Source organism: Tinamus guttatus, unplaced genomic scaffold (assembly GCF_059628265.1).
Source record: "Tinamus guttatus ecotype Peru unplaced genomic scaffold, ASM5962826v1 Tinamus_guttatus_pri_ptg000119l, whole genome shotgun sequence".
NCBI lineage: Eukaryota > Metazoa > Chordata > Aves > Tinamiformes > Tinamidae > Tinamus > Tinamus guttatus.
The window spans coordinates 1,137,722-1,198,669 of NW_028288653.1; the positions used below are offsets into that span (position 1 = coordinate 1,137,722).

General features: G+C 38.3%; 1 protein-coding gene across 1 annotated transcript; it reads left to right on the top strand.

Moving 5' to 3' along the window:
• Positions 1-4,279: 4,279 nt before the first annotated feature.
• GOLGA4 (golgin A4) lies at positions 4,280-60,737 on the top strand. The gene is made up of 26 exons (XM_088521364.1): positions 4,280-4,380; positions 7,312-7,404; positions 15,714-15,812; positions 18,509-18,574; positions 19,761-20,075; positions 21,458-21,505; positions 21,944-22,000; positions 24,054-24,152; positions 24,581-24,719; positions 26,436-26,623; positions 27,587-27,670; positions 28,522-28,669; positions 34,372-34,550; positions 35,211-35,342; positions 36,370-36,525; positions 37,359-41,653; positions 42,458-42,579; positions 43,353-43,483; positions 46,854-46,964; positions 49,260-49,280; positions 49,459-49,527; positions 50,138-50,213; positions 51,800-51,903; positions 54,586-54,672; positions 57,300-57,363; positions 59,991-60,737. Exons 1-25 carry the CDS (start codon positions 4,294-4,296, stop codon positions 57,327-57,329), a joined length of 6,936 nt encoding a protein of 2,311 aa, XP_088377490.1. The 5' UTR covers positions 4,280-4,293; the 3' UTR covers positions 57,330-57,363; positions 59,991-60,737.
• The last annotated feature ends 211 nt before the right edge of the window (positions 60,738-60,948 follow it).

The following is a 60,948-nucleotide window of genomic DNA, read 5'->3' on the forward strand; positions in this document are numbered from 1 at the left end:
TTGTGATTAAGTTGGTCCATTATTACTAGTTCCCATTCATTTATTTTCTAAAGTAATTATCTCAACGCTAAATATTAGTCACTAGGGATAACAGAACTATTTTATATTAGACATTATTTTGACAACACTCTGATAATGATGTAAATAAAAATTAAAGCCCTGCTGAAGGCAAACCTCCTTTTGAAACAAAGTATGAATCAACATTAAAAAGTTATCATAATTGCCACATATGTTATATGGCTTTCTTTTATGTCTTTTCATTTTTTGCAGTGGGTGACTGGATGGAAAGAAGAAGCTGTCAGCAAATTCATGCATTTTTCAAGAAGAAATTGGAGTTGTGGATTTGGAAAAGAGTACTGAAAGCCACGTTCGTACTTTACACCCAAGGTTTCATTGTTACTTCCAAAAAGCTGCTATAACTTAAAGATGGCATTTTTTAAGCAGACTAGACTTGCTGGGTGCCATATGTATTAATACTTAAACCATTATAGTGGTGAAGATATTCTTTGGAGTTCTGCTAACAAGCAGCCCTGACACGGGAGCAGGATTACTTCGGGTTACAGTTAAGCAAATTGCTCAGTAAAGACCACACATTCCTGAGCAATCCGAGATAAGAGCTCTGGCATCGTAAATCCATCTGGCTTCTGGCTGCCTCTGTCTCGCTTGCAACAGCTCCTGTACGCATGGGACTCCGCACAGTAAGCAGAAAATTATTTGCTCTTTTGTCAGGTTAGTTTTCTGCAGACTCAACACAGCAAAATAGCTAAGGGAAAGGCCTGAGAAGCACCGTAGCTAGCACAATCCAAGGAATGGATCTGGAGGGATTTATGGACCCCTGTCACTAGCAATTAGCACAGTTTAGACTGCTATAAAAACAGGATCTTTTATATTAATGGTCTATTCCCATTCCCATGGAGGTATATTAACAACTGCCAGAGATTTAAGTGGGAACAGAGCTTTCTCCTTAATTATCTACCATAACCAATACCTACTAGCAGAAATGTATTCATCCTTCACAGAAAATGCAAAATTGTCAAGTAGTTATCTTGTTTGGATATGGTCTAGCTATGGAAGATAAATAATGAGGGACAAATCTTCACTGTCAATTACTACTTTCGCACTTCACACAGAGGTCCACTAAAATCAGATGAACTCTCTGTAAATAAAAGTACTGTTGTGTTAAATGAGAGATTTTGACACCCAAAAGAGGGGGAAGAATAAAGGAATATGGTTCCAGACAGTTCCCCTGGGACTATGGAATTTGGAGGAAATGGCTTGTATATTGCAATATTACCTTCACGGGAACTACAGAATTTAAAGCCTTTTTAGAAGACCTAATGATTGTCTTGCACAGTTAGCAAAATTATCTTCACAATTTGTATACTGTTGCCTAATGTGGAATACAACTGTGTATTACCTAAGCAACACCAGACACATAGCAGCACAACACAAAACAATTATGTACCAATTCACAAGTAGAAAATATCATGTTGTGCTTGGTTTTTATAGAAATGCCACCAACATATATGATTAAATGATATGTGCAAGTATTACTTTACCTCTTACTCAAACTCAATTTAAGCAGCTTTGGAGAACAGGAGGTGATTATGCCTACTGGATTTTAAACACCACCACACCTTGCTGTCATGAAAAAAACTCTGTAAGATGTTTAACTGCCATATAATCACCATGCAGGGTTAGTAGTGAACAGAGTTCCAATTGATTATCACCTTATATTTTTATAGTAACTAGGATTTTTAGTATAAGAGAAAAGAATTTATCTTTTTTATAGTTTCCAGTCTCCTTTTCTGCACCATAAGCTTCACCCCAATGAGAAACATGCAAGAGAATACACAATACCTCAAGCTTCAGCTTTTCCAAAGAAATAATATGGCACTCTTTTTTTTTTTTTCTTTTTGTAATGGATATGTGTTATGAAGGAATGAACAAACCTATAAATGCGAGAAAAAAAAAAGCATTAAGAGAAAAAAAATGACAAAAGTCAGACATAAGCAAAGGGGCAGCAGCAGTAATAGAAGGCAGCTAAACAGAAAAGAAGGAAGACTTCGCTTACCATGCTGATATCTTGACAGATAATCCACCAGGATAATGTTCCACAAGAGAAACAGCAGCTGCAAGCTCTGCTTTTTCATCTGATAGCTGTAGGAGCTACTTTCCTTCAACAGACACTTAACCATCAAACTCAGATTTGCATTTAGTGACTTAGATTTTAAATTAAAATGTAATTACAGAAGTCGAGGACGAGGAGAGAATGTGTGTGCCTGTGATGGAGAACACAGGACAGAGTCACAGACTTGTTAGTGGGCTCAAGGGTGCAGCTGTTAGTGGGTTTCCCAAGGGATCCCTCAGGCAACATCTCTCATCTCTCACCTTGCAGTTGTATACATGATATTTAGAGACAACTGGCCAAAGCACAGAATTGATGAGCTGCAGCAAACTTAGTTGTCTGCCTTTTCTCATTTCCTTGCGGACTGGTTTTGCCCTCTTTGTCCTGGATTTTCTTTCCTATAGCTCTATGTGCAAGCCCACCTATAGAAAACACAAGTCTTCAAAATGCCTACCTGACTATTATGGCTTGTACATTCAGGCAAGCTCCTGGAAAAGTGGTTCAAATAACAGTCATTCCTCACAAGAAATCAGTAGACTGCACAAAACACTGCTACCATCCAATGTCTTCATAGTAATCTAATGACTAGTACCAAGGGAAAGATCACTACCAGCCTCCTAGTTTATTTGCAGCTAAACAAACCATTGAAAAACTCCTTTTTTTAAACAGGTAGCAAAAATTACGACAAACTTCTGCAGTTCCTGTTTTTTCAGTCAGTGTGCTGCAAACTCTTCCACTTCGAATAGCCTTTCCACTTTTTTTTTGGGTAAATAACATACCTCAGGTTTATAAACAGAATAGTACTCAAGTTCTCAGTACAAAATGCAAACAATATGACTTCATTATAAGCAGACAGGTTTGCAGAAAAACACAAAAGCAATTCTTGAGCATGCTTTAGTCACAAACTTCCACAAACCGTAATTGGTACATTATTGAAGTGCACGAAACTATCACTAATCACCACAGACTGCGAATGTCATGCAAAGGCTTATGCACTCCTATTACTAACATTCTGACAAGTCAGCTCGTTGCATTATTTTACCATACCCCCTCAAGATGAAAAGGATTGCTTTGCAATGATTTATCCACCCATCTGGAGAGAAGTATTATGGAAGGAAAAAAAATAGCACAGAGCTGAATCATCTTCCACTCCCTTAGTGTTGCACATGAAGTTTGCCACATCTTTTCCTGTATGTTTTTGGCTACACAAATGAGCAAATTAACCGTTAACAGTGCAGCAGCGCATGTTTTTTTCCCCCTGACTTTATAAGGCATAGGAGCATTAGCAAGCCACACAGCCACGACTGATGGGCATGCTGCCTATGGGCAGCTATAGCAGCCCAGGGGCATGGAGTGGCTTATTCCTGTACCTCTCTCCCACACAGAGTTAAGAAATCAAAAACAGCATTTGGAGAGCTTGACCATCAACAAAATAACATTATCACTTGTATTTGCTGTTGGCACTTTCCTCTAAGGTGCCTGTGCAGCTATTGCTTCCCTTGCAGCAGTACTGGGCACACCCAAGAAGCTGCTGGGTGCTGCAGTGGTTTAAGTGCCACGTTGACCATGACGTTTAAAAATAGAGCATTACGTTAAATGGTTCCTAGGACTGCCAAGAGCACTGGAGCAACCTGGTATGGACATGGATTTTCTTGATATTTAGCATTATTTTTTCTAAAATACTTCACTCTCCCACCGGGGATGAGGGGTGGGAGTGCCACGAAATTAAACGCGTGACGCCGACAAACGAGAACACACAGCCCGGCGCGTGCTGCCACACCGGAGAGGCGAGGCCGGGAGCCCGCAGCCGCCAGGGCACGCGCTCCGAGGCGCCCACGCGCGGCCACCCCGGGCTGCAGCGCACATGGCGCCCGTGGCGCGGGCCGTGGCCGCCACCGCCAACGGTCGCCGCGCGCGAGGGCCGTTGGGACGGCCGGGCAGGCGGGGCACGGGCGCCGGGCAATGCCTCGGGGAAGTTTGTGCCTCGCTGCGCGCCGTAGCGCCCCGCGCGCCCGACTCCACGCTGGCCGCGCAGGCGCGCTGAGGGGCCGCGCTCACCTGCTCCGCGCAGGGGGGAGCAGCCCGCGAGGCGGCTCCGCGGCGGCGGCGGGAGGCAGCGCGGGGCGGGGGTAGCGCCCCTCGCCCGCGCCCTCCCCGGCGCCACCATGTTCAAGAAGCTGAAGCAGAAGATCAGCGAGGAGCAGGCGCCGCCGCGGGCCGCGGGGGGCCGCGCCGCCCCCCACCCGCCCCAGGTACCGCGGCGGCGCCGCCCTCCCCGCGCGCGCGGCCCTTAGGGCCGTTAGGGGGCAGGGATGGGGGGAGGATGGGGGCGCCAGGCTCGCGTGGCGCAGCCGGTGCCTGAGGGGACAGGGAGGTTGGGGGAGTCTGTGCGGTGAGATGTCAAAAAGTGAGCGCGGAATGGAGGGGACCGCCGCTCCTGTGTTTTTGTTTTTCCTTTTTTTTTTTTTTTTTTTTTTTTTGGCCCCAGTGGGATTTGATAAATGAAGTTGCTGATAACTGCTTAAAAGTAATACCCTCCCGGGAGCAGGCTTGCAACTTCGGGGGCACACTTTCCTCTCCTCTTTGTGCTTTCAATTCCTGCAAGTTCTTTCTGTTACAGTCACTTAGAGAGCTATTTTGCCTATTTTGGTCCTATGCTACTTTTTTTTTTTTTTTAAATCATAGGAAAGCAGAGAGTAGTATAAAAGTGATATAAATGCATTTATTTTTCTCATAATAGTAACATAATTGTCCATTTTTTGTGTATTTAACACAAAAATGTAGTTAGTACTGTTTTTTAGCAAGCTGCAGCCTGGCAAGGACGATGTCACCCATGCAGATATGCTGAGGTTACAGAATATGTCTCTCGGAGCGGCAGTGGCCAAAAACCGTGGCGATTGCTTGATTTGCTGTGTTGGAGCACAGTAAACTTGCAGTATTATTAGTTTGAATTTTGGGGGAGAAGATCTTGACGAATTAACTTAGTGCTAGGACCTTTGGTGTTCAGTCAGATACTCACCCCTTGCATATGTCTGGCACCTGGATGGGCTAAGTGTCTTTTGCCTTTCTGAAACCAGTGCAGAGACAGCATAGAATCGTTATGGCTGGAAAAGACCCTCAAGATTATTGAGTCTGACCATAAACCCATCCTCGCCATGCCTGCTAACCCATGTCCCTAAGGGCCTCTTCTACCTGTTTCTTGAACACTGCCAGGGATGGTGACTCCACCGCTTCACTGGGCAGCCTGTTCCAGTGCTTCACTACTCTTTCTGTGTAGAAATTTTTCCTAATATCTAAGCAGGCATAATCTCTGCATGTTGTGAATGACAGCCTGGAGGCAGATAATCTGTCTGATTTGAGAGGCAGATGACTGCTTGCCTGGGTGGGATCCAGATGTGATGAGAACCAGCAGTGATCTGGCACTGCACAGCCCTGGTGTTAGGGGAGCCATACGTTTCTCCAGGTGTAATACTAAGGTGAACACTTTTTCTGAACCTCTTTGTAGGCCTCCCTTTTCACTAGATTTGCTAGTTAATTACTGTCAGCACTCTGATTCTGGAAACATGCATTTTTTTTCCCATGTGCTAAGAGTGTGTCAGTATGTGGTTGCTGACAAGGAGAAGAAACTCCCTTTGCTGCTCCAGGAGTCTGTTTCATCTCCTCAAATAGACCCGTCCTCAGCTTCAGAATCCTCCTGGTCTTTGCCTAGGGCCAGAGACCACTTCTGCGGAGTGTAGTATCTCTGAGGTGGCTCTAAATTGGCAAGAAATCAGAAAGGAACAGAGAAAACTGTATACAATCTTTGGGGCAAAATCAAGACATACCTAGATACTCTGTAGAGAAAATGGTGATAAACACTTGAAAAGCTTTTTCTTTCTGCTTTCTGATGTTTATAGACTGTTTTCTGAAGTGACTGGAATTAGCTTAGGGGGTGGGAAGAGCAGGATATTAGTACAAGCAGATTTTGGTTGTTGCTCAGACCTTAAAAACACCTTTGGAGCAAATTATTTTTCATCAGTGTATAAAGCTGCTACAGTGTCATTTAGTTCTAAATAAGGTGTTTGACTTTCTAGGAGTTTTATTCTGAGTTGAGAAAAATCTAGCCATTAGGTTGAGACTGTAGATATGACTGATTTTGGAATAATTTACTGTATTTGGTGTGATACTGGTTTTATTTAATTTCTAGCCAAATGATGAGAAATGTACCCATAGGTTTTTGATATATAACATAAGTGTAATTCTCCAAGCTCCTGATTTGGCTTGAGGAGGGGGTGGAGAGGGCAGGAGCATCTAACTCTGTGTGTTGGGCTTGTGAGAAGGGGTTTTGCGTGGCAGAATGCAAGTGTAGAATTTATACGTAGCAATATGAATGATGCCACTATACTGAAATGCTGGAGGGATTGTACTGTTTTTTTGTTTGTTTGTTTTTGGAAGTAGGATTTGGTCACTCTGACTGTTTTGTAGAATATACCTAATGAGAGGTTTTATTAGCTAGATTCTCTAGAAACTAGCTGGTATTTTAGTGTTCATTAAATATATACTTCATGTTTGCAGTATGGAACTGGTAAACTAAACTTGGGGTTGGTCGGCTTGCCTTTTTGCAACCTCATTCAAGCTGAAGTTGTGAAATAGCTTTCAGTAGATGTTCAGTGCTAACAGGACTAACAAGTTGCCGTTGACCTCATAAAATGTGTCACTTTCTTCCACTGTCCTTGTTTGTTTAGATCCTCTGATTAAGATTTTCTTTGTTTAGATTATTTAAATAAGCAGATTTTAAAAGTCTTGCAAATGGATAGGTATAAATCTACTTTCAATCATTTTAATAAGAAGTAGCATCTGATTCCTTTAAGAAATTAACATAAATACTGTCAGAAGGGGAAAAAAAAACTTGTAAAAGACTATTCATTAAAAATAATTAACTATTACAATGCTAAAATATTAGGAAGTTTGAGTTTCAAGTATGTTTTCAGAGGACCACGATCATAATTTATTAAAATAACTTAATTTTGTTACATGCAGTCAGGTAAAACTTGTCACAAACATCTAGAGGGACTTGAAGTGTTTTCTTTAAAAGGAAATTTTATGTAGGACTTTAGTAAAGTATCAGTTATTGTTAAAATAAATTGTGATGTGGAAGAATTAATTCTGGACTTAACTTGCTGAAACATGTGATCTCTGTGTAGACTCCTACCAAATCTCCTCCAAGTGGCAACAGAAGCAGGACATCTTCATTTACAGACCAGAGTGATGAAGGCACTTTAACACCAGACAAAGAGGTCAGTTGAAAACTTTTTCCTGTATTTTTTAGGTTTAACATTTCACAAATCTAACTAGACATACTTGATTAGCCTTTTATAATCTTCGGTCTCACTTTTTCCTGTCCATTTATACATTTGAATACTCTGACTTTTAGTTTAAATCACAATATATTTAATATTACCAAAACAGGCATATTTAGTACTACCAAAATAGACTTTTAAGCTGTAGTGACTAACTCCTAGATTGGGAATTTCTTTTATGTCCTTCTCCAGGGTTTAAAAATCATATCCCTTAACTAAATGCAGTAAGGTAGAGATAAGAATTATATTCAGAGTAGTAACTGTTGTGCTTGCCTTTTATCACTGAAAAGCTAGAGATCCTGGTAATGCTAGAGGTAGCTTGGGAGAGACTGGCCTAATGGCCTAAGCCCTTGTGAATATGTATCTATCTATATCAGTAGAAATTATCAAGTTAAAAAAAAGGAGGAAAGAAAGAAAAACTGAGCCAAATTATCAGGTGTCCAGTGTTATTAAAGTCCCTTATATCAGGACTATGGATGACCATTACTTGCATGTTATAGCAAGCAGTGTCAGTGTTCAGCAATCATCTTTATTCAGCTTGAGGTTTTGCTGAAATATTTTTTTTAAATCAAAATGGACTTAGAGACATGTATAAAAATGGCAGAAGGAGTAAATTTGAAAGCTTTGTCATGTTCCTAACTATATATATATAAAAAAAGAAGTATTCTCTGGATTTTTGTTGAGTAAAACGTTGTCCTTCTTTCAGTGGGCCCATCTATTTACATTTTTAACATTTTTTTTTTCAGGAGATCATAAGTTGTGTCTGTAATTTTTCTTATACTGTGCTGGACTGTATTAGTTATTACAGCACGGCTATTTGTTCCTGTACTCATTTTGGAAACAAAGGCTCCTATCTCATGGCTTGGTTTTATGCTTCGGAAATATGCTTTGTAATGTTGAGTATTGCAATAAATACTTTTTTTGTTTGTTTGTTTTGTTTTGTTGTTGTTTGTTTGTTTACTTACTGTTGTATATATAGAATGACTTTCCTCAGTCCCTGGGGGGAAGATTTTGTTAACTGAGGCTCACAATGTTAGTGAGCAGTGTCACCCTTGATAAATTATTGAGTATTTCAGAAAGGAGTTTTCTGTTTTTCAGGAAAAACAACCTGCATTTCTGTTCTTAATGCAGAGCATAGAAGTGGCATATTGCCTTGTGAGAGCTGCCTCACAGTGCAGTCTGGAAGGAAGGAGCTGGTGATGAGTATCCCTGGCATCTGTGACCAGTGTAAAAATATGGATTCCTTTCTAATATGTGTCTGTAGTAGAATGTGACGAAGGTTAGGGGAATACTTTGGTCAATGTTTTCAGACTTTCGGAACAACAGGAATTTAGTAGTGTATGAAGTGTTGAAGCCCGAGACACCGAATGATGTTTCTGCGTGACTGATTCACTGTTTTAGCTGTCATTGACTTGACATTACCTACATGAAAGAAAGAATTAATACTCTTTTTCCAATGGGAAATAGTAAGGAGAAAGATTAGGCGATGACCCTAGTTATCCCTACTACTCCCTAGGCAGCAATCACTTTTCTGCTCAGATGGTGTAACTCACACATCGAGTCAAACTCAGGAGGCTTTTTCTTAACTGACGTTTAGCTATGAGGGTGGCTGTTTTTATTTGAGATCTGAGGAGGACTTGTGCATCTGAAAACTTGTTTTCTTTTGCTGTTGCATCATTGGGTTTAATAAAAGGCAGTATCTGTCTTAACATGCCTTTTCTCAGTTTTGTCATTGGACCATTGTAGGTGCAGAAGAACTATTCTGATAACATAGTATTTAAAAAAAATAAATACTTTTGCAAAGCCTTTTAAATACTGATAAGTTACCTGCATGTTTAAGTATTCCTCACTATCTTCATTTTGGTGGATTTTGTCTCACAGTGCTTCATTTGACTTACTTTGCCCCAATGTTTTTTTTTTTTTTTTTTTTTTTTAGTATGTTTTTCCAGATAAACAGGAGAAGCAAAGGATACCCCACAGGATGTGCCAAGTTATATTGGAAGAACATTATCATGCTCTAAATACAGTGGCTACACTTGGAACGATCAGAGGGGGAGAGAAGGAGAAATAAGATTAAGAATGGAAACAGTACTAAAGTAATCTCAGATTTGCAGTTATCCCTGGGCTTAGAGACCTGCTAGAAGAATTTTATTTGTGAAATATATTCTGTAATAAAAAAATAAGAAAGCACTTTGCTGAGGAATAGAAATTTCCACTTTTTAGTAAGGACTACTGTTATGTCATATGGAAAGTTTTACTAAAATAAAGATAAATTAAAATCATCAAGACATGGAAGCTGCTTCAAATATTCTTTGTAGTTCTTAACAGAATGGTTAAAAGTAAATCATAATTGGAATTTATTTGTTTGGATTGATTTTTTTCCTAAAATTCAATTTAATAACAGTAATGAAATGAAATACAGGCGTGTATATATATTTATATATATTCCCTCTGTTACATTTTATTATGCCTCCAGTGGAATATATTTTCAGATTCTTAGTGACATAGAATCTGTTACAAGCTCTGCATGAGAAAGCTTAATTTTAAACTGAATATTTTTAGAATAAAAAGTTTCAGTGAGGGAAAACCTTATTTTTTATCTGATTAATGTTGTAATTTTATATTAAACAATATGCAGGCAAATATTCTGTAATTTGTAGTGATACAATTTATTAAAAAAGTGAGAAAGTTTTGAAATTTTAAACTTGTAGCTTCGTTCATGAAGCCCTTGCATAAGTTTGGCTTTTCTCTGCCCACTCTTACAGGCCAAAGAGGCAATGTTACAGAGGAGCCCATAATTTCTTCTTGTGGGAAAGCAGAGAGTCTTTCTGGTTCTATATTCTGTTTTTGACAGTTGCCAGTAGCATCTGACTGGAGTGGGACATGAAAGTTTACACTTCCCCGGACCTTCCAAGAGTTTGCAGCTCAGGTGCTTCCTGAGTCAGTCGTGGTGTCGTTGTTTGAAACAGCTCAGGATGATTAAAACTTGCCTGTGTCCTGCTGCTTCCAGTCTTTCCTAGGAACGGACAGTGTTTGGATTTCAAACTTAATTTGTTACTGCATTGACCCCTGAACACAGTTCTAAATGAAATAAATCAGTCGTATTCAATATGATTTCTAGAAAATTCTAGATATCTTTCTGTTCTATAAATATTTACAAGACTTGCTTGTCTGCAGAGGATGACAAAGCTAGTTCTGAGCCACTGACTGAAAGTAAAGAGCTGGTGGCTTGCTAGAGGTGACCTGTCAGTCGTGCATGTACGAATGCCACTCTCATCCTCACAAATGTTACAGAAGTGACAGCAGAGCACAATATGCATACACGCATATATATATATAGCTCTTCCTAGTACTTAAGCTGATCTAGCGATGTACTCCTCAGTCTTACTTTAGTGCTACATAATGCCTGTGTTTTTCTAATGAAACATTTTTTTTGGGGTGGGTAAATTAAGCAGGACAGGTAAAATGGGAAAGAAATAATAGGAGAGATTGTTCTTTCAGTACCTTTGCTAATGCTGTGGTTTTCATTTATTCATTCACTTTCACGTACTTCTAAAGAGTTAAGGGTATGCAGGGGTAGTTGTCATATATATTAGTTTTTTTTTTCTTTTTTAAATGCCAATTTAAAACTAAATTTTGGAGGCTGTATATCCTAGCTTGTGTCTAAAGCTGGATTTTACAAATCCTGATGAATACGCTTGCGTGTTTTAATTTGCTCCTCACAGTGGTAAGCAAATCAAAAAAGGTTATGTTTGATCTTGGAATTTCTTTTTTCCTTTTTTTTTTGAAAATTATAATGCGGCACTCAGATTCTGTTTCTTTTTCAATTGCAGAAAGAAATATTAAATCTTTAGTTCTTCCTTAATTTTGGTTTTTAAGTACAAATCCTTGCTGTGTTCAGGGTAGTAAAAAAAAATAGATGTTGCATATTGCACAAACCTTACCTAAATAAAGTCATTAAATTACTGAATTAAATGCATTTTCTTTTTCCTGGTGTTTCCTAATTTAGAGAAATACAAAAAAAAAAAAAAAAAAAAAAAACGGTGTGGATTATCTTTTTGATAAGAGTTGAAGCTCTAACCCTTTGGCCTAGTAGCTGACAGCCCCAGCCCCTTGAACTGTCAGCAGCTGCTGAGCGAGCACTGGCTTTTCTCTTGGGCAGGCTTACAGTCCTGTCCTCCCGTCTTAACTCTGTACACAGCATAACAAACCTGTTCCTGTCAATTACAGACGTTTTCAGGCATTAAAATACAAATGCACATGCACACTGCTAATATTTTTTTGCACATTCTGTATGTTTCAGGCAAGCTTCAGCCCTGCTGGATTCCCTGCTTTTCTAGCTGTGCTCATCCTGTTATCAGGTGTAGCGCTAATGTAATTTTAGTGATACGTGAGACAGTGTAGCACTAGGTGTGTTTAGTTTGTCTCAGGTTACTAAGGTAATTCAGAGCAATCTTAAGGCCAAATCGTGAAGCATTAGAAGCGTTTGGGGAAATACTAGTATCTGATCCTGGCAAACTAGTTAGTGTTTTTTAATTTGTTTGTTTCCCTTGCCTATTTTCCAGTCAAATGTTTGGGAGACTTGTATATAAAAAAAAAAAAGTTTAATTTGCAAGCTAGTATCAAAGCCATACTGAAGAGTTAATTTTAAAAATGCAGCTAAAAACAGATGTTTATATTGGAAAGTGTTAGGTAGTGTAATTATAGGTCTCATTAGACAGCTCTGCCTATAGTGTAGCTGTTAAAATGTAGCAGATAATGAGCTGTTGAAGAGCCAAAATGCTGTGAGCAGGTACTTAAATATATTTGTTTGTGGGTGCCCAGCATCTGAGAAGGGAGATCAACTTACTGCTAGGAAGATGCAACCAGTTCTAAATGTGCTAAGAAAATACCATACCTGGACAGTGGTTGAGCATATTCTCCCTTCGATAGTTGTGTGAAGCATGAAACTCTTCTCGTGGCTACCAGGGAGAAAATATCTTGCATTTTTATGTCAATGACTGCTTTGCCTCAAGCAGCGCTGTTGTCTTCTGCCCTTCTTTACTCATCAGTTTGGCTCCTTCCCTTTTGTGTTTGCCCTGTGTTTTTTTTTGCCCTAGACTCAAAGAGCTGCAGAAGGAAGCTGAGATGACTTAGTGACATTCCTGCCTCAGGGTCTCAAATAGCATCTGTGAAGCTCAACAATCCTGTTAATTGTATTCTGCTGTTTGTGTAAACTATTAGTTGTGGTACAGACGCTGGAGTTACATGGCTGCGAACTTGACCAGTACTGCATTGATTTATATTCATCATGGTTTTTTTCTTTATTTTTCTTAAAACTATAACAACTAGTAATATGGACTAGATACTGGAAGCTGTGCAGAAGCTGATGCCTTGATCTCCTGAACTTGCTGAAGAAGGTTTATATATACAATCTGTTACAGTATGCCCACCAAGTAAAATGAGATTTTACAAATTAGCTCTGTTCTTTGTTTAAACCACATTGTCTTCTTGCCTATAAAGTGTTTTTCTATTAACCATTTGAGATCTTTACTGTGTAACCCTCCTGTCGGAGCACAGTTGCGCTGGCACAGTCATGAACTGAAGAGGGTGACTGAAAACCCAACACAGATGCTGAAGATACAGTCTAAAATTTAAGTTTTAGATAAAGAATAACTTACTAGAGATGAAATACAATTTCTTTTTAATATGAGTTGCTTGATGTACTATTTATTGGAATTTGGCTGAAGTGTAATAATGCTGTGGTGAAATTCCACTACTTAATATTTTGAGAAGCAAACATTAGCATGCTGTTAATATGAAGTGATAATTTGAACCATCTGTGATTCCTGAAATTCTTGACAGTCACGTTTTAAAATAAACTGGCTCAACCAAGCTGAAGATAAAATATGTTACATCTTGAGAAGCCTCATAACGCTTCGGTTAGTAGTGTTTGCTGTAATCCGTTTACAAGTGCCTTGCAAATATTGTTTCATCATCTTAACTGATGTTGTCTAAACACACAGGGTGATTTTTGTCTTAAAGATTTCATCAACATTTTATTTGTGATTGAGAATTTATATACTTCTAATTCACAAGGCCATGAGGCTTGATTGTCGTACTGCTGCTGTGCGTATGCTTGTGTGTGTATATGTAGTGATGGCTGTTCTTTTTCTAGCACTTAACCTTGTAAAAGTACATGTGAGAGATGCAAAGCTTGGCCAAGTTCAAAGCATCTGTGGCCACCACCACTGGCAAAAACTTCCAGGAAGAAAAGTTTAACACTTTTTTGTCAGCTTTTTTATTGTTTTCTTTTCTTGCCTAAAAGCTCAGATGAGGATAGGAATTACTCGGGTTTTACGTATCTGAATAACTCTCCAGAGGGAGCTTTAACACAACTTACGCTTGTGGAAAGTTTAGGTTGTAATTCCTGCCTGCTTCAGAGTGCGGGTTGAGGTTCACGTTTTTCTTCATTATGGGGCAACACCGCAAGAGGGGAAGTCCTACCTTTACCCAGCAGGACCTTTGCTTCTCTAGAACCTGCCCATACGGTTCTGTGCCCGTCTGTAGATCTGATAGAGCAGCCGATGATCTGACGGGTCGGGAGGGGGGACTGGTGACCAAACTCAGCAGGTGGCTGTAATTGCAGCGGAGGAGATGGGCAAGGGAGGCCAGGCCCACGGGCAGGAGCCGGGGAGCGGGAGGAACGGCACCGTCCCTCTCAGTACAACCAGCCTGCGTTTGTAGGAACATACATTTTAGAGTGAATACTCCTGCAGTTGCCTTGTCCATGAAGACAGCTTGCAATTTGGGGAGGTCGGGTAGAGTGGGGCAGAGGTAGGGCTGGCCGTGAGCCAAAGCTCCTGTCCCCTTGTCGCTCTAGACGATTTCCTGATAAAAGGAGCAAGGTTCTCCTGCAAAGGACTTGTATGTTAGCGCTACCAGCACGCAGCGGTGAATCAAGTGGGAGGCAATAAAAGCACAGTGTTTAGGTTTGTATTTTCCTTTGTTTTCTTCAGGACCGGTAATTTAGCTTTAGGCTGCTCAGGCTTTTAGGTAGTTCTTTTTCTCCTAAACTGTCTAATTACATTAGAGGAAGTCTTCTCTGTGCCTGAAAGGGAGTCAGGGCGGATGTTCAGAGATAGTGTAGAGCTGTCACTGCACATTATGCACTTAAGGTATTTTCTGAATGTGCTTAGTAGACAAATTATAAATCATGTAGCATTCCCGATCTTTTTATACCTCAAAACACTTCTTTCAACTGCAGATTCAGCTACTGGAGCACTGGTGTGAATATAATACTTTAGAAAATGCAAACTTTAATTTGTTTTGCATTAGAGTTGATTCCTTAAAAAGAAACTTAGTGGTGTGGAAAAAAAAATGTTCTGAAGTAACGGGAAAGAAAAGCCATATTGTGTTTTGATTCATTCAGCAAAGAGCACAATTCTGAAATCTCAGTCTTTAGAAAGCTGAACTTGGGGCTTTTGTGTACAAGTAAAATCATGAAAGAGTAGTATCTGAAAGCTATTAGAGCACCCTAGCAACATTAAATTACATTACTTTGCATATATATATATATGCCATTTGAATTCAAATTCAAATTTCTTTTTCTTTTCATATTTTTAATTTCTAGGAAGTAAGGCCTCTTCTCCTAAACTGGTTTGATAAAATGATTAATTCAACTTGCGGTGGTTTTATAAAATAATAAGCTGCTAGCGCTTTGTAAAATTTTATAAGGAATAAATTTCATATTTTGTATGAAGTTAGAATTCTAGTGTTCGAGAGCATCAGAAGAGGAAAATAAATATAGCAAAGCATACACTTGATATTGTTTGCTGTGTAATTGAAATACTGATAGAATTTTCAGAATGAGTTTTTTCACATGTAACTTTTGGGAGCCGTGTACGGAAACAAGTCGTGCGTAGATGTTCCAAAAAAAACCAAAAAAGCAAACCAGTGTCAGTGCCTGAAATACTTGTTTATCCTGGGTTAATCTGGGATACCCAAGATCCTATTTATTTATTTGTTTATTTATTGTACATTTCTTTTCCTCCAAATGATCAAAACCTACATTTGGGCTGTTCTGAAATGAATGATCTAATGCATATTTTCTGCTTGTGTCTTGGCTTTATCAGTGTTTGTAGTTTCATAAACTGCCATCCGTTTTTACAGACTTTTTAATGGTGTGGAAATACGGAGTGAAACTGCTTGCTTTGCCTTACTACGTGTTTGATTTTCGTTTCCCTACTTTTTGCATTGAACGGCAGCGGCTAGCTGGGATGATAGCAGAGCCTGCTTTCCTCTCTGAGTACACTATCTTTGCTTTGGATCCCACCAAGCAACCTAAGCCACAGAGTGACGGTGTGGTGAGTCCTCCAACCCCTCCTAGCGAGGCTTTTAGCAGGGGGAGGAGAGCACTGTACTAGAAGGCAAACCTAGTGTTGCTTGTGGCTTCTTCTCACAGAGGCATCTTAACTACCCTGTCGCTAACCCTGCACTAAATGTCATGGAGGTAGCACCTGATAGCTCCTGCCTGGTGTGGTGTATGGTGTGGATTTATTGTAACATTAAAAGAAAAGAAGATTAACACACTTTCTGTTATGCAGGAAACCATACTCTGCCCAGTTTAAATAAGCTTGTTGCTTAGAATTTATTAATACTGTTGAAAGTCCTCATTGTTATGTATGTCTGTATGTATTTCAAGATAAATGGATATAATAACACTGATAATTTATCCAAAAATTACATCCTTTTTTTGCTGTTTACAGTGAAAGCCTGCCAATGGTGTTTACCAATAATGGTAGCAGGAAATCTTTATTTCACATAGACACTACTATGGAAATCCACCTACTTCTAGGTGGCTATTGCCACAAGGATAAAATAATCCTCATTCAGAATTATTAGATATTGTATTAAAGGTATGTTTCTTTGCTCGGGAACATTGTTTGCCCAAAATACACCTGGAGAAACATGGTGAGAGGAGACCTAGGGGAGCGGAGAAGGAGCAGGCACAGCAAGGAGGGCCGGCTGCTCCTCCAGGTAGCTCCCGCTTCAGGCGCACGAGTGAAGTCACCATCTTTGAGCTGCTCCAGGACCCGGGGATGGCCCCCTTCCCGTGCCTCAAGGGCGAAGCGTTCCCCAGCGCACCGTGAGGGGAGGCAGTGGTTTATTTAGAGCCCTGGCTCATCCTTGGACTTCATTCTGACTTTGCTTTTCCCAATTGGCCCGTGTCTTTTTTTGCTGTGCTGCAGGGGCTGGAAACAACAAGCCCCTGAAAGCTGTTAAGAGGATAAGAGATAGATAAGGAGATGGACGTAGCTTGACATGCTGTGGTCATGCTGTGTTGGGATTGTCTCCCCAAGCTGAGCAAGGCTGGAGTGGGACGGTGCTTAAGAAGGTGATCTGAGGAAGTCTTCAAATACGCTCATGGATTAAGTTTATCTAGGATGCATTTCCCTGCGAGCACCGATCTAGTACCAGCTCAGTTGTGATGCTCTCAACATGGGTCTTTCTGATGGGGGGGAAGGTGGACCTTCAGATTGGGCTGAAATGTGTAGCTGTGAAACACCAGACTTGATTATCACATTCTCAGTAGTTAAATGGTATTTCGGATGCAGCGGTAACTACTTAATTTCACGTCAGATATAACTTATTTTGCTTACAGCTATAGCTGTGAACAATTGCATGCTGTTTTTCACTATAGTACAGAGTATCTCAAACACAGTTGCATTTCTGTGAATGCTCAAAATCTTGCTTTTATTTTCTCTTAGTTCATGTTTTAGTGACTGCAAACACTGTGTATTTATATATAGGATTGCACGCACAGCAAATAATTAAAATGTCTTAGGGTTGTACAGGAGTTATAAGAGTTGCAGTTCATTTGTACAACAGAACCTGTAAAACTTCTTTTCTCTGAACTGTGCTTTTGTGCTAAGACTGGGGGGAAATGGGAGTAAGGCAGGGAGAAAACTGATCATAAAAGTTTAGGAGGAAGAGGAGGGCTGATTATGTTACTTAGAAAATGTACTAAAGTTGAAGGAGATTGAATGTTTAATCAATGCACACTCACACACAAATGAATAAAAGTTGCTAAAACACCAGTATTTTAAGTATTTCTTAACAGTGAGGGTGACAGAGCACTGGAACAGGCTGCCCAGAGAGGTTGTGGAGTCTCCTTCTCTGGAGATCTTCAAAACCTGCTTGGACGCAGTCCTGTGCCACGTGCTCTAGGTGACCCTGCGTGTGCAGGGGGTTGGACTAGATGATCTCTAGAGGTCCCTTCCAACCCTAAGCACTCTATGATTCTATGATTCTATGATTTTAGCTGTGTGTGTGTGCAAGGGATGTATAATCCAAGGGAGTCAGCACCGTAGAGATGTGGCTGAAATTGTGAGTTTTACCACTGGTTGCAGAGCATCTGAACACGAGACATAGGAAAAAGTGGGGTACAGAGATTAGGAGCAGAAAAGTCTGAACTATATAATACTAATAAATTAATATTTCATTGTTTAATGAGGTTTTGGGTCTTTTGTGGGGGAAGTACAGAGAAGTGTGTGTGTCAAGTTTTGTACAGCTTGTATTTCCTGAAAGTTGATAATTTCTTACTGGGCTTAATTTGAGTCCTGAAAATCCCATTACTATTTTTTTTTTCTCAGATAACTTTTTTCCTTTTTTTTTGTTCCAAGTGCACTTAAATATAAGAAGATACACCAGCTTAAGCAGTGCTGGACACAGTTATACTTTTCCTGCTATCATTTTTTTCTGTTTTTGGTGGCGGTTCTTTGATTTGTGACTAAATAATCACTGAATAATTTGACTGAAGATGTCAACACTCGCACATGTCTCTTATTGTACTAATCCGTGCACATAGAGCTGCTGTAGTTTTGTTTATTGCAGTCTGTTTTGGAATTTAACAAACTAGCCTGTTTGCATGGAATGAGTCTTAATAAAAATAATTGAAGTACTAAAAGCACAGACAAGCAAAAAGCAGAGATGCCATTTGCAGGAATCAGTGGCGCTGCCCTTAGACCTGACTTTCTAATGTTTGTTTTTCCTCCTGCAGAACCTACCTAAGCTGCCGGTTACCCGACCTGCAGAAAACAATGGGAGTGAATCGGCCTCCCCGCAGGTATCTGTGGCTTTGTGTGTGTTTCACTGCCATCCGTTCTTTGTATTCGCTTAGCCTAGGTGCCCAGTATGCAATGTGTATCTTTACACTGGAGTAGGGATGACCAAGTACTTCAGCATGTTATTACAACGATTTCCTATTAAGATTCACTAGGTGGTTCTCTCCCTGGGTGTGGTGCTCTTGAATGCAGTTGGGGATATGAAGAGCTATAGTTTATAGGGGCTCGTGAGGAGGATTTGCTGTCGTGGAAGAGACTGCCAGCCATGTGCTGGTGGTACCTCACGCTGGGTATGTGCACCAGATAAGGAGCGCTCACCTTGCTTTCGGAGGGCGTATTGCTAGGAAGTTAATTTCTTCCTGAAGGAAAAGAACTGATCGGTTGGATAAAAGCTGTCGTCAGTGATAAATAAGTGTGGAGGTCATGAATACATGATTCAGAACGATTTTAAGTAGCAGGGCTGATATTAGCATCTATTCCTGGCCTGCGCGTAGTGTTGCAATGTTTGGTATGTTGGCAGCATAGTGCAGTAGTGCTTTAAAGTCTCTGCTGTGACATCTGTAGTGTGCAGTGCAGTAAAGGAACAGTACACAGTGCAGTTTTAGAACAAGGACTTTAATCGCATAAATCAATAGCTGCATTTTTTGTGAAAATGGTAAAGCCATTTAAAAAACAGAGACAAGGACCTTTTGAGATGGGATACTAAACAAGGCATTGTACCATGACTTTTACAGTAGATCTGTTCTCACAGTCAAAGGAAAATATTTTTGTGTCTTTGAGATAAATACAAGCTTCTGTTTAATACACTAGGAAGTGAGTCACTCTGGGGCACGCAACTATGCTACAAACAGCTATAGATTATATTTTAGCTCTGTGTTCTCAGCTTTTTAATAGGGCTACGTAGAAATAAGTTATTTTTAAAAGTTTAAGTCAGAGCTGTAGTTCATTAAATTAAGCTGCTGTCTGAAATTTCCATCTGGTGGCTGCATGTGTTCGTCTCTTTGACTGGAAAGATGGTTCTTCTAAGGGAGTGGTAGCTGTGTGGTGCCGTGTGTATGCTGTCGTGTTACGTGACCATGGTTCTTTTGCCCAGGTCAGGTCTCTGTTTCCTTGGCTTTAGTTCACCTGTCTGCGCGAATTCTTGAAAAACAGCGCAAAAGAAATAAATTCCTTTGTGTTTTTTTGCAGCCAAGTGACACTCAGTCTTTTGCCCAGAGGCTTCAGCTCCGGGTTCCTTCAATGGAGTCATTGTTTCGAAGCCCAGTGAGAGAGTCCCTTTTCCGCTCATCTTCCAAGGAGTCCCTGGGACGCTCCTCTTCAAGGGATTCCTTGAATCGGCTGGACTTGGACGCAGTTGGTCCTGCCTTCGACCCACCTTCTGACATCGAAAGTGAAACAGAAGAGTCCCTGGGAAACATGGAGAGCCTCAGCAAAGAGCAGCTCTTGCAGCAGTTGCGTAGGACAGAGCGCAACTTGGGCAGCTGTCGAGCAAAATACGCGGAGGTAGGCAATGCTGTTACTGCCCCACGGAATGGGGAAAAGCACTTGGGGCTCCCAGGTACTGCTGGCCGTGGGTAATCTTTGTTTTCCTATCCATTAAGAACAAATGGATCAACACAGAGCTAACAGGAAAGTTTAATGATTACTATAAGTCTAGGTAATTTGGGCCTAGATAAGCCAACTATTTTTCTGGTGATAAAAGTACAGAAATATTTTTCTTCTCTTTGTAAATACTTTGTGGGAGCAGTTTCCCCAGCCTGTGAAAGTGACTGCTGAAATCCTGTCCCAGCTCATAGAGTTCAGTACAGAGCTGAGCACAACTTGCAGTCGTGTCAGTAACTTTTACTTGGCTTCTGAAACCTGTTCTTGAAGACTTCCATTTATCTCATCTTCCATTTAATTCAGAGTGCAGTTGTCCATCTTTCACTATATTTTAGCTCATGTCATCATTTCTGTAATAGATACTTTTTTAAAAGTCTATGTAAGCCGAGTGCTGCTTAAGCAAAAGTTCTTCAGTGTTTGTTTTTTTTTTTTACTACAGTTTGATCAAGTCTTAACTTTTTTTCAAAAAAATTGAATGAGGGTTTCTTTAGCTCTTTTGATTTGAAAAAAAAAAATGCCTTGTTGGAGCTTGGGAGAAATACAATAAGAAATTAAGATTAAAAAAAAATCTCTTTGAAAATAGAATACAAAGTTGACACCTCAGTGATACAGTGGGAAAACATCCATAATTTTTATTTCCTTTTAAGTGCAAAATAAATATGATTTTGACATTAAGAGCTGCTTTAAATTCTCAAAATTTTGTTTCTCAATTGTGTTTGAAGTATGTTTTGATTTAGAAGTTTTGAAGTGTGGATTTCTTTTACTTTTTAATCAGTTTTGAAAAGGGTATCTTCTTGTTCCAAGTTGCAATTATGCAGTTCAGCTTTGGACAGCTTATGCAATTGTGGTCATCTTTTTAATTAAACTAGATTGTGCAGTTACTCATGAACTTCCTTTGTCAAGTTACAATGAGAAATATTGTTCACTTCCAGCCAGTATTTGTCTCCTTGGGTATATGTAAATCACATGAACTGCGAACATTCAGTATTACACAAACTGTTTTTGCTAGACTTGCAAGTGTATTTTTTAAATGTATTTTCATTTTAAAATTAACTTTAAGCTCCGTGGGGTATAACCTAATTGCTTTGTAATGTAGACTTTGTTTTTAAAGTATTTTTATAAATGGAAAAGCAAATATTGCACAAGATAAGTGCATATATATGTTTCTATCCGGGGACCTTGCTGAAGTGAAGTTAGAAAATATAGCGATATAACTAAGCAAATTGTGTTGACAGCTAGGAGTAGATGCATTATCATCATTATACTTGATGTTTATATTTCAGCTAGTGTCTGCCTATCAAGTTATCCAGCGAGAGAAGAAAAAGCTACAGGTAAGCATTAATTCATTCTGTTATTCGAGTGTTTTTCTGAATCCTAAAATGCATAGTCAATATACAGATTGGATTTTCAATATGTATTTTGTGTATATATAATGAGCGTGTTTAAAATATAAATATAGCATGCATGTGCATGTATGTATATGTATAAGCAAACAGACAAAAAAAAACAATACAAGACCCTTAGCTGGGTCTACTATTTGTCTGTCCCAGTAACTGCAGGTTTGGTATTGTGTCCACAGAATTCGGGTGGTATTTCAGTACTGCAGATGGTAATTTGTGATAGCACTTAAATATCCAGTTAGACTTGAGAGAGATGCAAATCATAAATTCTTGTGCTAAAAAAGCTTCTTTGTAAACTTATTTATAGTTGATATATAAAGTTGCATTTAATGCCCATGTATGTAAACATGTTTACTCTTCCTTTTTAAGGGCATTCTGAGTCAAAGCCAGGATAAAGCACTCCGCAGAATTGGAGAATTGAGAGAGGTAAGTGCATTTATTTGTTGAACTTTTATTTTACACCACGCAGAGTGAGGATTTTCTGTGTTTAGATTTTTATTGTTCACTTTGTGAACAGCAGAAAGTTCTTCCCAGCAGAAAGTTTTTTTTTTTTTTTTGCGGGGGGGAGTTCTTTTCATTTGTTTGTATTGGACTGTTTCTCTTGCACGTTTCTAAGAGCATTTCATAGTATTGACTGAGCTACTTTGTTGTTCCTTGTAAAGTAGGTAAAACTGTATGTGGTTCTCGCGGTGTTGTTGGCTCCAGCAGTGGAGGTGCATGTGTGATTTGTTGCTCTTTTAGTATTGATATTTACTATTAATATTAGGTAAACATAAACACTTTTAAAAAAGATTCCAGTCTGCTTTTTTAGGACAAAAGTAATTTTTCAAATGAACTTTATAGCTTAGATGAGAAATTGTTTCAGTGCATTTGCATCAGAGCTTGATCTCAGCAGAATCAGGTAAGTTGTGCTCTGATCCTTCCTCTCCTGAGGTTACAACAAAGTTGAAAGGAGACACTGCACTATATTTGGTGTTAACAGTAAGTGTGTTGTGTTGAGGCAGTCCTACGTACAAGTTAGAGGAGGGAGCAAGTTAAAGCAGCCAGTTCATTAATGCCAAATTAAAGTGAAGCAGCCGCATTTGCACCGCGTTGCCCAGCCCGGGTCCGTGAGGGCCTTTGGGCACCGTCGCCACCACCCCCGCTGGGCACCACCACACGCCCGCCCTGCCGCTCCTGCCATCCCCCGCACAGCCAACGATCTGCAGAAACAGGGTTGCCACAAGCTGTAGCCTGGTGGTCCTCGCCCGTGTGGGGGTTGATCCGGGTAGGCCGACGTTTAATGCCACGGGATCGCATGTTGGCCCAGGTCCCGGCTCCTTCCTTCCCTCATGGAGGAGCCGTTCGGAGTCTGCCTCTGCCTGGGCGCTTTGCGTGGGCTGTAACCTCTCTGCCCACAGTGCCATGGAAGGGCAAAACCCCACGGTGTTAGGTCAGAATTGTTTTTTTTTCCATTTCCGTAAGGGGGTCAGGTATGAGAAACATGATCTTTAAGTCTATAGCCTCATGCTCTGGTAGATGGAGTTTTGCGCTCACTGGTATTTGGTCAAATTTGGAAGATATATAGTCTAGAATTAAAACATTGTGGTTATAGGGTTGCCTTCCCCCCACACTGCTTTAATATCTTTTTTGATATACCTATGTCTAATTATTGCTGTAACTGCGACTCATTACAGCATCTCCTACTTGAGAATTCCTTTTAACGTTAAGTAAAGACACAAATATGCAAGGGTTTGAGCTTCTGTCATAGTCGATGTGTGTCACAGAGAGGGACAGATGAAAATATTTTAGTGTGAAAAAATGATGTTCTTTATAATAAATACTGTGGGTTTATAAGACGCTTATAAATCTAAGACTAAAATTAATGAAAAACCTCAAAAAATAATTCCTTGTTCTTTCCAAGCCTAAATATTATACCATAAAGTCAAACAGTCTTACAATGGAAATTAATCTACAAATTAAGCAGAGAGGTTTTCATTGTGGAAGCTAAAGTGCTAGAAAAGAGATCACTCCCTGATCATTTGTTGTTGTTATTAGTTAAGTTAGAAAACCCTTTTATTTGTCACACACTATTTTTCCTATAAATGTTTCGAGGAAGGCAAGTCTCTTGTAATAGGGCCAAGGGATCGGAGTAAGTTGACAGCGTGCAGGAGTCCCCGGAAATGAACGTTTCCTTTGCTTGCCTTCATTATTCCCATCAAAAGCAATTCTTCAGCAACAGAACAGCAGGTGTTCTATTTCTAAGTAGATGAGAATATGAAATCTAGACTTCTCCTGTTTTGTTTTTGGTGTTTTAATTGATGTCATTATAATGCTGTGTGGAATGTTGTATAGTAAAAGCAATATGCATTTTATGGAAGTATTCTGGGGAAGTATTCATTAAACCACAATGATTTTTTTAATATTACTTCATAAAACCTAAGTTTTCTAAATTTCCTTTTTGGTTCTCATTTGAGAGACGTTTATTTATGATTCTCAGGAGCTCCAGATGGATCAACAAGCTAAGAAACATCTCCAGGAGGAATTTGATGCTTCCTTAGAAGAAAAGGATCAACTTATTAGTGTCCTACAAACTCAGGTAAAATATCTTACCGAAGAGGTGTTCTTTAAAACTGCTCCAATAATTAGGAATTTATTGATAAGTTATGATTATCGAGAAATTAAGTGGATCTTTGTGATAGTGAACACCTTTGTAATATGTCACTCTTAAATACACTTTTTTTTTTTATTTGTAATGTCTGTGTTATTAGGTACCTATTATCTGTTTGAGCTAAATTGCTTTGACCGACTGTATGTGTTTTGCTTAATTGGTGCTGGTTTCTTCACTCATGATGCTATTCTTACGGTAACTGAAAATGTAATTCTGGTTAAAAAATACTAGAATACTTAAAGATACTTTTTCCTTTCTCAGAGATATCAATTTTATTAATTATCTCTAGTTGTGAAGATGAAAACATGATGTACTTAAAATTCTTGTGTTTTTAATAAAAATAACATTCTGTTTAGGTATCGTTGCTGAAACAAAGGTTACAGAACGGCCAAATAGGTATTGAATTACCTGATCCAAATAGCCAATCTGAATCACAAATTCAAAGTCCAACAAAAGAAATCAGTGCAGAAAATACTATGGAACCAGGAAGTAATGGTAGGTACTGAGGCTTTTTCAAGAGATCTTGAATTTGTAACCACGACTCATGCTGTTGCAGCAGTGACGTATTTTTCTAGAGAGTGACAGTTTTTATCTGAAAACAGTGTAGTAGCTAAAAGTACAGGACAGCACTTTAAGATGCTAAATTTCCATAAGAATTCAAATGTGGTACATCTTGCCTTCAATAAGGATAATATTTTTGTAAGTATTGCTGTTGTCAGAGGCTTTTGCTATCTCTGCTGAATATTATTAGGTGGTTCTGTCCCCAAGTAAGCCAGGAACCGTACCTAGATTTTTAGAGAAAAAAAGGTGTGTTTCCTTTTTCATTTGCCTGGAAAAAAATAAAAGGCCATTGTCAGTTTGGAGATTCAGGCTATTGAATAATCTCTTAAGTGTGCCTCTGATCAGGAGTTTGAATTGTGGGACTTCCAGCGTTGTTTAAGTACAAGGAGTATTGCTGGTATATTACGAAAGTGTCATTCATTAGTGTCCTTTATGAAAGACAGGGTTTAGATTAAGGTGAACATGCATCTTGAAATGAGCTTTGGTCCATATCTGTTATGATAGGAATTTTCGGATGTTTGGGTAGGATATGGGTTTAGGTCAAAGATTTGTTTTAGTGTGATGTCTTTAACAGTGCTCAGGAAGAAAACGAGAAATAATATCAAATTCCCAGGAATCAGAGTTCTAGATTTTTCCTATGCTAGAGGCAGTATCTGGACTATAGCCTGCAAGAACTACAGTCATGAACTTAACCTCTCTCAATTTCTCTAATCCTGTTTTCAGGATAGGTACTCTTACTGACTCCAGAGCATCAGGATAAAACACAAAAATATGAATATAAGTAAAATATTGCCTATATGCTAGTCATACGGAGCAGAGCAGAGCTCTGGGAGGTGACAAACTTGGCCTTTACCCTGCAATATGCAGCATGGCCAACTTGAATACTTTTGAATTACATCATGCCCAGCCCTGAGAAAACAGGAATCTGTCTGCTTGGCGCTTGAGAGCTGTGATTTGCTTCGCTTTGCACTTTTTCCTGCTTGTGAATATTCTGTCAATGGCAGCAGACAGGTTCATAAATCATGATAACTTTTCCGTTGCATAGAAAATGTCTTTGAATAATAGTTTGCTTTCGCAGCTTGTATAATAATTGAGGTTTTGTAAATTCTCTGACCTTTCAGCAATGCTTTTGTAGACAAGTTCCTGTAGTGTTGTCTTGAGGCTTTCTGGCAAATTCTGGTTTACCAGACCTTTCAAGTTAGTACTATGCATATTGTTTTTAAAATGAGCATTTTAAAATGTGAAATAAGTTTGTAAGTGTCTGTGCTTGGTGAAGTCCAAGGATTTTTGAAAAGCTGTCTGGAAAAAAGATTTTTCTTTTCTGATGAATTGTTTCATGGATGGCTCATGGTAACAGGTTCAGCTTCCCACTTTCTATAAGTAATAAATTAAGCTACCTTTTTTGGTGACAAAGAGCTGAGAGAGAAAAATAGATATTTATTTGGGGTGAAAGATTGTATTTGCCGTTCTGTGTACATGCTTGTTTCTGGTTGGACGTGGAGTGCGATTTTAGTAGCTAGTGGAGGTTTTGCTGAGTTCACAAGACTGCTTTAGAGGGCTGTGTCACCCACATTCACGCAGAGGGTAAGGCAGAGGATCTGCATTTTGAAAAAGCTGTGCGTATGCTTATGTTGGGTATGTTGTCCGCAGAGGGTAATGAAGATCCTGTGAAAACACTGGAAACTCTGAATCAGAGGGTGAAGCGCCAAGAGAACCTGCTGCAACGTTGCAAAGAGCTGATTCGGTCACACAAAGAGCGCTCTGCCCAGCTAACCAACGAGAAGGAGGCTCTTCAGGAGCAGCTGGATGAGAGACTTCAGGAACTAGAGAAAATGAAGGTATGGGAAAAACCCTAACCTTTTCATGGGCAGCTACTAATAACCTTCTTAATGGATATCAGAAATAAAGTAGCTACAGGAAGTTGGAGGGACAGGTAGGCAAAGGCCATTGTGACACACAGAGAAAATAAGAAACCTGAAAATGGATCAGAACTAAACCTTTAAGACAGATACTGAAAGAGGCATCGATTCTACAAGACACAAAAGGACATGGTAGTGGGGGATAAAGTGTACTGAAGATAGGGTAAAGATTAAGGATAATGCAGGTGCAGTGCCAAAACTAAATTAGTATTTACCTCAGTTTTCATCTTAAGGCTGTTAGTGTTGAGCACAGAATAAAAGTATGGGGCTGGCAATACAGGAAATGTGGAAACATATATACTCAGCTGTAGTTCTTGCAGTAAGATTCGCTCCTCCCTCTTGGTCTGTCTGCACTAGTCTAGTTCAGGAAGCTAGAGCTCAGGAAGACACAAGTATCTTAAGATCTTTCCCCAGCCCAAGAACACTAGTGAGCAGCTGCAATGTTGCATTGCTGAGATCCCTTTGTAAGCCAATATCCAGGTAATAGAGCAGATGCCTGAGACAGGATTATTGCCCATTTTACTGCAGCAGCACTGAGATCCATGGGAGAACTTGTGGAGGCTGTTATGTTGCCTTCATTTGTGTGAATTATGGGGGAGGCTGTGAGGCCGCCTAGTACTGGGAGATTTAGAAGCAATTTACAGCCATCCACTTTGATTTCCCTGGGCTTTACAGCTCTGCCTCTGTGGCATAGTGCAGAACCTCATTCCTAACCTGTTTCATGTTTGTGATGTAATGATGGATATGTTGGTGTGTGCCAATCTAGGAGTGATTCTGTATAAGATTAAAACCCAAGCTGCTTATCAGAAAAGGGTATTTCCTTAAAGTTGGCCACACTTTAATCCTTTTTTTTTTGTTTTTGGTGGGGGGGTTCTTTTTTAGGAGCTTCATATGGCTGAGAAGACTAAATTGATTACACAGTTACGTGATGCAAAGAATTTGATTGAACAGCTAGAACAAGATAAGGTAAACAGGGAAGTTTTTTTTTTTTTAGATTTAACTCTATAGTTTTGGAAGAAGTTTTGTAAAAGCTCAAAGTATCTGACTTACTGATACTAAAATATCACCTTAGTCATCTCGTTTGACTTGGTTATGTTTCATATTTAACGACCAAATCATTTAAGCTACCCTAGGATTTTCCTGTATGGATGCTTTAGTGTATTTGGCTGTTAGTTCATAATTAATACTGCAAGAATATATTATTTAGGACATGATTTTAGAAGGCCTGGTGATTAGCAGACTAGCCTAATTGCTGCTGGATATGCAATTGCCTTGATAGGGGATTAAACTCTGATGGAGTTAAGATATAAAATAGTTAAAAAGTGTAAGTGCCTGTAGTTTCTTAAGAATGAGAATAATTTTTGTTCCTTATGGGTTTTTCTGTTACACTTTTGGCGCCTAAGTTCCTTCTGATGCTGTAATATGCAAGAAGACTTATACCCATCATATGTGTGTGTTCTCTAGGGAGAAGTGTACACACTAGAATGCTTTTAGTTTGGGGTTGTTTACAGAACACATATTTTAAACAGAAGTACCAGTACGGGAAAGTTTCTGATTGTTCTGCATTCCTGGAAGAGTTCTTTTTGCCACTAGATGAGTTTTGAATCTCTTCAAAAAAAATCCACATTTTCATCTTCTGCTTATTAACTTTTCATGTTTTGTAACATCGAAAATTAGCATGATGTCTGCTATTGTAATAGTAGGTTAAACTTTATTTCTGCAGAGTATGGTGTCTTGGCTTGAAATTGTTTTTGGTGTGTGTTATAGATTTTTGTTAAAACTTTTTTAGCTGTTTACCATAAGGACCTTTTCCATAGGGCATGGTGATTGCAGAGACAAAGCGACAAATGCATGAAACTTTGGAAATGAAAGAGGAGGAGATTGCCCAGCTGCGTTCTCGGATCAAACAAATAACTACCAAAGGCGAGGAGTTAAAAGAACAGAAAGAAAAGTCTGAAAAAGCTGGTAAGAAATTCTGGAGATTATTAGCTTTCACATTTGAAAATAGAAAAGCTTCAGCATGGTCTTTTGCACCCTTTCATCAGTTGTTGTTTGGAATGGATGTTAAAACATGCCCCTTTTTTCCTAATGTGCTGCCTATCACTCTTGCTAACATCATTACTAACTTCATTTCTGGTCTGCAGAGGTTGGGGAGATTTTTTGTCTGTTTTGTGTTATAGTCTAGAGATATTGATTCAACAGAGATCCTGTTTATAGGATTAAAGATTGCTATAGTTTCATGCCTGTATCATTTGAGGAAGAAAACTCAAGAGATGAGTTTTTATAAATTGTCATCAGAATATCCTATACTTTATACAGAGGGCATGGCAGTAAGTGTATGGAAGTTTGTGAAGAAGTAGAAACAGTAGCAGGTGTTACTACTGTAATGAGCTTTTTCTTTCAGTAATCATAAGGGAAATATATCTGATTTCTTTGTGGCCAACCAGCAGTGATTTCATTGCTTCAGGCTTGGAACTTGAGTAGTTAGGTAGTTATACACTACCTTGCTCTTGTTAGAAATTAGAGCACATATTAATTATGTGTGCCAGCGGTTCTCCTTTGGCTTGAAACTAAGTTAAAAGGCCAAACTTTTTTTTTTTTTAACATAGTTATAGAGCAAAGCAGTTTCCATTATCAAAGTTCTTAACAAAGAATTTTGTTTGATCTCAGAAGTATTTACATTTTGGCAGAAGCTAAGCTGTGCTTAGTTTATGTAAAATATGCATTATGCGTATTAGGTCTCTCAAAAGTGATGAAAAGTGCTAACAATACATTTCATAGCAGCTCATTTTAAATCTATATAAATTTAAGTCAGAACTTTGAATTTTGAAGATTAATTTATCTGTGCAGAATATTATGCTGTAATACACTAAAACAGGTTGAACATCCAAAATCAGCAAAGGGAAAAAAAATACACAAAGCAGTAAGTGGTCTGCCAGCAGGCATTTGAAAAATTCATGAAACAACAAACACTTTACTTAGTTACTCTTTTCCCCCACCCTTTCAGACTGCATGTCTGTTTTTTAGTTATGGAAACCCAGTTATCAGCATCAATCTTCAGCTGAAGTTAGATTTTTGTCTTTTTTTTTTTTTAAAGGCTAGAAATATTTTCTTTATAATATTTTCCTTTTAAAATTTTCTAAAGAATATTTTAAGATTTCTGTAGATATGGAGTGATTATCATAGCTGCCTGAAATACAGAATTTGTTGAAGCTTTAGAAACGTCTAATTATGGTCTAATATTTGCCCACTTTAGTACAGTAATTTCCCCTGGCTCAATGCATAGCCTGAATCTGAAAATGGGTTAGCAATGATGCTCTGGAGAAATTAACAGTTATTGTAGTAACAGGTAATATAACTTGTGAATAACATATTGAGCATACAGCACTGCAGAGGGGAGAGTTGTGTGTTGAGTGTGTTCTCTCTTTTTATTAAGGTAATATTTAGTATTATCTTAATTTATTATATTATTAAGGTAGTATTTATTATTTTAGTAATTTGATGTTGCCTCAGCATCTACTTTACCTTTGAGTGCATTTATTCATTAAACATTTAACCACTGGAAAATTACTTAATGCTACTTCTAAAATAGACAGGGTTATAATCTATTCTAAATCTAATCTAAAGGTAATTTATATCACCTTTTCTTTCCTGTTATTTCATTGGCTTTATGCATACTGGAGAATTGTGATGTACAATTGAAATATGGTTTGAAACAGTCTAGCTAAATTGTTCTGTCCTTTGAGAGAACCGTCAGGAATACTGGGGTAGCCTGAAATTACTCCTGGCCTCTTCTTTTTACCAGTTTTAACAGTCAGGCAGTTTTATAGATTTGTGGACTGTGTATTTAAAATGCTGTTTCTTGCCTACTTAACATGAGAGTTTTTTCACCACATTATTGTTAAATTGGTGAATGTCTTTAATTCTAATGTTACTTATTTTACTATATTCTTTGGAATACTATATTCGTAGAAATGTTGATTTAATTTAAATTACGATATAGATAAGGGTAAAGATGACATAGCTAGTGTGTGCTTTATCATCATGCTACCTTGTAGGTTTAAAAGTAGTGTATTTTGTTTCTGCTTCATATTTTTAACTTGCCTAGAATTGCATGTCTGGCTTCTTTAGGGGGTGAAATGCACCCGCATTTGATTTAATACAAGTAAGTATTGTGATAAGTCAGTGTTACATTTTTTTTGTGTGTGTAGAAAAGTAGTGAAAAGGCTTACTTTGTACGTGTTGCATAAAGTGTAACTTAGTCTCCCAAGCTGATGATCTTGCAGTTCAGTTTTTTGCAGTTAAAGGTACATTATATTGAAATCTCACAAAGCATCTTGTTTTTGTGCATCCACACATGCCAATAAGTGAATCATGGTGCCTTTCCCAAGCCTTGTATGAACAGGACTGGGGTAAGGGCTCGTCTTTCTTGCATCACACATTGAAGTGCTTTGCCCAGGCTCTAAAAAGTAAATTCTGTGCTTCTCAGGCGATAGCAGTTTTTTGTCTTGAAGTAACTGCAGCTCCCTTTTTGTCCTTTTATTGCTTTGCAGTGTGTGTATACTATTTATATTTCACTTCAACAGAGCTATTTATAAGATTTCTAAATTTACTGTTAAAATGAAGTTTGCTACCCAAAATGCGTGGCATGAATCCTGCCTGACTTCTCAGGATATATGCTACCTATACAGGTATCTTTATTCCATAGAATTAAAACAGAAAAAGCCTTCAGAAAGCAAATCCATATTGCTTCACCCAGCCATTCCTTGTCAGTGGTGTTTCTGTGGCCAGCTTAGCTGTTGCTTTACCACCTCTGCAGAGCACCAACTCTCCGGACCTGGCCTGTACATTTAACCAAAGCCACCTAGATGCACAAAGCAACCTCAGGGAGCCAGCTCAAACCCTTGTGTCTCAGGCTGCTTTTTGGCCGTCAGCAGGAGAACCCAAAACCCCTGCGGGCAGCGGAGACCTCCGAGAGAGCCGCCGCTCTCGCAGCGGCGTGCGGAAAGCGGGCGGCTTTTCTGGCACACGTGGCCTGAATTCGGCTCAGGCTCCTGACAGTTAATTCGTCTGCTGGAAGATTTCCTGTCCGGCTGCTTCCTCAGCTCGGTGGGCTTTGGAAAGACTTTCCTGGGGTTTCCTTAGGGCGCTTGCTAGCGCTTCCCTTCTGCTGGAGTGCGGTCTGGAGGGTTCACCTAATTGATGCTTCGATTTAAGAGATCTTTCCTCAACAGTAGGGATGCTAGTGGGCCCTTTTGGATCCAGAAGAGACATATTTTAATAAAACACAGGCTTTTATTCCAGGCTTTCATCCACAGGAGAATTAAAAGCTTCCACAGACACGACATGTAGTCCATGTTCTGATTGCTTTGAAGGGACTGTGGCTACGGGGAAGGACCATTTTCACCCTCTGTTGGTTTGAAACACGCTTGTGCCATGCCACGCCGGGACTAACCGCGGGGACTGACCGCGTGGTGCCTCGCTGAAGTGCCTGAGACGCATACAATTTAACTTTTGGAGAGACGAGCGTGTTTGTGTGAAGTGTGGCCTCCCTGCGCTGTCTGTCATGCGTCCTCGCTGCCTTGCCGTCCTCTCCACCAGCTTCTGCCTCGCTTGTGGCTTCATTTGGAAAGCCAAGTGCATGGGGAAACGTGGGACGCGCTTACAAAAGAGCTTCTACTTGCAGGTTTTAGCTTGGATTCTCTGCTGGGGAAAAGCCTGCGCTTTCCTTGGCGTGGAGACGGGGCGAGCGGGGGGTGCCCGTCTCCATCCGCACAGTGCGGGCCGCATCCGGCGGGGAATCGCGCGGGGCCCCGCGGAGCCCGGCTGCCTCCTGCTCGACGCCGTGGTGCCCGCGCACACTGTGTTCACACTGGGCTTTTTCCGTTTGCAATCGTCTCTAGGGTTCTTAACCTTTTATAAGGAGCTTTGGGCTTTGTTGTTTAAGGAGGATGGGGACCGCAAAGCTACATACGTTAACGTGCCTCAATACCGTGCGGGGCAGAAAACACCCGTTCGTGTGGGGAATTAAGTTACACCAAAGAGCAGTATTTGCAGCCTTGTCTCAAAAGTGTCGACTGTGGTTAAGAGCTTCAGTTTCAAATGTTATCAGAAGGTTTTGAATGGAAATTATTTTTGCTCTTCAAATTCCTGCCCGCACGCCATTAAAATGGCTGTTTATATTTATTTACCAAAAATACCCGGGATTTTAAGAGTTCCTGTGAATGCCTACTAAGAGGTGGTGGATCCAGGGAGGCTAGAAATGGGTATACCTATTCCAATTTTCTTTCTGGGAGAGGATTAAGTGGAAGAAAAGCTAACATACCTACGTTTAAATAACATATTCACCCTGCTTCTAGACTAGTACCCTGCTAGTCCAAAGTATTGGTGAAGTATAGTTTTGTTTTTTGTGTATGTTCTGATAAATCAGAGAGTTTTGATGTTTGCACTCTGATTTTGAATCTTACAGAAGTGTGTCCCCGTTTTTTTTTTTTTTCCTGCAAAAAATTAACCACACAGTAGACTACTTTAAGACTGGATTTTCTTTTGATAGGCAGCCAAGGTTTCCATGTTGCTGAGGTACATAGGGATTAGGGATCAAATTCTAGGGCTGTGTAAATCCAGGCTGATTCTGCCATCGGTTCAGTGAGAAACTTGGGTGCTGTTACTGAGTAGTAATAATAATAACAACAACAATAATAGTAATACAGCACCCACACAAATTGTTTTCTTCACCTAACCGATTGTCTGTAAAGGAAGAAAAGTTAGAATACTTTGGCCTATAATAAGAAGCAGTTGTAGCATTATTTCTCCTGCTTCTCCTAAGTTAAAATGAGTTCCAGCAGACCTGTGCACCTTGTACAAATGTATTTAACAATTTTATTACTTCATCCTGAGTGTTATCTTTGAAACATGCAATAGGTATTCAAGCTTTTTGAGAGCAAACATAAGTTTTTTGTTCTCATGCTTTATTGCAAAGTTTAGAAGCACCAGGGCAGTCTCTTCGGATTGTTTTGAGAGTAGTTAGTATTAAAAATAAATAGAGAAATGGTGTAATTAGCTAAAAGCTATCAGTACGGACTCCACCAAGCCAACAGTTCTAAAGAGAAGTTCCTTCGGGTTGTACTCTTCAGATGGGAGACCCATAGGTAAATAAAATGCTCTGTACATAGGTAAATAAAATGCTCTGTACAAATACATCGGTATTTATTTAGGAAAAACTCCTTTGGAATTTGGTAAAAGCCGTCTTGCGTTATGGTCAGCCTTGGTTTGTGCCTACTCTATCTAATTTTAGGGGAAGAAGAATTTGAGAATTGCCTTCTTGTCATGCAGCTTTTTTTTTTTTTCTTATGTGTGTGTTCTTCAGACACATACAGCCAGAAGAAGAGCCATAGTTTTATTTTTATGGTTTATATTTTATTGTTAATATAGGGGAAGGAATAGGAACGATAGAATGTATTGGATTCTGAAAGTAACCAAAGGATATGCAGCAGCTTGTGAGATCTCTTGCCTATCTAGATAATAAAGCCAAGTGAATTCTTGATGGATTTTTGGGTTCATTCTGGTGTTAGGTGTGTAACTTGCAGTTATGGGGAAGCTGTGTACCTGTATCAAGAAGCACAGCTATTTCTTGACTGTCACATATCTTTTTTATTTTTTCTTTGCAGCTTTTGAAGAGCTTGAGAAGGCTCTAAGTATTGCCCAAAAGACAGAGGAAGCACGGAAAAAATTGCAGGCAGAAATGGATGAAAAAATCAAAGCAGTAGAAAAGGCAAGTGAAGAAGAGAGGGTAAATCTTCAACAGGAGTTAACCAGAGTGAAACAAGAGGTGGTTGAGATTATGAAGGTAAAAGCTGAAACTCATTCTGTTTTATTGGCTTTAATCTAATCATTCAGTAACAGCTAAAACTATAGTTGTAAACTACATTAGTTTATCAGAACTTTTAAAAAATGTTGTTACTTAAAAGGTTCTGGAAATTTAAATTTACTTAAAGCTGAAGATGGTATAGAAAATTCTCTAGATGGATATTTTTGCTAAATATTTTAAATCGGCGTGTTAAAGACTTTGTAAAATGAAAAATATTGTTTTAAGTTTCAAAGTGTTTAATAAAATTATTTATTAAAAGTGAAGAGAAACCTTAAAAGCAGTCAGTGTACAGGACTATCAACATTTGAACTTCTGGCTTGTGAAACTTGTAAGAACAGAAAGAAAAGCTACAGGCCAAAGTCTTCAGTGAAACTGAATTCAGCTTTGTGGAAGAGTGTTTAGAAAATGTGGTATTTTCTGTGGAAGACTTGAGAAAGAAGATAAATGGCTTAAGGCTTGTAGGTAACATCTGATAGGGCTTAATAGTAAGCCTATTTAGTCGTTGTAACTCATCTAAAGGAAACAAAAGGACAATCTTGGTGTCCCTTATGGTTGCATTGCCTTTCTTACAACAAAATAAGAGTGTTTTCTTATTATTCAGTATTTTGAGAGTGAGTTCTTTTTGACTTTGATTCACAGAAGTCTTCAGAAGAGCGTGTTGCTGAACTAGAAAAATTCCATAAAAAAGAAATGGCTACCAAAGATCAGGAACTAAATGAGAGATTGCAGGCCCAAGAAAAGGAGTTCCAGGAGCAGATGAAGGCAGCTCTTGTAAGCATCTCTAAAATGTGTAGAAAGTCACTTCGATAAGTATGAGGTGGGACTAGATATTTCTTGGTGGTATGGTAATTTCACGTCTTTTTCTCACCCCATTCCACAGTTGGAGTCCATTCAAAGATAGAGGTCCCCTCCATAAGTCAAGATGCTCAGAGGCCTCAGCAGCACAAAAGGAAATCAGCTGTAGTGCTTTAGGCTGAATAGTGATAAATAATCACCATAGTTGTCCACTGACAGTTGTGAATTGTGGAAACTTTGTTTTTTAAACTACCTTTGTATTAGATTTCGAGCCTCTCTGGGTCACTGGAGATTGGTTGCAGCAACTAGAAAAAAATCGGTGGTGTTACCAGAAGGTGCTCATTCTATTGACTAGTTGTTGTGCCTTAATTCAGGTAGTCAGGGGTGTGTGTTCATTTTTTTTTTTGACTTTGGGGAGTAATTTTGTTCTAGATCAGGCCCGCAGGGACCATTAGGGTTCTTTGTCCTTTGTAACCTGTAGCTTGCTTGAGATCGTCAGGCAATTTTACCTAACAGACATTAGATATTGTTTTGGGCTCGAGATCTCTGTGGTGGTTGGGTGACTAGAACTGCATGACCCTGATAATTCCTTTCTCATGATATTCTTTTGCCTATTTTTAAGGTTATTTTTAATTATAAGGGATAGAAACTTAAAAATAGATTGTTAAATAGAATCAAGTGAGGGTAGATCTTTACTCCTCTAAGGAGTACAGTAAGGAATTGCTTTCAATTAATAGTTGTAATCCAATCCAAAATGAAATAATGAGTAGCTTTATGTTGCTCATACAAACAAGAGTATAAGTCTTATGGGTGAAAAGAAAAAGTGGCAATCATTTGCAATAGTTTTACTTTCACAAATGTAATACAAATTGTGTGTATGTGGAGAAAATACAGAGGATTAGTGTATATCTCCTGTTAACTGCTTTGTAAATAGCCCATTATCCTGCTTTAAAAGGTGTCGTAACTCTACTTTGATGTTTTACTCATAATTTTTTTAATACAGGAAAAAAATCAAAGCGAGTGTTTAAAAACTCTGCAAGAACAAGAGCAACAGGAAGCCCTTGCCTTAGAAGAATTAGAGCTGCAGAAAAAAGCAATACAGGCAGAGTGTGACAAGAAACTTCAGGAAATACATCAGGAAGTAGAGGCTTGTAGAACTGTAAGTAAAGCTTCTGAAAGAGAGACATTTTTTAAGAATTCTGTTTATATTTGACAGGTTTACAATTACTGTGTTTTTTTTGTGATTGGGTTTGTATGGAAACAAGTCTTGCAATGCTTTTTGCAGTGACAAATTAATACACTGTAGTAGTATACTGTCAGCCCCTAGATTTTTACATGATCAGATGACAAAATATATACATGTATTTGATTTGTGCAAGTTATAGGAGATGTGTTCATATCCACGTGCTTAGTTTTATTAAGACTTTAATCTTCTACCTTGTGGATATTGCTACCATGCAAATACTTACAAGAATACTTGAGTAAGTAGAAAATTTGCTTAATTTTCGAAGGATCTTTTGCTTTGTCACAAGCAAGATTTTATTACTTGCTAATAGAACCATTTATTTTACTCAACCACTTCCAAATATTGGTTTGAAATTTTGCCTGTGGAAGAGTTTTAACATTAAAGCAGCAATCTCGTGTGAGGTGCAATTGAGGTAGATTTGTAGATATGTATAAAGGCCAATAATTGTTCTTATAAAATTTCCTGTGCATTATTTTGTTTTAATTAGTTTAATTCTTTCCAGGTTTTTATTATATCTGTTTACCATGCAAAGAAATATAAAATTTTAATTAGCTCAAGGAAGCAACATTAAAAACTTACTAGTCAAATGAAAAGCATATATAAAAAGTTGGTATTCATTGTAAGTAATAGAATATATGACTTATAATTGCATTTGCAATTTTTATTATGAACATTTTTTTCCTAATTTGATCAGTTCTTTGCATTTTGAGTATTCATGGTTTTTTAAAAACTTTATTCTCTAACAGAGGATTCTTGAATTGGAAAGCTCTCTTGCAATGTATTCACAAGATGACGGAAAACAAGCAGGGGAATTAAGCACTCTGATGGAGTCTGAAAAAACCCAGCATGCTAAGGAAATCAACGCGATGGTTGAAAAACACAAGGAAGAATTAGAAAATGTGAAACAGCACCAGGAAAAGCTTTGGACAGAAAAACTTCAAATCCTAAAGCAACAACACATAACTGAAGTAGAAAAAATGAGAGAGAGACAAGAAGAAGAAATAGATGCAAAACTGAAAGAGAAAGAAACGGTTTTCCGTGCACACATAGAAGAGATGAATGAAAAAACATTAGAAAAACTTGACGTGAAACAAACAGAGCTGGAAGCACTGTCTTCTGAACTGTCAGAGGCACTAAAAATACGCTATGATTTAGAACAAGAGCTCTCAGAATTGAAAAGTAAAGTAAGTGAAGCAAAGCAAGAATCAGAAGCAAAGTTGGAAGAACAAAGGAACCAGCACAAGGAAGAAGTCGAAATGATGTTAAAAGAGCATGCAACTTCTATTCAAGGAGTCGAGAAGGTACTCAAAGAAGAACTGAACCAACTCAAGCAGTTGTTGGAGGAAAAAGAGAGAGATTTGGAGAAAGTAAAAGCACATGAACAGAAATTAAATGAATCTGTGGAAAGATCTGAAAGTGAACTTGTCCAAATGTCTGCAAAGCTAGAGGAGCTCTCTCAGTCCCATCAGAGTATCTCTAGTGAGCAGGCAAAGAATTATGAAGAGGAACTAGCGAAGCTGCAGCAAAAACTGACAAGTGTGGAAAGTGAAAAAATGCAACTAAGTGACCAGATAGTAAAAACTGAGTCCCAGCTGAATGAAGTTAAGAATGAATTAGAATTATACATCTCTCAGGTACATGACCTGAAACAGCATCTGCAAGAGCAGAGCAATGAAAATAAACAAAAAGTAAACTCTCTAACACAACAGTATGAATCTCAATTGAAGGATCTAGAAAAAGAGGCTGATCAGACAAAGAAGAGTCTGTCTGAGAAGGAAGATGAAATAGAACACATGAAAAAGTTACAGAATGGACAAATGGAAGAGCTCAAACAGAACTTGTCAGCCAAAGAGGAGAGAATTCGTGCTTTACAAGGAGAATATGAAAATAAATTGAAACATCAAGAAAACAAGATGGAAAAAGTTAAGCAGAGAGCAAAAGAGATGCAGGAGACTTTCAAGAAGAAACTTACTGAGCAGGAAGCTAAACTAAAAAAAGAACTTGAAAACAAGCAGTTGGAATTCAGTCAGAAAGAGAGCGAGTTCAATGCTAAAATATTGGAAATGGCACATGCCAGCTCAGCTGGAATCAGTGATGCTGTGTCAAAATTGGAATCCAATCAGAAAGAGCAATTAGAAAGTCTTGCTAAGGCTCACAGGAAGGAATTAGAAGAAATCACCCAGATTTGGGAAAAGAAACTCAATCAGCAGGTTGAAGAGCTGCAGGAAAAACATGAAATGGAACTGCAAGAGAAACAGCAGGAAGTTGGAGACCTGAAGCAGAAACTTGCCACCCTCAATGTGGAGAATGAGGGCTCCAGAACTGAAATAACCCACCTGAAGGAAGAACAGATGAAGAGGGAGGAGGCCCTGAAGGAAGTGCAAGAACAGCTAAAGCAGTCATTGGCTAAGTTAGATGTTTTGTCAAGTAGTGAAAGTGACCTGAAAACACAGCTCAAAAAACTGGAAGGAGATGTTAAACAGTGTGAGAAAGACCGCTCAGTACTTCAGGAACAGCTTAGCAGCCAGAAAGCAGTAGAAGAGAAGGACAAAGCTAAGATTACTGAGCTTACAGATACGCTGAAAACACTTGAGGAGAAAGTCCAAACTATGCAGTCTTCTCAGTGTAAAGATCATGAAAATTATGAGAAAAAACTAGAGGTGATTCAACTGAAAGAACGCGAGTTTCAGAGGTTGTCAGAAGAACTCATAGCACAGCTAGATACTTACTGTAAGAATGCTGAAGCTCTATTACAAACAAAAAGCAATGAATTAATCGAAAAATGTAATGAGAAAATCAACAGGGTAACATGCAAAATCATGGATTGTGAACACCGAACCACAAAAATTAAAGAAGCAGTGTTAATTAAAAAGGGTAAGATTCCTGAACTAGAAGCTCAGCTTAAAGAAGTAACCGAGCATCACTCTGCTGTAAGCAGTTCTTTGCAAAAGTCAATGCAACAGCTGCAAGAGAAAGACAATTTAATTACGTCCCTGAGAGTTGACATTGAAGGACTTGTAACAGAAAAGGAGCAACTGCAAAAAGAAGGAGGGCATCAGCAGCAAGCAGCATCAGAGAAAGAAACTTGCATAACACAGCTGAGGAAAGAGTTATCAGAAAATATCAACGCTGTCACCTCAATGAAGGAAGAACTTCAGGAAAAAGAATCTGAAATCTCTGCTCTCAAGAAAACAGTTAATGATCTTAATGCTAGACTTGAAAACATGGTGAGTTTAACTGAGAAAGAAGCAGCTATGTCTCTGTTACGTGAAGAGCATCAGAAGGATCAGGTGCAGTTGTTAAACCAGGTGCAGGAGTTATCGTCCAGGGTTGAGGCTCTGAGTGAAGAGAAAGCATCAGCGCTTGAGCAGGCAGACCACTGGATGACCAAGCTGTCAGAGTGGAAGAAGAAAGCTCAAACAAGGTTTACACAAAATCACGATACTATAAAGGATTTGCAGAGCAAACTTGAGCTAAACAATACGCAGGCCAGTAAAAAAGATGATGAGCTGAATAAACTGAAAGAGGAGCTGGCTAAGCAAAGAGAGAATCTGGATAGTTTACAAAGTACTTTGGAACAGAAGCAGAGCCAGAGAGAAAAGCAAGAGAGCGAGTTGAATGCAGAGTTAAAAATCCAAGCAGCAAGAATTGCTGAGCTAGAAGAACACATTGCTCAGAAAACTTCAGAAAACAATTCCTTGATGGAGGAACTTAAAACACGTAATGAGCAAAAAGTCACAGAGCAAAAGGAGATAGCCTTGCAACTTCAGCAGGCAGAGAAGGTGGCTTTTGAAAAGGACAATAGGTTTAAGGAGGCTGAAGAAAAAGTGCTTAATCTTGAAAAGAAAGTAGATTCACTGAAGGCTGAGTTTGAGGCAAAGGAAAGGGAATTTGAAGAAATTAAAGCAGCGATGCTTAAAAGTAAAGAGGAAGAAATGAAAAGACTAGAAGAGAGACTGAATGCAGAAAACAGCACAAAGTTATCAGATCTGAAAAAGAAGGCAGAGCAAAAAGTTGGTTCTATTAAAAAGCAACTGATGTCTCAAATGGAAGAAAAGGAACAGCAACTTAAGCAAGAAAGAGAAAATCAGTTAAGAGACTTGGAACAAAAAGTGCAGGAAAGAGAAGCCAAAATTGAGTCCTTGGAAGAAGAAATCAGGTCAACAAGAAACGCCACAGAATTAGAGGAAGAAATGCTGCAGAAGGTAGAGAGTGTAAGAACTGCCGTAGAACAAGAAAAGACTAAAATGCTTGAGAGTGTCCAACAGACATATGAAGAGAAAATACATGTATTAGAGAAGGACCTATCTGAAAAAGATGAATTGTTGCAGAAGTATGAAAAGGAGCAGAGAGAGAGTAATGATTCTTATCTAGAACTGCAAAGCGAACAGGAAAAACTCTTCCAAAAACTGGGATGTGTCGAGAAGAGACTTCATGAGGAGCAATGTATGACTGAAAGCCTCCGGAAAGAACTTGAGGAGCAAACTAAAAAATACTCAGTGTTAGTGGATGAGCATGGTCGTTGCGGTGGTGAGTTAGCAAGTAATAGGGAGGAATTAAAAGCTAAGGAGCAAAAACATCTTGATATGGAGAATATAATTGGAGATTGCCAGAAAAGGTTGCAGGAAAAGGAGGCGGTCAGTCAGTCTTTAGAAGAGAAGATAAGAGAGCTGGAAAATAATCTAATGAAGGAAAACGAAGTGCACAAGACTGAGATGGAAGAGAAGAGCTTGAGATATGAAGAAAACCTTAAAAGTTTACAGCAACAGTTGGATGAAAGGAATGACCGCCTGAAAGCTTTCGAAGGAAATGCTGCAGAAAAGGCTAACTCTGATTTGGAGCTGCAGAAGTTACTGGGTGATATGCAGGCCCAGCAGAAGGACTTGCAAACTAAACTGGAAGAGACTGAAAGGGAGAAACAGAAGCTGCGCAAGGATGTGAATAATCTTCAGAAAGACTTGCGCACTCTGCGGAAGGAGCATCAGCAGGAACTTGACCTGGTTAAGAAGGAGTCCTTAGAAGAGATGGAGGAGAAGATCAGGTAATTTTTTCTCCTTGTCTTGTTATGATGCTTTGCTTTGTTTTTAGCCACTTCAATCTGAAGATGAGTCCTCTTTGTCCTCTTTTTGAAACTAAGATCGTAATGATGAAAAAACAACTGGAATATATTTTTCTATGATTTTGTAAATAATCTTGTTTAAAAAGAAAGAGCAAGAAAAGAACAGTTTGAAACTAGGACTTCATTCATGACCATGTAAAACAGTACTTGAGTCATAAGTTTCTTCCTTTTTTTTTTTCCTCTCCAAAATATTATATATTGCTCTTAATTTGCCGTGTAGTTGCTTAACGTGCTGTAGTAGTCTTGGTCATTTTCTGTATTGCCATAATAAATAAATTATTTTTTTCCTCAAGCAGGAAATGAAACTTATTAGAAGTTAGTATTGGGTTTGTTAAGTTAGTGTCGTGTCAGACAAGTGCAATCGAGAGTTTCTCATATGTAGTACAAAAAAATACGGTAGGCTGTTCAGAGCTTGAAGAGGTTATCAAGCAAGCAATTCTCTAAAATTTTCACATTTATTCCTTACTTTCTATTCTTCATTTTTTATTTTTTTTAAATGAAACACCTGTGTCTTCTAGGTGACTTTGATATGAGGAAGGAGGGAGGCAGGGAGTTGGGCAAATGGACAAAAATTCCACAGGATTCAAAAAATAGTACATCCTTCAAACCCAGCCCATTCTAAAATAGTTTTGGAAAAATTTCCAGATCTTCTACCTTCCTAAACTGTTCTCAGACTGTCTTTAAACGTGTTTATTTCCTCAGTGTATTTCTTGATATTTTGTACAGATGTGAACAAGAAGACATTGAGTTAAAGCACAACTCCACCTTAAAGCAGTTAATGAGAGAGTTCAATACTCAGCTGGCTCAAAAAGACAGGGAGTTGGAAACTGCTGTAAAAGAGACCATCAGTAAGTAAAGTACTAATGTAATTATCGTCAATAAAGGTTAAAACAATGGCCAGGAAGCCATTTTCTTCAAATGTTTTGGGTGAGGGATTTTGCCTGGCAGTCTGGTAAAAAGTACATTTATTTTTATAATTTAATGCTACTTAGAGAGCTCAAGGAAACATCTTCTTTTGATTAGGAAATAACATTTACATTTTAATTATAACACAGAAAGCACTTCTGTGTGTGTTCTTCCCTTACCCACAGACTTGATCTTTGATCTGGCTCTGTGTAGGCCTGCATCTGGCGTGGTAGGAGTTACTGATGATAGTCATTAATAGACACAGTTACTATCGTTTTGACATCTACACAAAAATAGGAGGAGAGCATATTTTTAAGGGTGAAAGTCTAAGGAGGTTGGTAAGTTTGCATTTTAATGCTACTTGGGATTGAACAACTCAAACCTGTTACACTTCAATATTAAATGTATGGCACTGAGGGACATCTTTGTTTCAGTTCCCTTCTGTAGACAGAGTAAGAGATAAAGTCATAAACAGTGTTTAGCAATTGATTCTAACTTTCAGAAATAAATTCAGACAACAGGCAGGAAAAGTGTATGCTAATACCCAACTGTAGACGGGAAGCTTTATACACATTGTTTGTATATTGTTTGTATAACATTTCTTGTTAATAGACACCTTCTACAGTTATCTTTAAGCTTTTTTAATACTGTTGTGACATATAATTTATCAAAATAATTGTGCTTTTTTTAATTACCTGACTTTTTTTTTTAACAGGTAAAGCCCAGGAGGTAGAAACTGAATTGATAGAAAGCCATCACATAGAGACAACACAGCTGCATAAGAAAATAGCAGAAAAAGATGATGATCTAAAAAGAACCGTGAAAAAATATGAAGAAATCATTGAGGTATCTTTCTGAAAAACGATAAGGTTTATGTACATTTTGATATATTTCTTTCTTTGTCTCGTTGTAAATGTAGACAGAAGAATAGAATTCTTGATTGTAAAGATCTTTTTGAAACCTACTGCTTGCATCATGCTGTATACTTCTTGTGACCTAGCCATCCCTTTGAGGTGCTTGGAATTAAAATGTTTGTGTTTTGTAAAATGTAAGAACACTAAAAATTAAGCCCCAATTCTGATCCTTCCATAAGAACTTACATGTCCTTACATCCATGCAGACCTCCATCAGTTTGTCTGTCTTGAGGCCTGAATGAAAGCAGTTTCCAGATTGAAATGAGGAAATTCAGCAAGTTAAACAAATGAACGTTTTACTGGATTTAGTTTGTTGGGTCTTCTTGTTTTGTTTTGTTTATTTTAAGGATACGCACACTTTGGTTGTGAGACAGCCTCACCCTCTTCTCTGGTATTCTGGGGGAGCCACCCATAGCCCTTAAAGTGAGGCTCAGTTTTATGCGAGAGGCAGTCTGTCTGCATGGGCTTAATGCTAGTGAAGCCTGGGTTTTTATCTATAAGTGTGTCTGCATACTTGCAAATAGATATAATCTTGCTCCAGTAACATGACAACCAGAAGTTGGCAGCCAACTTCAGTCTGAGGATACTTTACCTTCCATGGATGCCTGCTGTCTTGGCCGAGTAGGAATTTAGATGGGGCAAGGACATGGCTGACTACAAAAGACTAAATCATTTTCAGTGGCAGACTATACATTAAGCTATAGTGCAGGCTTTAATTTTGCTAATTTTTAGAACTTTTTGCATAAGTAATTTAGTAAAACTTGTGTACTTCTCTAATAGAAACAGTAGTAATAAATGGAAATGAACTTGTAGTTTATGCCAGTCCAAAAGAGCTGTGCACTGGACATGTCTGAGTGCTCTATGGTATTAAAAAAGCCCAAACCCAAAGGCAGCCCTGCTATTTGTATCTCAAGCAGCTTAGATAGATAGGGCATTTATTTTGTTTCCTAATTTAGAAAAATTGCACAGTATACAATGGTGAAGTAAGCTGCTTGTGCCATAGATACAAATTCCAAATTCCAGGACTATTTCTCACCTTTCTCACATCTTGTCTGCACATGTAGTCTGTGGCCATTCAAGTGCATGCTGTTTAGGTTCAATAGGTCTGATTTAAAGTGTAATTTAATTTCTCTCTGTTTTTGGTGCGTTCTGAACATCTGAACACGTCTGTAACATATATACTGTAATGAGTGTGTAACCTTGCAGGTTTAGGCAAATTTTCTTACTGTTTGCCTCTCACTGATGATCATTAGTGATCATTACCTGAAGGCAGAATTAAGTTATGTTTCTGTCAGCTGTGGCTTGAGAAGTTGAGTTCCCAACCACTGGGTTCTTTTCCAGGTAATGGTGTCAATGTGACTGTTATTTTGACAAAAACAGTTGACAGAATCTGTTAGCTTGTTTCCTAAAAAGTACTGTGAGCTAATAGTTAAGAAATATATATGCTAAACTGAGTGTGTCATGTTCTTTGAGATCTGTACTAGAAATAGGAACATAAAGCATCAGCAAACTGGTGAGATTTTTCAGTAGACCCTAAAGTTATCAGTTATTACCCCCTATTACCTGGCTTGAGTCAAGCTAACTTTTGCAACAAGGGATTGTGCTCATCTAGCTTTGTAGCCTCTCATTGCATTTTACACGTGGTTAATGTTGCTGAGGACTGGTTGAGCTTGATGTGAGTATACACCCTTAAAGGCCAGCAGGAATAACTCACTCCATAAAACTTAACACGATTCGTTTGTGCAGCACTGTCCTGATACTTCTCTTGCTTTATCAGGCGTCTGCTTATTTTTCATAAACACTTAGATCACATAGGATTTCATTAAAGTCTCTGTAATTAAAGGGCTCCTCAATCAGAATAGCTTGTAACTGGAGGACTGTGATTTTTCTTCAGCTAAACTGTCATTAAGTATCATTAAAGAGAAATTGAATGCTGTACTGCAGTTAGCTTATCTTAAGCCTTTGTGTGAGTTAAAAATGAAATATCTAGTTTTAGCTGTGTAATCTTTCATTTGTCGTAATGCCTCCCATATGAATACAGGATAGGCTTTATGATTAAGAACTGCGAAACTATGGCTTTATTGAAGTCTTAATCTGTAATTGTAATTAAATCAGAATGTATTCTGGACATTCTCATAATTTGGCAGATGCTTTACAGAGCAGTACATTATTGAAAAAGTTTCTGTAGTGTGTTGGATCATGTATGATCTCTAATATTTTTGGATTTTAAATTATAATCTCTGCTCAGGGAATTTATATAAAGAATGTCTCACAGGTTGCTTTTTACAGAAGTGCCATTCATCGTTTTGAGTTGAAATTCTTTCTTGCCTTTCAGCCACCTTCTGTAGCTAAGAGTGATGGGCATGCAATTTTGCATTATTTCAGTGGATGGTAGTCTGGAAAATGTGAGAATTCACATTCACAATGTAAAAAGAAGAGGAAAATAGAAACAACTAATTAAGCCAGGTTTTGGTATTTTGTAACTAGAGGAGTTAAACCACCTATAGGAGAAATCTTAGACAAGTTTGGCTGTTGATGTTTTTTTTTTTCCCTAGGCTGATGTTTTCCTAGGCTGATGACCTGGGAAAAATCATGTGAATGAAGAAAAAAAAGACTTACTTTGGTGGGGATCATGACATTTGAGATTGAGCAGGAGTTTTTATTGAAGGTGGATGTTCTGGCAACTTCTAGGCCATAAAACTTCCTCAGCCCAGTGACTTCCCATGCACTAGCTTTGGCTTTGTTTTGAAGTGTGTGTTTATTCTCCAGCAGGGTATAAGGAACATACTAAAAAGTGATCTTACAGGGAAATAATTCTTATTTTCTCATAGCGTACACGGATTTTTCTAAGCCTGGAGCGTTGCTTTCCATTTACCTTTTTTCAGTGAATGTTGTATATTTACCATAGCCTGAGATTTTGCATGGGTCAAAATTTTGGCCAGCTGTTCCATTATTGTTAAGTTATCCATTAGTGTTGATAAGTTGTAAAAATTTGATCTGTACTTATTGGATTACTCTTGAATGCTGCTTTAGTGCTAGTGAAAGGTAATTCATCATTCAAAACGCTAGCTGTAATCCTAACTATTCGTAATTGTTCAAACTCTGCAGAATTTTGTTAAGCTCCTGTGTGTTTTTTTCTCAGTGTCTTTCGTAGTCCTGTAGTGTAAGTGGCCTTAGTATATATAAAGTCTCAAATATACTCCTCTGTGTGCATGACATAACTTATTTGCTAGCTTTGTTAGATGCTAAGTGGTTAGATGATTAGTCGTATAAGTAAAAAAAAAAATTTTTTTATTTTGAAGGCTCGTGAAGAAGAAATGACAGCAAAAGTTAATGAGTTGCAGGCACAGCTAGAAAAATTGCAACAGGAGTACAAGCAAAGGATGGCAGAAGTGGAGCGTCAAAACAGTGAAGTGAGCTGGCATTAACATTTGCTAACTTTCAGTGTGAATTGCTTATATGTCCCTGTTGTTTCCTGTTAATTGCATTTGATTTATGTTCTGGTCTGCACTATGCTGTGCAATTTGTGTTCTGTTAGATGTTAACTTTGAAAGTGCACTTTTTATAATCTGCAGCATTTGATAATATCTTTTTTTAATGGTTTGTTTACACAGTCCAGTTGTGTTTTGAGGGGAGATTGCCTTGCACTTTCTTTTTTTTTAATATTTATTTCACTGGAAGCACTTTAGAAGGAAAGGAAAACAAGCTGGGCCATTTTTAATGTGGTTTTTGAATTGAAATTCCAGTGGACACTGAAATAGTTCCATACCCTGAATCCATAAAGTGTGGACAGACACGTTTATTTCTTAATTGAGAGTAGCGTCAGTACATGCTTTGGTCTTTCTGAGAATATATTTTAGTTGAGTTTTTCTCTGACTGATAAAAATATTGCTAAGAAAAAATACATGAGATGTTGAGTATATGATGAGATCATTAATATAAAACTTATTTAAAAATTTTCCATTTTAATAATAGGCCAATCTCAGTAGGGGGATATAAGGCCTTTAAGTTGACACTGCAAACTCACTGTGTAAACTAGTTCATTTTCTTTAGTTTTGATGGGAGATAATGCAACTCCTAATGTTTGTTCCTTCTCCACTACACTTTACACTTACTTGTAATACATTTTTATTAATTATTCTATGACAAACAAGTTTGATTTTCATAACCGCAATAATTGTATCAGACTGCCTTGTACTCCGTGGCAGAAACTCGAAGGAGTTGCTCCATCTGCGGTGGGTATAAACCGATTGAGAAACCTCCTTGCTGGTAGACAGCCTTATTTTAAATGATATATGTTGTGCTACTTCGAAGGGAAGAAATGATTTCTGTGATAGTCTACGTTCTGTAAATACTTACATACAGTAGAAGCATCAGGTTGAAAGTATTTGCAGAGTAAGAAGGGGATTTTTTGGATAAATGCTAAGGAGTTAGAACTCTAATTCTAGTGGAGTTTAGGCAGCAGCATTTCTTGAGATATCTTGGGAATTCCAACTAAAATCAAATTCAGCAAATGTTTTACAAGCTTTCTTTTGCAGCCTTTTGTTTGAACTGAATGTGAATCTCCTACTTCATGCTCAGAAGTTACTTGCAGTGGCAACTCCAACTCAAAAGGAGTTAATTGGCATATTAGTCAAATTATGCTATTGAATGTATTTTCTCAAGTGTCAAACAGATATTTAGACTGCCTACCACCTGTAACTAAAGGGGCTTTCAGTTCTTATTTTATCAGTATTTCAGGATTGGACTCTGAGACTCCTCTAACTCAGTCCATTCTGGCTGGGGAAGGTAGTTTTATTTTTCTCCCCTTTTCCTTCAGTGCTAGTTCACTTGTCTTTAGCTGAGTGGAAGCAACTTTTTGTTGGCAATTGATTTTTTGTTGTCTAAAGTTTGAATCTTCTGACTCACAGAAGGCTTTCTTGGGAAACCTGTGTTGCTTAGTTGTCATTCTTAAGACAAACTTATATGTATAATGCATCTACTTTTAAAATGATGAATGGCTACACATTTCTATAATATTTGTCTAACTGTGCTAAATAGTTGGCAAATACTATCCTTAAGCATTAGTCTTGGAGTTTCAGAGTACCAGAAATTGTCTTGCTTGATGAGGAAGTAAATGTCTGGTAAGGTGATTAAACACATCAAAAACAGAGATCCATGGGGGAAGTTTTCACTGCAATTCTATTTGCAGAGCGTAAGAAAATCCACGGATTTTATGAGTGTAGCGAGATGGCAATAGCTTTCCTTTTCAGTACATCTCCAGAGAGACTCAGGAAAAATCAGGGGTTGTATGTAACATTCCGTACTCTCTGAGTGAAGCTTTGGGTTAACTTAAAAAAGATATTTTACACATAAATTAATTGATATTGAAATTGATATTGAAATAATTTTATAACCGTGATTTATACTAAAGCATTATTTTCCCTAGAGTCTGAACATTGAAAAAGATGAGAAATTCCAGCTTATAATTGTTTCTGTGCTTGTAAGCATTGCTAATTTTGTAAGATGTGGCGGTCAGGAAGCTGTTAATGTAGTTCAGATAAATCTTCCTATTTCCAAATTCAACTTTAAAAAATAGAGATACAGTGTTATCAATAGTATTAATAGCGTACATTCTTTTTCGTTTTACGCTTTATCCAATGCATGACAGAGTCACTATTTTTAATATCTGCATTTTCATCTTTTTTTTTTCCTTTTTGCTATTCCAGGTAATAATAACAGAACTTCAGGTAAGTTTTTTGCCTTTTTGATTTAGCTCTACAGATACTTCTGTTTCATAGCAGTTTGAAACCAAAAATACTGCCTATAACAGTATTAATTAAAAGGAGAAACATTTTTTTTGAAAAGCTACCTGTGATATATCTACAGCAATTTATTGGTGATTTCCATGTATGGCTGTTCTTTCAGGCACAGCTTGCACAGAAGACAACACTCGTGAATGATTCAAAATTGAAAGAGCAGGAGTTCAAGGAGCAGGTAGGACTGCTGTTTAACAAGACAAAACTATTCTCAAGACATTTGTATTCACAATTTTAAAAGTTTTGTTTTTTTCTGAGTGATTGTGTAACATGTCATCCACACAGGTGCTATGGAAATGAAATGTAAGCAAAATGGCGTGGGATCATGTGGCTTTTAGATGTGGGCCTTTGCACTGTATTCCTCATTCCCATAAACATTTGCATAACGAAAGATGTAAGAGTGTATTTTGTGAGATTATAGTTCTCTTTTTTCTAAACTAAACCTTTTTTGAAGTAAAGTAGGATTTTGATTTTTTTCAAGTGTGTATGTATATTAATGTGTTTGTTTAGGTATATAAATATGTATATATGTATAATATTTGCTATTATGTAACTTGTGTATCTACAAATACATACACACTTGCTCTTAAGTAGAGATAGCTTTTAATGACACAATTTTTTATCTCCTTTTTTAAAAAAAGAAAAGGGAATTTTGCTTTCCAAGAAGATTGCAATGCTCAGCCAAAAGCTAGTGCTAATAATGTTAATGCTAAGGATAATTAATAACATTATGTTTAATTTTAACTGCTTGTGAACATACCTTATCTTTTTGGCTGCTGACTGTTTAGATTCATGTACTGGAAGACCGGCTGAAAAGTTATGAGAAGAACATGTATGTCACAACGGTTGCAACACCATACAGAGGCAAGTACATACTTGTTTCTTCATCAAAGATTAGGCTTTTTTGAAAGTTGTGGTTTGTTTTTTGTTTGTTTGTTTGTTTTTTTGGTGACATCTTCTGTTGTGCCTTGTTTGCTGTAGCAGATCTAGTGCGTGATTTCAGGAAAGCAACTCTTGTTTATGCTTTCCTTTTCAAGCCCTACAAGTGCAAGAGCTCTGTAGCAGAGTTCTTCCTAAGGCTTTGAATGCCCATGGAGTGATGCAGTGTCAACAGAAAAGGGGCAGGGAGAAATAACCTGCTTATCTTGGCTAATTGACTATTAATAAACACTTTTATATTTTGTTCAAATTCTTAAAGATTTTGCAGTTCTTTCTTTTGTAGCATATCTTGGCTTCTACTATCCTGGTGACTAAAATTCTTTTGCAGGAACTTCTGCTCTGACACGCTGATCACAGAAGTATTACTTTTCTTGGTTAACAAGTGCTCTGTTCATACTTGTTAATACTAATCTTCTAAAAAATCACTGTTATACTTACATGACTTCAACCACGTCATTTATATTATTATTTTTAACCTCTCCCCACTATCTACCTCTTTGCTGTCATGTTGCTTATTTTTTTGTACTTTAAAGGCCTAACTTTCCAAGTTGCAATCAGGTTTAGTTTCCTGTGAGTCCATGAGGCTGACCTTGTGTTAAATCATGCATATTTCTCTTTTCTTCCATTTTGTGTTTGGTAAAAGTATACAAAGTTATTACTTTAATCTCCATAGGTAATCCCCCCTGAATTTATCCCACACTGTTACCTGTGTAATACTAGATGATTATAGTCATAGTTTTATATACCACTATCTCTCATTGACTGTTTTATCTGTACATTTTTCTGGGGGGAGTTTGTATCTTTTGCATCTATTATCTTAAGCTCAGTTTATAAAAGAGCTGAAGTTTTTGTATTACCGTATGTACTATGGTTGCTCAGGTTCCTTGACAACCCTGTAGCCACAGATGAAAAAAAATTTGGAGAAAGTATTAACACTGGAAAATAAATTTCATTTGTCATTCATCTGCCTTCTCTTGTTTTTGGCTTTTCTCTTGGCTTTTGCTCTTCCACCCTTTTACATTAAGGCATTTTACAGACAAATAAAAAATACAGAAGTTGAGACCAGTCAAGACTATGTAGATTTGTTTGATTCAGTTCATTGTTTTTTGTATTTACTACGAGATTTAAAGTTAAATATAAAAATGCAATTTCTAGACTGAGATGCCCTGGCACAAAATTGGGAATAGTTCATAGTCAAGGAAAATAGCAACATCTAAGCAAGTATGTTCTAAGTGTATTTGTTGTGTACAAATAAGAAAAGATCTAAGAATTTTCATTTAACAAATATAAAATAAGATATTGTAAATAGTTTCTACATAAATGTGCTGATTTGTTACATGCTCAGCTGCAGTGAATTGCTCTCAGTAAGTTTTAAGCATCAGCATAATTATGCAAGCCACTACAGTGCTGCTTAGTTGCTTACATTTTATTCCAGTCACTTTCTGGCTAAGAGTAACTTTGATTCATATGAATGACTCAGTATAAATATACTCTCATTTTTGTTGGCACAGATGGAAACCTTTGCCATACTGATGTTTCCCTCTTTGGAGAGCCTACTGAGTTTGAATACTTGAGGAAAGTGCTGTTTGAATATATGATGGGCCGTGAGACAAAGGTATGGGAAGTTACACACAGCGCCGTGTGGTTGGGGTTAGAATAAAATGTAGCTCCCTCGCTGCATAGATTTGAAGCACCGTTTCTTGTGATTCATTACGCACTGCCTACTGCTGTCACAAGTTTTCAGTTTTTGTTCACAGAGGCATGGTCCTCACCTTAAAATCTTGGTGTCTGTGTTGAGGTTAAGTGCTGGGGGAAAGAACAAGGAGACTGGGGAGGGGGTATTGCATCTCTCACCAACATGCCTGCTGAGACAAAAACTGTTTATTAGCTCTGAACGTGCTAAAATATCTCTTGAATTTTCTTTTTAAAAGATGCTTTATAGGCTCACAAATCTGCATACCTTCTCTAGATGGTATTAATTTACTCTTTATTACTTTATTCTTAAACGCAGTGAAAACCTGCACATTAAGCTTCTTGTTGTGTGCTGACAAGCTTGTGAAATCATTCCCGAGTTGGAATTTTACTAGCTTGTAGCCGTACTGATGCTTGGAGATTGACCAGGTTTAAAAGTGGTATGTCATAGCACAAACATTTTTCTTGGATGATAAATGCTGTGTGCATTAATATATATATTTCCTCCTTGGAGTTCTTCCATTCTTTGTTGTACCACTTTCAACCAGAACTACTATTAAGCAGAGAGGCTTTTTGCAGGGTTAGGTCTGTTTTCATTGTTCTCTGTACAGGATAAAATTTGGTCTAAAGTTTGTGTCCCTATTGAATTCCTTTTTCTTTTGTCTGTTATCCTTTTCGTTTTTTAACAAATAACAAACAGCAAACTTCCTTGAATATTATTTTCACATGTCAGTGTGAAAATAAACTTGATTTTAGGTCAGGCTCTTCTATCTTTTACTGAGTTGCTTGATGAAAAAATATATGTATTTTCTCTAGAGAATACATGGTATTTAACAGAAGATTCCATTTCAAAATTTCCTGCACATTGACTGCTAAAAGCACATGAATACTTGAAATAAAAAAAGGACCAAAGATAGGCATTAATTCCTACAATACCTTGAATAGGCATGTTTTTAATAGAAGGGAGCATTTTTAATTCAAGTAAACAACGAGAAAAAAAGGTGTTTAAACATGTCCCATTGAAAGAATTGGAGTGTAAAGTATCTCTTTTATTTGGAATTGTTTTTTTATATAGATAGATACAGATATATGTTTACACACATACACAGACACACATATATATGTGTACCCACATACTTTAATTACTAAATTTGTTATGATAGAATAGATTATTAGAGGATTAAGCTAAACCTTTTGCCTCTATTATACATACACTCTTAAATTCCACAGTCCATAGAAACCTCTTTTAGGACTGTGCATCTGTGAAGAGGATTGTGTAATTCAACTTAAAAATATTTCTAATGACCAGAAAAACTTGGAAAATTTCAAATAATTTCTGATGATAAATTCCAAAATGCACATTTTCAGGAAATAAGGTTTTAGCCTCTGTTTAAATTGGCATTTCTGCATGCTTGCAGAGTGTGTACTTTCTCCTTAACTTTTGCATACCATTGTCCTGTAGGAAATTGTTGAGAGAAGGCTTTCTTGGTAGTTGTCTTCTAAGAAGTCTGAGTAGGTTCCAAGTTCATTGCTAATTTCTCTTGCCAAAATCCTCAACACAGCTATCCGGGACTAAATGATTCAAGAGCAAAGTGTGCAGTTAGTTTGCAGCATTGAACACATTCCCTTTTGCATCCGCACTAGAGGGACTGCAGTGGAAGGACTTCTTAATTATGGAACTATTAACATACTAAATTTAAAAATATGCCTTTTAATAGAGAAGATTCAACGTGAGTTGGTTTATTTTCTTTTACTTTTAGCTGTGGAGGTTCTTGTCCTGAAGCTGCTTTGTTAGTAAGGTTTCCCCTCTGCACTCCATATGTGAGACTGGCAATAAGCAGTAGACACTGGGCACAGCAATCTTATCTCAGGCACATTCCTTGGGAACAGCAGTTGTGCTTTTGTAGCACACCCCTTCTGCTGCACTACAGCTCTTGTTTTGACCTTTCTTCTTCAATCACCTGACTACTGTTTTGTGACTTTCATAACTCTTTCCACTCATCTGTTCTTAAAATTGTCTATTTCGGACTGATGTGTAACAACAAAGTTTTAAACTTCTGGCATCTTCCATTTGAGGATGTCCATATGTATTCCTGTGGGTTACTGTGTACCTGCTAAAAATCTTTTCACAACTGAAGTTCCACCTGTGGCATTTGGATTGCTTTCTCAGTGTTTGAATTCTTTGCATTTCTTTACACAATATTTGGATGTGAACATAGTTGAGCACAGAAGGACTCTTACAGGTTGTGCGTATCTGAAATGTGTTTTTTAGAAAGGCGCCGTTAAGACTGAATGTTAACAGCAGTACTGTCTTATTAAAGAACATTTAAATGTTTGAGCTTAGCTACCACAGAGCTTACATCATTCTACAGTAGCTGCAGTTTGTGATGATGTGAGATGAAGGCTCTCTATGGTTTCCATATAACTCACGTAACATACCTATCATGTAAACAGGATGTGAAACTAATGGAAATCTGTTACTCCTTTCGCTGTGGTTACCATTGACATTGCTAAAATAGTATGCAGTATTCTCAAGTGCATTCTAGAGTATTGAAAGTCTTTTCGTGCATGCAATATTGCTTAGAGATAACCTGTTTTTCTTTAGACGATGGCCAAGGTTATAACGACGGTACTGAAATTCCCAGCTGATCAGACCCAGAAGATACTAGAACGAGAAGATGCTCGGCCACTGGTACGTTGTATAAGCAATCTTAGTTTATGCAAAAGATCAGGTTGCGATAACAAGAAATTGGAAACTTTCTTTAAGTCTCTCTCTCCCCATTTTCTCCTACAAGGAAACTCCTTTTCTCCCTCCTTCCCTCTTCTTCAAGGGAATATCAAATTCCTGCAGTAGTCTTGAGTTTATAGTAAAAATTAGAGGAAAAAAGCAAATTCTTAGCTTTTTCTTATCATTGGTTAAGTTATGTGTGTGGTAGCTATAGGTACAACAGAAAAAAAGCAATCGCAGATATCGCTACCATTCTGCAGCTAAATTTTCTAATCAGAAGTGTCATCTGACATGAAATTCTTGCTTTTAAGTTCAGAAGTTTTTGTAGAGAGATACCATTTTTTCCTAAAACGCATGTCAGGAGAGGTTTTTCGGATCTAGGGGAAAAAAATCGGGGAAAAAAAAAAAAGAACAAGAGCCATTTTGTTTGCTGATTAGTTATTTTCCCTGGGATATATGCAGCTGAAATGGGATGGATAGCAACTATCTTGACAAGTTTATTATTTTTAAAGGCCTTCTTATTTTTTGTAGAGAAAAACCTTAAAAATATGTCAGGTTCACTCTGGGCAAGAACAAATCAAAAATAAGTAGCACTCCACAGAAAACCTTTTTCCAATATCACCTTGCCCACTTGTGGGGAGTGATGAAGATGAGTCTGCACAGATATATGCACGACAGGGTAGAATTGATGGAACACAGAAAAGAAAAAGATATTTTAATTGACCTTAAATCATTAAAGGTTGCCCAGCTCTCCCACATTTTGTGAAGGATAAAATGGAACTGTGCTAGCATCATTACCGCTGCTTTGCAGTGTAGTAAATTTTATTTATTTATTTATTTTTATCATTCTCACCAATTTAAAAAGCTTTCCTTCAGGTGCTTGGTATTTACAAGGAAGATGAATTGGAGTTTGAGAAGCAAACCACAAAGAAAGATACATGAGCATAAGTACTCCTAGTATTACTGTTAGTATTTTATCAGTAGTCTACGCATTTTTTATTAAGGTAATAACTGCAGCAGCTTTCTATTCTTTATATCTGAAACCAGCATTACAGTCCATCTTTTTATGGACCAGCTTAGCAAAATTAGTAATTAAAGTGAGAAGGGTTTTAATCTATTTATCGCAATGGCCTTTTGGATATTTTTGTCTCTTTCAGAAACAATACAAAGGAAAATTTTAAGCGTTTTTACACCTCAGTTGAAGTAGTTATATTAAAGTACTGTTGCTCCCTTAAAACAAATCTAAAAACATTATACTGTTTCATCTGCTTCAAATATCAAACATAAGGAAAGTGCCTGACATTTCAACACTTTCCTACGCACTTGGTATGTAGGTTTGAAGTGTTTTGCAATCTTAAATGTTTAATTTTAAAATTATACATATAAATAATGTCATAAATGTTATTAATAGTGTAACTTCAGGAAATGCCATGTCACTGCATCCCAAACATGATTTTTTTTCTTTCTCTCTCAGTTGCTTAAACTGAGCATTTCCTTCTGCATAAAAGCGAGATTAGAGAGACAGACCTTATTTTGCAATCCCTTTAGCTTTTTGATATCTGAAACCTGGTCTTCCCAAAACAGATATTCACAGTCTCTGCTACTAAAGAAAATTTTACCTTGCAATCACTCAACCAAGTTTTGGGATTTGATTCTGGAGATAACATACAGTGAAAATATTTTGCTGGCTGCAGGTGCTGGAATGGTTGAGAATATAATAATTCAGAGAGCTTTGTGTCCTGCTCCAGAACTTCTTGGGTTTCACCTAACAGTCTTTCCTTGGCTCCCATTGAGCCTAACAATTTTTCTGCTTTCCAAAATCATGTAAGAAGTGAAATTGGATATATAATAGAAAGTCAAATGTTAGGACATGTTATGCAAATTACTGTTGGAGGCTACAGTCGTTTATTTCTTCCCTTTCAACATTGCTCAGTTTGTTTATTGAAACATAAATCGGTATTTCTGGTTAGACTTTTTAAATTCTGTTTCAGTGACTAAAAAGAGTCTATGTGGGCGTCTTTATAAACATATTACTCTGTCAAGTGCTATTTTTTTTTCACTGACATTTATTAACATGCTCATAATGTTCTTTCCCACTTAACAATTGCAAATGATGTTGGTATTTGAAAATACGCAACATTTAGATCTCGGGAGCAATAAAGTGCCTAGCTGCAAATAAATTGCTTTTTTAACGTAAATGTTTCTGCACGTTAGTCTGCTGCCAAGACATCTATATCTGATTTTAGTAAGTGAATTGTCAATGTAGTTTGCTACTGAAAAAGGATAGAAGTGCCTACTGCTAATAATGGGTATTTGCCAGTAATTATTTACTCTTTAGTAACTGGGTCTTTGTTTTTTTAGCAGTGTGCATATGTTTAGGAGGTTGCCACTGAAAACTTTTAACAAAGCCCTAGGGCAACAAGCATAAGCCGCCTCACTGTATCTCCTCTAACCGATTTTTAGTGTGTAAGTGTGTAGTTAATGTGATCTGACTGCAGCAATCTCATCTGTTAGCAGTAGATGTCCACAGAGTTCTTATTTAAACTATTAACAAAGTAGTGCAATAAGCTGTTTTCTTCCTGGCTTTGTAGTTTGCCTCACCTCGCAGTGGTATCTTCTGAATATGCCATCAGTCTGTGCTTAGTTAGCATGTGGGTGAGTGAAGCCTAATACATCCTTGTTTCATTTGAAGATCAAACCTGTAGCATGAGTTTAATCATTCTTCTGTGTTTTTTTTTCCATGCCTTACTGTGTTTGTTAACTTTCAAATTATTTTTGTTCCGTGTGATGAACACTCTTCAACTCTTAATCATGAACTGCTTTATGAAGCTAAGTTTGAAAATGTTGATTCCAAATCCGTCTTTTTGAGATGCAAGTGTAATTTGAAATATTCTTTGAGGGCAACAGAAATCTTAGTTGTAGAAAAAGCAAGCAAAATCAAATTATAAGTCACAAAAATGCACTATTAATGTTTATCGTAATTGACCTCGCTTTCTTCTGTTTCCATCTCCCTCCTTCCCTCCCTCCAGTGGGAGAAAACAATTTGGGGAGTTTTGTGCTTTCAATTTATTGCGTCACCTGGAGGGAGCTGTTAAGATATTTTCATTATGAGTCTGCAGCTGTAGTGTTACAGACAAAAAATAACTGATTTGACCTAAAGATAAAGGTTGCGTCAGGCCAGTCGAGCTAAACAAGCAATGCAAAAGCAGTAAGAGTTGAGAAAGGAGCAGGATATTGAAGTATGCAGGTAAAACTTCCTGCGTTGCCTCATCTCGAAGGCTTTATGGTTGGACTTGATCTTAAAGGCCTTTTCCGACCATAATGATTCTATGTGACTCTCAGCTGAGTGGTGCTAGTGATGTATTTAATAAGCCCTTCAGACCAGTTCTGTAGGGTTGACTCAGCCCAATTTCCCTCTTCCTCCTTTGCAACTGAGGAGCTTTGCCGAGTAGCCGGCAGTTGGCTCACTGGCTCCCGGCATGTCCTGGGCCTGCCCCACCTCAGCAGCAGCGCAGGTTAAACCGGGCTGCCTCCCGCACCCGTTACCATGAGGCAGCCGTGGGTTAAACCCGGGCTGCCTCCCGCACCCGTTACCATGAGGCAGCCGCGGGTTAAACCGGACTGTCTCCAGCACCCGTTACCATGAGGCAGCCGCGGGTTAAACCGGACTGTCTCCAGCACCCGTTACCGTGAGGCAGCCGCGGGTTAAAGCCGGGCTGCCTCCCGCACCCGTTACCATGAGGCAGCCACGGGTTAAACCGGGCTGCCTCCCGCACCCGTTACCGTGAGGCAGCCGTGGGTTAAAGCCGGGCTGCCTCCCGCACCCGTTACCATGAGGCAGCCACGGGTTAAAGCCGGGCTGCCTCCCGCACCCGTTACCATGAGGCAGCCGCGGGTTAAACCGGGCTGTCTCCAGTAGCCGTTACCATGAGGCGGCCGCGGGTTAAACCGGGCTGCCTCCCGCACCCGTTACCATGAGGCGGCCGTGGGTTAAACCGGGCTGTCTCCAGTAGCCGTTACCATGAGGCGGCCGCGGGTTAAACCGGGCTGTCTCCAGCACCCGTTACCATGAGGCAGCCGCGGGTTAAAGCCGGGCTGCCTCCCGCACCCGTTATCATGAGGCAGCCTCGGGTTAAACCGGGCTGCCTCCCGCACCCGTTACCATGAGGCGGCCGCGGGTTAAAGCCGGGCTGCCTCCCGCACCCGTTACCATGAGGCAGCCTCGGGTTAAACCGGGCTGCCTCCCGCACCCGTTACCATGAGGCGGCCGCGGGTTAAAGCCGGGCTGTCTCCAGCACCCGTTACCATGAGGCAGCCTCGGGTTAAACCGGGCTGCCGCCCGCACCCGTTACCATGAGGCAGCCGACACGCAACCTCCGCTCCTGCAGCCATGTGAATAGAGCCCTCAATACCAAATATGCTTACGTCAAAGGAGTGAAGAAAATACCTGTTCGTTTCAGCTAACGTGCAGGATTCCTCCTTTTGTTTTGTGATCTTTTAAACATTTCTTTTTGAATACAACGGCAAATTAACTTTATTGTACTTAAAGTGCAGTGATGCTTGGACTCTTAGCCCCTAGCCATGATCACTTCTTAACAAAATGGAAGTGTTTTTCTAGCACTTTGTTGAGAATAAATGAATTGATAATATTGAGAGGACAAGGGTATTTATGCCATTATTGCAGAAAGAATATTTGGAATTCTAGTTTTTGTAATATTGTCTGTAAGGCTGACATAAAAAGTTCATATATTCTCAGCCCTTTTTGAAGAATGTCATAGAAGGACTTGATTTTTGACCTTGCTGTCAGCAATTGCCTGTAACAGCTTCATAACTTAAGCTACTATGTAAGGAAACTGTTCAGATCTCATTACTAGTTTGTGGATTTGTTGACCATCACAAATATTCTTGAGATTTATGTCAGTGGATAGACAACAAATGGAAGATTAGTCCATTTCTATTAATTTCTAAGGTATAGACCTGTTAAATATTTCTAAGGTGTAGACCTTAGAAATTAAGGTGATGCTAGCTTCACTGTTTTGTAATTGGTTATGCTTCTTTTTTCTTTTTTAATCCCTGTTCCTTAACTGTTTTTAAAATACTGGAATGGAATTAATTGCTCAAAATCAATGAATAATTTGTTAATTTGACTTACCTGAAATTCCTCCATGCCCTGTTGCTACCAGTAAACAAATATATTTAACTATTTAAATATTGTGCGTTTATAAGTTACTCTCTTCACAGCATAACCTTCACTCATTTGCTTTATCGTTTTATTCTTCTAGTCCTGGCTACGACCATCTTGAAGAACTAGTGATGATAATGTCTTATGACAGTGCTGCTTAGAAGTATGTCCCTATCTCTGTTGTTGTTCCTTGAGAATGGGCAAGAAGAAAAGCTATTATTCGAGGTCACAAATGCAGCAGCAAGAACCAAATCTCAGCACCACCTTTGGACCGTGAATATAGTTAAAAATTGCCTTGACAAGAAACGCTAATCAGGGGTTATCTGGTGACGAGCCTTTTTCCTCTTCTCTTGAATATTGTCTTCTATTTTGTGTTAAAGGTTATTTTTTTAAAGGAGAGAAAAGACTTCATCCTAGGGAGGAATTGCCCACTACTGTGTCTCTGTACAAGTTTCACTGGGTGTTTTTAAAGAGTTGGATTAAATGGTTTGTCTCTTCTATTTATTTTTTTATTTTTGAATGAATTGTGCAATACATTTTGGATGGGTAGCAGTTGGGGTGATTTTCCTGATGAACTAGACACTCTTGTTTGACTACTCTTTCCCAATTTGATCTTCTGATTGTTTGCTAGAGGTCACTTCTAAATGCTTTTGCCTACAATAAATCCAAATTGCAGTACCTCATTTGTTTACTCTTAGCTTTTGTACTTATATTTTCTGGAGAAAAAGAATACATTACTGTAAATTGTAAATAGTTAATACATACCTGTATCATATGCTGATCTGTGACTGTTGACAGCACTAATCTGACAGAAGCTGAGATAAAATAAAGTTTATTTACTGTATAATTTTGGAACATTTCGTGGAATGATTTTTCTTTTTCAGTGATCACCAGTTTTGCTCTTACTTTTGGGCAAGACAACCCTCTCTGAGACGTTCCCTGCTTTGAAAAGCCTGATACATGAATAGTTACTCATGTACATTGGGCAAAACTCAGATTTGCACACACTGTGTGCCACGTATGGTGAACTAAACTGACATGAGAATGTGGCAGGTGAA

What these genes read in the sequence shown, in the direction of transcription:
- GOLGA4 (XM_088521364.1), top strand. Translation starts at nt 4,294, where the DNA reads ATGTTCAAGAAGCTGAAGCAGAAGATCAGCGAGGAGCAGGCGCCGCCG. An exon ending in GAGAGAAGAAAAAGCTACAG is followed by an intron (nt 21,506 to 21,943) that starts GTAAGCATTAAT and finishes TTCCTTTTTAAG; the next exon opens with GGCATTCTGAGTCAAAGCCA. An exon ending in GAATTGGAGAATTGAGAGAG is followed by an intron (nt 22,001 to 24,053) that starts GTAAGTGCATTT and finishes TATGATTCTCAG; the next exon opens with GAGCTCCAGATGGATCAACA.